This window comes from Coffea arabica, chromosome 6c (genome assembly GCF_036785885.1).
Source record: "Coffea arabica cultivar ET-39 chromosome 6c, Coffea Arabica ET-39 HiFi, whole genome shotgun sequence".
Classification (NCBI taxonomy): Eukaryota; Viridiplantae; Streptophyta; class Magnoliopsida; order Gentianales; family Rubiaceae; genus Coffea; species Coffea arabica.
The window spans coordinates 11,203,166-11,273,310 of record NC_092320.1 but is presented as its reverse complement, the minus strand read 5'-3'; the positions used below and the strand labels follow the sequence as shown (position 1 = coordinate 11,273,310).

At 35.9% G+C, this 70,145-nt stretch overlaps 8 protein-coding genes, 2 long non-coding RNA genes and 1 other non-coding gene across 12 annotated transcripts in view; 5 read left to right on the top strand and 6 right to left on the bottom strand.

The window, feature by feature from the left end:
• LOC140008462 (uncharacterized) overlaps positions 1-2,357 on the bottom strand; it is a 4,036-nt gene extending 1,679 nt beyond the window's left edge. The window contains exons 1-2 of one of the 2 annotated variants that reach the window (XM_072052874.1): positions 1,956-2,357; positions 78-134 (exon numbers count right to left, since the gene is read on the bottom strand). In XM_072052874.1, the coding sequence (XP_071908975.1) occupies positions 78-108 (31 nt within the window). In that variant the 5' untranslated portion in view covers positions 109-134; positions 1,956-2,357. The remainder of the gene's footprint in view (positions 1-77; positions 135-1,955) is intronic. The other variant, XM_072052875.1, reaches the window with a different exon arrangement.
• A 10,970-nt stretch (positions 2,358-13,327) lies between these two features.
• LOC113691591 (protein TIFY 10A-like) lies at positions 13,328-15,638 on the bottom strand. The gene is made up of 5 exons (XM_072052873.1): positions 15,184-15,638; positions 14,813-14,966; positions 14,354-14,640; positions 14,186-14,243; positions 13,328-13,767 (listed from the first exon to the last, which is right to left on the bottom strand). Exons 1-5 carry the CDS (start codon positions 15,335-15,337, stop codon positions 13,653-13,655), a joined length of 768 nt encoding a protein of 255 aa, XP_071908974.1. The 5' UTR covers positions 15,338-15,638; the 3' UTR covers positions 13,328-13,652.
• A 10,498-nt stretch (positions 15,639-26,136) lies between these two features.
• Positions 26,137-27,142, top strand: LOC140007970 (uncharacterized). Its single transcript, XR_011815397.1, has 2 exons — positions 26,137-26,550; positions 26,630-27,142. It is a non-coding gene; the product is annotated as an uncharacterized lncRNA (long non-coding RNA).
• Positions 27,143-36,626: 9,484 nt separating this feature from the next.
• Positions 36,627-42,158, bottom strand: LOC140008460 (probable polygalacturonase). Its single transcript, XM_072052871.1, has 5 exons — positions 41,465-42,158; positions 38,989-39,109; positions 38,326-38,574; positions 37,783-37,936; positions 36,627-37,443 (listed from the first exon to the last, which is right to left on the bottom strand). The coding sequence occupies exons 1-5, from the start codon at positions 41,903-41,905 to the stop codon at positions 36,918-36,920; spliced, it is 1,491 nt and encodes a 496-aa protein (XP_071908972.1). The 5' UTR covers positions 41,906-42,158; the 3' UTR covers positions 36,627-36,917.
• On the bottom strand, positions 40,621-40,700 carry LOC113694392 (small nucleolar RNA U30). Its single transcript, XR_003449348.1, has one exon. It is a non-coding gene; the product is annotated as a small nucleolar RNA U30 (small nucleolar RNA).
• A 1,578-nt stretch (positions 42,159-43,736) lies between the features above and the next one.
• On the top strand, positions 43,737-45,777 carry LOC140008458 (photosystem I chlorophyll a/b-binding protein 6, chloroplastic-like). Its single transcript, XM_072052870.1, has 5 exons — positions 43,737-43,895; positions 44,072-44,236; positions 44,550-44,587; positions 44,712-45,226; positions 45,605-45,777. Exons 1-5 carry the CDS (start codon positions 43,849-43,851, stop codon positions 45,620-45,622), a joined length of 783 nt encoding a protein of 260 aa, XP_071908971.1. The 5' UTR covers positions 43,737-43,848; the 3' UTR covers positions 45,623-45,777.
• Positions 45,778-45,923: 146 nt separating this feature from the next.
• Positions 45,924-50,320, top strand: LOC140008457 (pollen receptor-like kinase 3). The gene is made up of 2 exons (XM_072052869.1): positions 45,924-48,797; positions 49,352-50,320. Exons 1-2 carry the CDS (start codon positions 47,414-47,416, stop codon positions 49,918-49,920), a joined length of 1,953 nt encoding a protein of 650 aa, XP_071908970.1. The 5' UTR covers positions 45,924-47,413; the 3' UTR covers positions 49,921-50,320.
• On the bottom strand, positions 49,156-49,838 carry LOC140008459 (uncharacterized). The gene is made up of 2 exons (XR_011815832.1): positions 49,723-49,838; positions 49,156-49,564 (listed from the first exon to the last, which is right to left on the bottom strand). It is a non-coding gene; the product is annotated as an uncharacterized lncRNA (long non-coding RNA).
• Positions 50,321-52,863: 2,543 nt separating the features above from the next.
• On the top strand, positions 52,864-55,715 carry LOC140008456 (uncharacterized). Its single transcript, XM_072052868.1, has 6 exons — positions 52,864-53,303; positions 53,570-53,677; positions 54,345-54,506; positions 54,584-54,755; positions 55,098-55,171; positions 55,263-55,715. Exons 1-6 carry the CDS (start codon positions 52,971-52,973, stop codon positions 55,350-55,352), a joined length of 939 nt encoding a protein of 312 aa, XP_071908969.1. The 5' UTR covers positions 52,864-52,970; the 3' UTR covers positions 55,353-55,715.
• A 612-nt stretch (positions 55,716-56,327) lies between these two features.
• Positions 56,328-59,370, top strand: LOC113693978 (uncharacterized). The gene is made up of 3 exons (XM_027212798.2): positions 56,328-56,641; positions 58,083-58,204; positions 58,813-59,370. Exons 1-3 carry the CDS (start codon positions 56,419-56,421, stop codon positions 59,134-59,136), a joined length of 669 nt encoding a protein of 222 aa, XP_027068599.1. The 5' UTR covers positions 56,328-56,418; the 3' UTR covers positions 59,137-59,370.
• A 5,503-nt stretch (positions 59,371-64,873) lies between these two features.
• On the bottom strand, positions 64,874-66,811 carry LOC113693897 (protein NEGATIVE GRAVITROPIC RESPONSE OF ROOTS-like). The gene is made up of 4 exons (XM_072051653.1): positions 66,752-66,811; positions 65,960-66,504; positions 65,060-65,225; positions 64,874-64,929 (listed from the first exon to the last, which is right to left on the bottom strand). The coding sequence occupies exons 2-4, from the start codon at positions 66,494-66,496 to the stop codon at positions 64,910-64,912; spliced, it is 723 nt and encodes a 240-aa protein (XP_071907754.1). The 5' UTR covers positions 66,497-66,504; positions 66,752-66,811; the 3' UTR covers positions 64,874-64,909.
• Between the last annotated feature and the right edge of the window lie 3,334 nt (positions 66,812-70,145).

Here is a 70,145-nt window from a genome sequence, read left to right as displayed (position 1 = left end):
GAATTAAAGTAAAAATTAGCCCTTACAATTCCTAACAGAAAAATACATGCAAGTGAAAAAAAAATCCCAAAACAAACCTCTAGAAATGGGTCTAGTGCGCGGCAGCATTAACCTGTTAACAAAAAAATGTATACCTATATCTCAAATTAATTAGAATGCAGCAAAATTACCTACCTCTATAATAGAACAGAAAAATACGTGCAAGGAATAAATGAAAAACCATCCACTTCAAAATATTACTAAGCAAACAGTAGAATTTGAACTAATTCCGCTAACCCCCTATTTCACATAAATCAAAAGCATGAAAACTTTACTACTATTCATGAATTAATTTGTCAAAGCCTCAATAAGCACACAATTTAAGTGAAAAGTCTTTTGAAAGGAATCCTTCTAGTTTGGGTTGCAAACCCAAGAAACACAAATAATTATAGTAAATAATAAATAAATTAAACAAGACACTGAGAAATAAATGATTTCTAGTTTGGGCGATTAGTGTTTAGAAGTTATACCAGTCACCACATTGCAAATAAATGATACTAGTAAAAACTAAAGGATGTAGGTTGAAGGATACTCAAGTGAGCATGCAAATTTCATAGGTAGATAGGAACGTGGTGGCTTGTATAGTTCACCAATTCATCTTCAAATTGGCATCCCTATCTACCCTTTGCGTTCTTATTAACTTTCTTACATATTCGCTTGGTAAACTTGATATGGTATAAGAAAGTACAAAAAAAGCTATAAGAACAAGAGGAAGTAGGGAAAAGAAAAAAAATGAGGGAAGCAGAAGTTATGGCATCAAAAGATCATGAGAAAGCAGTTTGTGTTCTTGATGCAGCCACCTATGTGGGCTTTTGGGTAGTCAAGAAACTGTTACTTAAAGGTTATATGGTTCATGCAGCTCTTCAGAGCAACACAGCACATTACAGAGCAAGAAATAATTGATTGATTTAGGTACAATAAATAGTTAGGTAAAATAAATAGTTTGCCTAATCAAGGCCCTCGCTTAATTGGGACCTCAACCCTTCTATTTTTTTCAAGGTAAATAGAAGGAGCTACAACAAGCAGGAGTATACACTACTGATGGAAAAGTGTGTATCAAGCGTTTCGAAACTAATTAGAAAAATCAGAACTCTATTAAAAATTTGTTTTTCTTAGTTATTAGTCTCAAAGAAATTTCAATCATCAAAAATGATTTTTTTATTCAGTACTATTAGGACCTCGTTAATGTATCTAAATTCTATTAAATTGACACACAAACAATTAAATTCATTATCCATTGGCAATCTCATTATTCAAGTTCATTCGTCTAAAAAATCATTGTCCAAGGCTTGTCTTTATCAAATGGAAGCTTGTCAAACTAATCTTGAAAAAGAAAAATTATTTCCAAAATCTCACAATTGCCTAGAAATTCTCCAATCAATCAAAAGAAACGCTTTCAACAACAGCAAAGACAGCAAGAATAACAAGAACAAGTAACCCAAAGGACTCCTCAGTTGAACCTCATATGCCACCAAGACCAATCAAAGCCTTTAAAACTCCTTCAAATACTTGCTCAATCTTGGCCCGGAGCAACACAGCATATTACAGAGCAACACAGAGCAATCAATTATGTAAAAAATCTTTAATCAACGCAGCACCCAAATTAATTCTCACAGACCAATGTTAAAGAATTAATTAACACATTACCCAAATTAATTAGCACAGAGCTTTCAACTCAGTTCGAAATTGAGACCAAGTGTAATATTCCAACGGAAGGCAATTAACTCAGCAGCCTTTCTCCAAATGTTGGCTTATTTAATACCAAAACAATAAAGAATCAAAGAGCACAGCCATATAAAATGACTAATCAACAAAAAAAAAATCCCAATAAATGCTTCTGGAATGCCGCGGTTTCATAGGCAAAAAATCGAAGCGTGCCTTCCTCAAATCTAAGCTACTGGTTGAAGGAAACTTACCTAAATGGAAGCACAGCAGAATTGTGGCAAACGGACTAGCACAGTCGTTTGTTGGAGGAGGAGCAGTTGCGGGGGAGGGGATGAATTTGTTCTTCGCCGAACCTTGGTCTAGCAGCTTCTCACGCGTCTACACTATTGCAACACAGAGCTGCAGTACCAATCTCACGCCGCTTCTCCAAGCTCCGATCACCTCCAAGTCCTATGGCCGAATTGCTCAGGTGAGCCCGCTAACCCGCTGTATAGGACACCGCTTCTGTGAGCTCAAAAACGAGGAACAGTCCAAGTGTATAGGGCACTGCTTCTATCGGGCAAAGTGTTTTGGGGTTTCAAAACAAGATGCGACAAAACGACATCGTTTTGCTAAAAGTTTAACAAGGGAGTGAAAGTTTTTTGGAAGTTTTTTGGGGTTTCTGTAGCAAAAGTTGTATAAAAACTAGTAGCAAACAAACTTGCTCAAAAACTTGGGTTCCAAACACCCCCTTGGTAACTGTATCGTACCAGTTAGATGATTGATTCAAATTCTATTTCATGAACATTTTTATATTTTAAAATACATAAAAATGATTTATTTATTTACGTTTCAAAATTAATCACTCAATCAAAACTTAATCGCTATTTTACATCATGATTTATCGAGCTTGTACCAAAATGATATTTCAAAAACATCTTCTTTGAACAAAAAACGAGGTACATTGACAGCAAAATATTATTGGTTACATCTGTGATATGTTTCGTAGGATGAATGATGTACGTGGTTTGAAACGGGGCATACCATCAAGAGAGGTGCAAATGCAAGGTTCGTGGAACCAACATCAGCCATAAAAATTTGGTATGATAGGATAAACAACATAGAAAGGCCTAAGTGGCTTTGACTTGACAAAATTTCCAAATATTATTTAGTTTAAATCATAAATATAAGTTTTAATTATTTTTTTTATCTTACGTATATCGTATCATAAAAAAAATACTATAATTTATTTTAAATAGTCAATTTTTTTTTTAAATAATCCCCTACCCAAACACACCTACTGTATCAACGATTGATTAATCTATGGCATTGAGATTGGACTAGTTACAATCAGAAATGAGATTGACGGTTCACCAAGCCCAAGCACCCCGTTGAAGTCCCAATCATAGGCCACGAGTCCATAACATTAGTACACGTACCCATGCAAAAAGTCTGTATCTAAAAACTTGATGATCCACGATTCAGATAAAGACTCTTATATTGGGCTTTTGTCCAGAGTGAAGCTTGAGTTGAACGGTAGAACTGGAGTTACATTACATCCACGCACGATAAGCACGAAAGGAAGGAAAGCGACCCTTGCAAGGTTGCTTGGTACATTCTGAGTAGCCCAGCCCTCTCAAATTAAAAAAACCACTTCTCCAAAATTATCCTTTCATTCCTCGCCCCAAAGACATCCACTCTGTTAGGGATTTTAATAAGACTGTTGTCTAGGAGTCACAGGGCCAGCTGTATTCTTTTGCGGCCTTGGATGCTTAAGTTAATGGAGGATTCATGTTGAGTAATTAATCTAGTAGGCTTTGAAGTAATATATTAATCTGTACTTGTCTTTTTCAAGAAAAAGGCAAAGAAAAAATTTTATTGTATCATGTAATTAAAAAGGCAAAGAAAAAATTTTATTGTATTATGTAATTGGCATGCACGGTAAAATGGAAAATAGTAATGTATTTTTTCTTGCCATGGTGATTTATAATGAGTTGTGAAATATGTCCCGAATAAAAATTTGGAACAATTCATTGTTGATGATTGTTGGGTTAAAGCATGAGATTGGTGATTGCCTGTCTGACCTTTCAAATGCCTTTGTCCACAACAAAGATGATTGGGCTGATATGACATCTTGCTTCTCGCTTGTTTGGGTCATGCTCCAGATCCAAATCAACATGTCCAGACTTTTTTCTTTTCAGGAAACCGAGTGAACGACAGTGTGGAATTGGATTTGAGTTTGAATTGAGGAATTGGGCCAAATTGGAAATTCATCAATCTCCAAAATCAATTCTATTAAGGAAAATGGGGGTAGAAGAAAACTGGGCTACAAATGCAGGCCGAGGATGAAATACAGTGCGTGCTACTATTTGCTAAAAGGGCGGTGCATTAGAATAAACATGGATGTTGTACTAATGGTGCTAAAGTGTTGATCAAGTGTTCTCAAGACCTAATGCCGCTAATCCCACGATTAGTTAGATGACTGCGAGATGTTTGTTTTGATTCTAGAAGTCCACCCTTTTTCTCGTCTCCTTTGTAAGGTTTGGAGTTTACTGAACCGGAAAAGGAGGAAAAAAAGGGTCCTTGATCACCTAAATGTCAATTTGTTTACGATTTTGTTGTCAAGTAACAATTTCTTCCGGATGCTTAGGCCTGCTATTGGCGTGAAAGAAAATAAAGAACTAGTGCTTTATTTCATAGTAATAGAAGAGAAAAGATTTTTTTGATGTTATTTTGTGTTGTTCAATAACTATGCAGAACACAAGAGAAGAAAAGAATAATAATGTTTGGATCTGGAAGTGGATTTACATGCCTATTTATTCTCTTGTTTAATAAATCTTGATGAACTAGTGGGAATACCCGTGCTATGCATGGGGCTGACATTATTGAAAAAAATAAAAATAAAGTGGTGAACAAATACATTTGTCCTATATTTTGGGGCACTTTCACTATAACTAAAATGTAGTAAGCCCTATATTTGTACTTATTCGTTTGAGAGTACATGACCTTAGGCTTTAGACTTCCCGTTTAATTAGGAAAAGATAATCCAGTAAGTTGATTCGAATGGGCGTTATGCATGCCAAAAACAAATGTACCGTAAGATGTTTTAGGTCCCATTTTGAGCCTACGGTATTTTTACTAAAGAAGGACAAAGCCAATCCAATGTGTTTGGTAAACAGCATTTATTGAATTTATTAGGAGTAGAGTTTTTAGCCAATGAAACATTTATAGAATAAACTCAAGATTAATGTTTTTAGAGCAATTTTTGTGTTGCAATAAATAAAAATTGAAATTTATAAATTATCAAATAAAAAATACTCATATAAGTGTACACCAAACAATATGATAAATAATTAATAAATACTGCGATGAAATTTGTATTAATTAAATATTTTTTAATAAAGTACAGCAACCTTAAACGGTCCTTAGCATGCAAGTAGTTGATAGGTGTTTGACCTACCTATCGGACTTCCGCATGCACACTCTTCCAGCACATGATTTCATTTCAGTTTTCACTATTTGGCCCCTGTTCTTTTTTTCGTTATCTATATGCGCAGATTTTTTGAGAAGCAACACAAGATCCTTTGAACTTCTGCTTCAGGTTTAAATCTAATTCCACTTAACTTGAGATGGCGGTGCTGAATATATTGTACTCATTCATTTTTCAAATGGTACTAATTGGTTATGCTAATCTGTTGAAGATCCTTGTTGGCTGAAATCATTCAGCTACAAAACTTGATGGACTTTTGTGAATTATTGATCGTGACATCAAAAGCTGTTAATGGCCTTTTAGGTCAATTTCACACGTAAATGTTCTTCTATGAGTGGCATGAAAAACTTCAGTTTTACTTTCCTCTCAGGTTGTTTGGTTTTGTAAAATGCATTTTCATGATGTCAATCATTCAGTAGGTTTTGAAAGGAATTAAGGTTTTGCGTGGGAATTATTATAGGTCTTGCTGTTGTTTTTCCAGAAAATTTTACTTTATATCGCTTGTTTGGCAAAAAAAAATTATGCATTCATTTAGTTAAAAAGCTGTCTTTCTTTGACAGTATTTAAGTTAATGAACCTATTGGTGTTCATCTGCTTGTCAAATCATATTCTGATTCCGAACTTCAACATGATCAAGAGTAGTCGCGATTAATGTTGTGAAAACTTTGGAATTACCTCCTGTTATACTCGAAAGCAATTTTAGACTCACTGACATTGGAGCATTTTCTGTCCTATTTCCACTCATCGTATCTAGACAAAGGAAATCCTCTCAATTTGAAAAACCCGAGTCACGAACAGATGGCGAACAATTCTGCTACGCAAATGGTGAACAATTTTTTTCTAAATCACAATTATTGGTAAAACCTTAAAATCAAAATTCCGCTTTTGTTACAGAATTAAGGAAGAAGATCTTGTCTGCATTAAGGACATCTTTTCAGAGGGCCAAAAGGGCATGAAATATTGTGCACAGAAAAGAAAGAATGAAACAAAAATCAAAACATAGCCTAACAAACAGTAAAGCGTCGAAATATGAGTCAGGATTATTTGCTTTATGTAGTTAGTTTCTTGATCTCTGGTATTCAATATAATTATGACCCTTGAATTTTTTTTTCATATATTTATCGTTAGATCTTTGGCATCACTGCTGAACATAATCCAAGTTTAGAAGGACACGTTTTTCCTAATCCAGTGGATGCAAATGGTTACATGGTGATGTTGTGATATAAGAATGGGTCTATGACACGCGAAGGTACTAAGATGATATTGAATTCAGTGTAGCACATTTCAGATATTTAATATCATGATAATAACTTTTGTAGATATTTGAAATCGTTGTGCTGAGAAATCTTGGAAAGTTTTCAATAAACTTCTATAGCAAACACCACCCAGAAAATAAAGAAAGTAAAACATGACAAAAAGAAAGTAAAACATGAAGGAGAAAAAATAAGAAAGTAAAAGACCAAATCACCTTAAAAGAAAAGCAAAACATGACAAAAATGAGGGGCAGAGAGGACCAACTCGAAAAATTAAGCTGGCAAGAATATACTTCCAGTTCTCTGCGAGAAGATTGATTTCCGTTGAAGTTTCTGCACATAATCTCTTCCATAACTGCTAAAAAAAAAAAGCAAAATCAATAAAGAACCAAAACAAAGAAGAAAGTGAGAGAGAGAATAGGGGAATCACTTGATCAGTAAAAAGGTTGAAAAAAATTATAGACATATTATAGTATTGGAAATAATCAAAAATAATAAAAATATTACAGTATTGGAAATAATATTTGAAATGCCAAAATTACAATGGAAATGCCAATATTACAATGGAAATGCCAATATTTAAAGAATACACAGTATCGAAATTTTTAATTTGATGTGAACGGCGTTTTAATTGGTGTAGCCTGAATTTTGTCCTTCAAATTTGATTTGAAATTTTTTTTTAATCAGCGCAAAATTGTTGAAACTTTTTCAACTGGTGTGTAGAATTCTTGCGGTGTACGTTTCGTTTTTTAAGCAAATGTTTCCTCATTTGCAATCTTGCGAGTTTGAAATTTAGTTATTGTTGAAATGCTTGTAGGCGAGGCATATTCCATGATGAAACTAAGTTAAGGACTAAGACTGACACCACAAGAAAGACGAAAGAGATAATAGGTTCTTATTTTGGTTAACCAAAAAATACGAATGAGCATGCAAGAAAATTGAATGAGAATTCTATGTTTGGATGGAGGAGGTTTAATTGGGGTGCAATTCTTAAATTGCAATGGACTCTTAATTGGAGTGAGAAGCGTGGGAGAAAATGTGGAGGGAAACGTGAGATGATGATTAGAGGATTTGTAGGAATGGTTGTAGGATGAATTAAAAGATAGTAGGAATATTTTAAATTTCAATTTGATTGGCAATAGGGTTGGTTACCCACTACTTTTTATGTATTAAAATAAATACAAAATTCTAGAAAAAAGAATGAGAAATTTAGAAACCATTGAGAGAGTTTCTGCTAAAAACCCCTTCCTGAATACATATAGGCTAGTGTGAATACCCGTGCTACGCACGGTACTGACATTATTGAAAAAAATAAAATGGTGAATAAATAAAGGTGAAAAAATTGAACCAACAAAATTTAAATGTAATATCTGTTTAACAATAGTTTGAAATATAATAGAATGTGTATATTATTCAAGAACTGTTTTTTTTCGGAAGATGGATCCTGAAAAAAAAATTAAAATTTATATTAAAAAAGGAAATGATATATTTCTACAAATGAATGTAATTGAATGTTGTTAAAATGAAATACTTACAAATACTAAACATTCGATTTAATAATCTTTCTTGAAGGTGCGAACACTATTCACACCAACCCACTTTTAGTACGAAAATCAAAATTGAGAATTTAATTAACTATATTGAATTTTGTGGAGTGCGTACTACAAATGAAAATGCATGATCTTTGACGATATAAAAAACTGCATATTTACCATGATCACGCAAAAGTATTGGTGATGCGGATGGCTGTCAAACTTGAAGAGAGGCAATATTTTCATTTCTTTGATCTATAAAAAATATATATATTAAATAAAAAATAAATAATTTTTGTATTTATTTTATGTGTAGTAAGTGATACATTGTATGAGAATTGTTAACAAAAAATACAATAGTTAATATAGAAGTAGCATCAATAGAATTTAATACAATTGTGTTGTAATCAAATGAAAATTACGCACCAATAGAATTGTTATTAGCACCCATAGTTAATGAAGTAATCCCTATATAAATATATTTTGGTACATGTAGACCCCCCAAACCCCGCAAAATCAACCACCACTTATTGAAAACAAACCAATAAATGCACTAAAATGCCTCCAATCTATACCTCAAATTGCACTTTAACCCATGAATTTTGTGCGAAATTATCCCTCTAATTGAGAGTGGGAAGGGTTGTGAAGGCTTGTTGTTAAAAATCCCTTCTCAAATTTATATAGATATAGATGTCGCTAACTGCTTCATTCCCTATACTATCGTAACACCTTTTTTATGTGATAAATGTGTAATAAAAAATAATTAAAAAAACTTCAATAATACAAACAAATAAATTTTTATAATATAAAATTTATGTTAAAAATAGTAAAACCCTCAATCATGAACCTATACCATCCGCGATTATATAAGCAAGCAATACCTTATGTTAGAAATGTGATTGTGATTTTGTGTTTATACTTTATCCCACTATTAAGTATCTTTGCTTTACAGTGTAACAATAAACAAACAACCGTTTATAGGATTTTGTAAAAAATTTTCATAAATAATAGATGATCAGAAAATCAATGCAATATCATTCATGACAAAAAACAAAGCAAAAGCAAAACATACTTAAAAGGCAGCGGGGACCGACTTGAAAAATTAAGCTGGCAAGAATATACTTCCAATTCTCTGCAAGAAGGTTGATTTCTGCTGAAGTCTCTGCACATAATATCTTCCACTATTGCTCATAAAAAAAATAAAATCAATACATTTACAAAATGAATAGAGAACCAAAAACAAATAAAAAACTGAGAGAGTGCGGGAGTGAGATAGTGGGATAGTGGAAATAGAGAATTTGTAGGAGTGGTTGTAGGATGAGTTAAGATAGTTGGATAGTGGGAGTGAGATAGTGGGAATATTGATGGGTGATAAGGTGGGTTATAACTCACTACATTTTATGTATTAAAATAAATATAAAAATCTAGAAAAAAGAATGAAAAGTTTAGAAGTCATTTAGAGGGTTTCTGCTAAAAATCCCTTCCTGAATACATATAGATATAGATATAGATGTCCGATGAACAAATCGATATTATAATACAGTTTAATAAATAACTTCCAACTTCTCTCCCTATATGTTAACAAATCAATCATTTCTATTTTCTCCTATATTTTTTCCCTTCAAAATCAGAAACAACGGAAAATACCTCAAACCTGCTCTTTTCTCTCCCACTTAGTGCATGCAAAGTAGTTATCAATTTTAAAATCGCAAATGTTGTGCAATTTAGATGAAAATGTAAAAGCAGAATACTCTTTCTCTTGCGTTTCCAAATTCGGATAGCTATCGGGATGAGAATTTACCCACGGCAGCCTTTTTCTTTGCTTTTGCTTGTGCCCGCCCAACCAACATAACGTAGTGTTGCAAAGTTCCCAAGTCAAAATAAGCCCTCTGGGCCAATGTCCTTGATGCTTTTAAAGAGGTATAATGATAACATTTGTATAACCTATGAGAAGGAGGGAGAGTAGACGAAATTTTCCGTCAGAAAAAATCACAATTAAGTGGCAAGGTGGGAGGAACCTTTGACCTCCCACCTCCACCAAGATTCTATCAAGATTTAAATGTCTTGGTGGAATTAAAAGCCCAAGAGGTTGTTGGCTTTCCTCTCGCTCTGTTTGAACCGAAGGAAAGTTGTACGGGAAAATAAAGTAAACGAATGTGAGGTAAAAGAAAATGAATATGAATTTTTCGTACACGTTTGGTTACTAAGGAAAATATTGAAAAAAAAATAGAAAGTTAGTGACAATTATTGAAATCTCTATGAGTAAAAATTGTATAGGATACAAAATACAAGAAAGTGCAGGAAAGTGAAAGAAAATTTTCAACATTCCTGCACAACATGCAAACAAACTAAATGATACTACTGTCCTCACTCCTTTTAAGGTATGCTGATTTCAGTTGCAAGTTGGAACCTCTCTTCTTCCGGTTCGTTTTTTTATTCCAAAATTGCAGCTATTCATAACTAAACCGTCTATGGCAGTTCAGCTTCTTCACACCTGCAACTCCAATGTCAACCAAAACCTCACTTAATTAATCTTGGAGTTATATATTATGGTAATTTTTAATGATTGCCTTTAGCGTGCTTGTAATACTGGCACGTCAAACATTGCCGTTATTTTAATAATAAAATGTTTTTTAGTTCTCTTAGTTTAATTAATTGTCCCATTAAACTAGTAGTATTTAGTTAATGTATCAATCAATGCCGCTCATACACTACTGCATCGATAACAAATTAACCCTCACATTTAACACTGCATGTTTGTTTAACAAACCCTCACATTTAACCTTGCAAAATTTCAAAGGATGGGATTTTATCTTGGGACAAATCCTTGTCCTTCAGCACAATAATAACATTTCTTGATTAATAGTGACAATTTAGTAGTATAATAGTAAGAAATTAGTCGACGGGAGCAATTTCATCCTTTTTTTTTCCACTCTCCAATCTTCAAAGACATTTGGAATTACTACTACGTAACCGGGTCCGCCAATTGGCTTCCCGGTTAAGACAAGGCAAGAAGGAAACATCGAGGAAGCAGGTCACAACTCATAATGGTTGAGCATAGGCCTACATAACCATCCTGCACATCACATTGCCAAGCGCAATAAGCAGTTTAAAATTTGTTCTAGTACATTCCCCCTTGAGCTCTAATTTGAAAGATTTGAAAAAAATAAAATAAAATTGGATTCTGGAACGAAGGTGACGTCTCAAAGCCTCCACCCACAACCAATCCATCAAACCACAGCATGTGGACGTGAACGTGGTGGCATGAACAAATGTGCGTTTAGCCACCGTCATGCCATACTTGGCATTCCCACCCTCTCATCCCATTCTTTTTTTTTTTTTTTTAATCTGTTATCACCATTTGCATCTACTTTTACTCCTATTCTAATATATACTGAGAGGGTGATCCAACAGGGTCACAAGTAATCAACAGAGATTGAACTACCATCGAACCATACGGATGCAAGAGACACCTATATTGATCGAAGAGAAATCATATTAAGTAACAATTTTTTGATGAAAGGTAAAATTTGAACCATTAACCTCCTACCCCACAAAAACATGTAGTGGTCAACTGCTGTAAAGATAGTTAGTTCTCGCGTCCCATTCCCATCATCATGCCCAAATTGGACATAAATGTACAGAGTCTATATGGATGGCTTATGAATGTGACCCAAAAATCGTGAATGGTGGCTCTCTTTCTGTGATAATTAAAGAGGTCAAGTTACTAAACTGCAGAGAAGAGCAAAGACCGCATGAACAACGTGACCAGTTTTTAATTTTTGAAATACTACTGCTACTAGTAGTACTAAAAAGACACACTGCTACTATAGCCTATCGGTTTTGGTGAGAATGCGCTCCATCTGTCGCTGCTTTTGACCAATTCCATTTCCCAACCACTTTCCTCGGCGCACGGCGGTACTAGTAGTGGTTGGTTGTACTAGTACTTAACGAATGGTCGTCCATTCGTACTGAAACGGGACTTATATTTAGAGCATGTGCCTTTGACAAAATTTGTTTAGTGGTGGCTGGGCAATGGATCGTGGGTCTCGTGAGTTTTCCTCCAATTTGTAGGAGCATTTGCTTTTGCCAAAAGTATGCAAGCCATTTCCGCGTGTTACTATTTTTCAAAACCGCGTGCGCTCTCAATCGCCATCCCGTGGGAGGTTGAAACAGTAGTAATGGACCACTGCAATGCCCAAGAGCCAGACATTTTACTTGGGTTTCATTTTTATTTTATGTTCGCTTTACCTTTTTTTTTTTTTTTTTTGGCTTTGGTTACTAGTAATGAATTGAAATGAAAATTGTTCTCCAAATTTTTTATTAAAATATATATATGTGTTGGTACAAAGATACACTAACCATATTATCCTTGGATACAGTAATCAAGACGGTACAACTTTTTTTTTTTACGCTTGCTTAAATTAAATGGATTGTACTCCAAAGAAACGGTACGTGCAATAATAATTTCTAGGGATAATTGCACTGACCTCTCCTGTGGTTTGAAAAACTACACTGACCTCCCCTGAGATTACTAATCCTTTGCAAATTCAGTCCAAATAATTAAAATATTATTTTAGGGAGTGAAATTAGAATTTTTTACCAAATTTGTCATTTGTACTACATGTCCAATGAATACTCGTAAAATAAATTATTGTCCATAAATTATACTCCTTAAAATTTATTAATTGTTAATTGATTTATAGTACTTTGTCATTCATTGGATATGTAGCACAAAGGACAAATCTAGTACAAAATTCTAATTTCACTCTCTAAAATAATATTTTAATCGTTTGAACTAAATTTGCAAAGGATTAGTAACCTCAGGGGAGGTCAGTATAATTTTTCAAACTACAGGGGAGGTCAGTGCAAATGTCAGAAACCTCAGGAGAGGTTTATGCAATTATCCCTAATTTCTAACGCGGTGCGCCGACGAACGATACGATGGATGCTTGTGGCCAAAAATGGACAGTCAGTCATGCAAACCCTTAAAGCAACATGTCAATGATGACAAACGTTCCACCGAACCCGACTTCCACACCCTCATTGACTCCTCCTTCCCTTCTCTCTTAGCATCCAATTTGGTAAAGAAGAATCAAATAACCTGCCATTCGTGTAACTTTCAGTCGCAGACTCTCTTTTGCATCCAATTTGGAGGAATCGCGTACTCAAACTGCGTAGCAGATTCGTCTCTCCGTCGAAATATTTCACCACCCCCCCCCCCTCAAGAACACCAACGCCAGGGCCCATGTTTCTCGCGACCCGACAATAACATAACAACAGAAGAGAAGACTCTTTTCAGAGTCAGTGAGACAGGAATTTGGCGAAATAGTAGTAAATTTTAATTATGTACAGCTTCGAAAGGAATATTGGCGCAAGAAAATTCAGGTTTCAGATCGATGAATCTCAGCAGGATCTTCTGATACATATAGTAGCAGCATGCTAACATGAACTAGATAGATAGACAAGGAATAAAATATTCTCTCTAGTCTCTAATTACACGAAGGAAGAACGAACCAACAATAACAAAAATAGACTGGTGTATATGGTCAGATCTAAACACTTAAATGCTCTAGTTAATAACGATGATATTAAACAGCTTTTTTTTTTACTTCCACTGCGGAATCAATCATCAATCCGGGGACAGATTAGCATAACCCAAAAGCAAGACTTTCTTTTTTTTTTATCAAGAAACTACGCATGGCGCTCCATTTGCACAGGGAATTGAGGAGCGAAGCCCAGCCATGTCTTGCTTTCAGCCGGCTTCGAAACAGCAGCTCCCACCGGGTATGGTGCTCTTGCTGTGATCCTGTAATGTCAACAATAAAATACAAAAAATCACGAGGATATCAATATCTCAACTTCATCCCAAATATTAGACAAACAAACAGATGAGAATAACAACTCCAATAGAATCAAAAATGAATTTTGAATTAATAAATCATCATAAATGTTTACATCTTTTTTTCTTTACAAAACGACGTATTGTATCAAGCTCCAACCTTTCCTTCCTATTCCTAGCGGGAAATAATTGGCAAAATCATAGACGACGACTCTCAAACCAACAAAAATAAACTCTTTTTGCTATATGACTCTAAGAAGGAAGTCCAATTTTACACTAGTACTTATCTTCTCCTTCCTATGTCCAACTCCAGCTAAAGTGAATAAAGACCAGAATGATATTGGTAAAGAACATTTACTGCATGACTTCAATTCCAAACGCCTACCTATCTTTTCGCTTCTCCAAGAACTTTGTGAGTGAAGCTTTCCTTGCAATTGGAAAATCTGCAAACACCGGGAAAAAAAAAAAGGATAAATCCCATGTTAGAATTCGAACAAAACGCCAAATAAAGAAGACGGGTGCGGAGTAAAGATTCAAGTAAACGTTAACTTACCATTAAAATTCGGTTGAAGAGGTTTCTGGGCAGATTCTTGGACCAAGTTGTTAGCAAAGCTGGGGACAATGGTTGGAGAAGAGGTAACCAAGTTTGTGGTAGCAGATTCAGCCGGTTTTGGAACCATGTTAACAGTAGCATAAGTGTTGACACCATGCAGTGAAGTTCCCTGGCCGGCCAAAAGCATGATTTCCTTGGCCTTGTCTGCTGGGAAGTCATTGAACACCATGACTTGTCCATTGTAGAAAATCGTCATTTGGGCAGTTTCTGGTTCCGCCTTTACCACACTGTCAGATCAGAAAATCGAACAACAAAAAGTTTAAACGTCTGCAATAAGTTTCTTCAGGACGATAATAACCCTGAAGAACCACATCGTATGACTTTACTATTCTACAAAGGCATGGGTAAAATGGTCAAAATTTTTAGTATGTAGAATTACTACTGCTACCGTGTACCAACCTGTCATCGGTTTTCTTTTGGGCTTCTCCTTTAGGGAATGCGGTGCCAAAAAGATTTACCGGCATGCTGGGAGTCCTAGCCGCCGCCGGCGCATCGGAATTCTTACCCGTTTTCTCGATCATGGGGAGCAAATTCATGGTCTTAGTCGGAGGCCCTGTGGGTTAAAAAGAGAGAGAGAGAGAGAGAGAGTAATCAGTTATGTACTACTAGTATTTCTCCAAAAAAGAAAGGAGAATGAATCGGGGATTAAAAACAGTATCAGAGAAGACGGCTTTAATGCATCTTAGTTTCATTAAGGGATGATTGAATACATCCCAAAAGTTCCCAAAAAAGGAAAAATTAACATAAGAATTTTGGATCTGGGAAAATACCATTAGGCTCAAAGTTTCGGGTGAGACCAAGGCTGAGATCTCCAAAGCTACCCTTCTCCTTCAAGTATTGACTGAGACGACTACAAGTATGAGCAAAGTTTGACTTCTGGGCAGCTGGGAACCTCCCGGAATCCATAACTTCCGACGAACCCATAGTACCGGAGAAGATGAACAGGGAAGCAGGAATACGCCTAGAACAAGGAATATATCTTGTCTCTTGCTTAGCCTACACAGAGAGAGATGGAGAGCGGTTGGGCATGAGAGAAATCAATCACCGGAGTTTGCCTTTTTATGTAAGGGACTTGTGAATGAATATGGGAAACAGGGGAAACGTATGAGGTTTTTATTTGGGTTGGCCGAGGAGTCAAAGGGTTACAGGTACAAGGAACTGAAATTACACACGAGGATTATATGGGGTTTTAGGGATCTGGGAGGTCGCACTTTGCACCTTTCAAGGGTTGATTTTTTTATTAATAGTATATTTTTGCAGTGTTCTTAAAGGTTTTTTGGTCTGCCAGGTGGGGTCCTTTTGTATTTTGCTTTATCTCCAACCATTTCAAACACGTGTTCTTTGCGTCCACTGAAGCGGTGTCCATTGCGTGTCCTTCCTTTTTCTGTCAATTTACGATCTCTGTCCTCGGGGCAGGTTGCCGTCAGCCATCAACGCTGCCACTTGCTTTTCTGCATTTATCTATTTTTCAAGTCTTTCATAATTCCTCCGTCGCATTTTACCTTTCGTCCCATTTTTCCTTGTCAGGGAGTTCTCGATTTCTCCACCACATTCCGGAGAAGAGGCAGGAAGAAAAGAAATTTTGGGTTACTACCCCCCAAAGGAGACCGAACGAGAAATTTTGGTTAGGCATGTTTGCGTCTGGTTTGCAGTTTTCTACAGAAAAATTTTTGTATTGCAATTTTCTACTTAAAAAAATTTTACGTTTTTTATAAACTTATTTTTTAAAATATCTTTTAATTTCACATATATCAAATCGTTACAATCTAAATATTCTTTTAATAAAAACTCTAAAAAATATCAATTCAAATGAGATCTTAATTACAATAATAATAAACAAGAGAGAATAAATATTTTCGTTTTCATTTCTAGAACGTTGATTGGTAGTGTAGAGAGAGAAGATAGAGGCATTCGAGTTTACCAGGTCAAGAGGGATACAGCACGAGAAGGAATTAAAGGCTTGGTATTTGACTTCAATAAATATGATGGTGTTATCGTAAATGAAAAATGCAATTTTAACTTATTAATGATAAATATTGCGAACATTAAATGAGGCGCACGACTAACTCATGAACTGCCCAAATTTTACCCTCAAAGTCGAACGATCAAATAAATTTTTAGCTATTTCTGTGACATCTTAAGTGCTTGTCTTTTTATTTTTATTTTATTTTTTCTATCCGAAGGTCATCATCGTGTACATTGAGTATACTTTTCAATCACATTTTTATCTCACATATGTTAAATCGTTAGAATAATTTTTTTTTACCAGAAAATTCAAAAAAATGCAATCCAAACAAGCCAGTGCTCGTCGTTGAGGGGGAACATTTTGATTAAATCTTGCTTTCTCAACCTCTTTCCACAAGCATGCTTGGGACTTCTTTCATTAGTGGTTGATTCCCTTTGCTGGATTGGAATACATATTTCCTGAGGCTAAGAGTCAACTCCCACATGTAGAAAAGATAAATAATATGAAATCTGCCAATTGTTTTTCAGAATCAAAAAAGAAAGAAAGAAAGAAAAAATACTAGTCTATTGGAGGATAGGCAAAAGGAAAGCTTACAAAAGTGAATATTGAGTACCTGACAAGGTTAAGAATCATTGAAAAAAAGTAAAGTTCCACTGTTTGAGTCAGGTTTTGTCCTGGGTAAGTTCAGTATACTTCTTTAATCAAATGTATGTCAGAGCCAAAGACAAGAAGTGTACCTTAGAACGCTCTACATAATTGGAAATTATTTGTGAGACAAGCAAACAATTATGACTAGAAGAAATTTCTCCTTGCAGAACCAATGGGTTTGTGGATTATTAAACAAATACTACTACAACTAATCAACCACTCTGAGCCCACTAAATACCAACTTTGATTCCCTTCACTAAATTAATTAATGGTCATTACCTAATTTAATCACGTGGCTGAAAAAGCAAATGTGTGATTAACGCCAGTTGTTGATTCTTTCATCTTCGACAACTGGGTAATCGTGAATGACCCACCAGACTTAGAAAGGAAGAGTTTCGAAGCTGTACAACGGCTATTCTTAGGTCGACATCCCTTTTTGGCGGTGTTAAACTAACCTCTAACTAACGGCGTTAGTTAAAAGCGTCCATCTGTTATTCTCATGTATTTCCGCGGGTTTCGTGCCGTACTTCAGTTAAACTCCGTCGGGGCCAGAGTGGGCCACCACACAAAGTTCTTAACCATTTTGAAGCTAAAACGGCAAATGCACGTTCTTTTTCGCCACTCCAGAGGCGACACGTGGTACCGAAACTATGCATGCCGCGTCACATGGCAATATCTGTGGACGCGTGGTATAATCTCAGGGAACACAGTTGCAACTTTTAAGGTGTGATTGACACCGCCTGTAGGGGAAATTTTTTATCATTGTTGTTTGGATTATTATCACTTTATCCTCTCAAACCATACCACTACTATTAATTTATTTTCTAACATTATTTCTTAGTGATTTTATCTCATAGATAATTTAACTCAGCACGTCAATAAATTTTTAATAAAAATACCCTTTTATTTTATATTATTACTATATTATTATCATCACTTTATCCATTTAAATTACAGTGATACAATTGCTTTACTCTCTAATATTATTTTTTAGGTATTTTACTCTATCATTAATCTAACAAGTATGTTCAAAAATTCTTAAATATATTTACCATTTTTTATATATAATTAGTAAAAAAGTTGGAATGGTTATTCTTCCTTATGTTTCACTCTAAGAGTACCAAAAAATATAAAAATAAAAGAGTTTTCTAAAATTTCTTATTTCACACTTATTAATACTAGAAAAAGAAAAAGCAATAGGATAGAAAGGAGATAGAATATTAGATTTTGCAAAAAAAGAATTAAGAAAGAATCTAATATTGCCGTATTGCCTTAATGTTTTCAGGATTAAGATTGGATTTGGACAGTAAATAAAAAAATAATAAAACTATTGAATTCTTTCTTATTTGTATTAAAAAAAAAGAATTAAACTCTCTTTCTCTCCCTCTCTCTCATATTTTTCTATTTTTTCGATATTAATAAGATTACTAAGAAGAAAGAGATTAACATTTTATCCTTTTTTCCTTGATACTAAAATTTAGAAGAGCCACTCTAAATTTGTTATTGTTTTTATTATACAAAAGAGTGTATTGTGTTGTAAAGATTTCTAACTTGCTATATTGAATTAATGGTGAGACAAATTGTTTAAAGAATAACTCTATAGAGTGAATTAATAATAAGACTATAGTTTATAAAAGTAAAGTGATAATAATTTTAAAAGCTAAACATGTCTTATCACTTTATTTGTAATAAATTTTATTAAATTTGACTGTTAGTTTTGAGGGTAAAATGACTAAAATAACGTTAAAAGGGAAATTCATAAGAATACCAAATGTTAAGAGGAAAAATGATAGTAAATGAATGTCCCATGCGTGTTTGAATTTGTGTGTTGCGTGTAAGTTTAAACATTAGGCATCCTTACTTCAAAAAAAAAAAGAAAAAAAAAACCATTAAGCATCCTGATATAATCACAAAATGATTTGAATATTTCTTTGGTTGGGGGCAGCTAAGGGCTACGTGTGGAAGCTGGGTCAGAGGCGCGGTAGTAGCGGCTGTGGTTGGGGGATGGGAGATAGGCTGCCGCGGGAAAAATGAAATGTGAGGGGTCAAGTCACGGGCGGTGAGTGACGCGATTTATGACGCTTTACTAATCCACCACGTGATCTTCATGTCTACTCTTTTATTACTCTTTCACCCACCGCCGGTGCCGTGGGTTTGTCAAAATATCTTCGCCTGTTGTACTTCTGTTCGAAATTGCATGGGCACTCCGGGTAGACATGTCCCCTACAAGTGTTTGAAATTTTCAAGTCGATTCGCTACTCTACCTCAATTGTGACTTGTTCCGGTGTAATCACTGATCGAGGCACGCTTGCTGTGTGTGTGCGTGGGCGCGCACTCCGATAAATATCATAAAAAATAAGATAGATTAAGAAACGAATGATAATTGAGAAACATACACATGCAAGCATAGTAGACGACCCAAAAGGATAAAAAGTATAAAAGAATGAAGATTAATGACTTACAAATAAATTCTTTGGTAGAAGGCAAAAGATTGATGACTTACAATAGCGGATCATTGTCATAGGAGTAGTATAGTGGTAGTTTTTTTTTTTTTTTCGGGGAAAAGGGATAGACCATAAATAAAGTTTAAGCATTTACAAGTCGGGGCAAGAAGAGTGCCGACTTGTATGATGGTAGTTATGTAAGAGTTAGAAATTTATATATACGACGGGGATAGTAAATATTGAAAGAATATATTTAGCAAAACAAATAATGATTGGAGTCTGTTTAAACACCAAATCCTGTTCACGCTTTGTACATAGAAAGATGTAACGAGTCATGCTGTGCAAAGATAAAACAAGATACCAGAGAGTCCTCCCCCGTAGCCGCACGTTATAAGCTATGTTTTCAGAACTGGGCCGGGTATCGACTCGATCAAGTTTAGGGGTTAGGAGTCAATGGATTCAATCGGGTTCAATAGGGGTTGAATCGGATGACGTCATAAATAAAATTTATTTAAAATTTAAAATATTATATGTAAAATATCTAATAACATGTTTATATTAATAAAGGTATATTCATATATATTTGATGTTTTAAATATATTTAACAAGAAAATACAAAGAAATTAGAACAATCAAGTAACAATTTATATTATTTAATGAGCATTAACAAGTTTAGAATTAAAATTATGGACTTAATTGAAAAATAATACCAAACTTTAAGAAAATATTGATAAAGTATGAAATATTTGAGATATATTAATAATTTTTAACAATTTAGAGGTCAAAACATAATATTGAAAAAATTTGAATTTTTTTTTTTGAAAAATTGTTTGAACCGAAAAATTCGATTTTTTCAGTCAACCCCAATTTTTGACCGAATTTTTATTTTCCCGATTTTGAAGCATGATTCGGACCGGATACTTGACCGGTCAAACTGGCGAGTCCGGCCCGAATCTGAAAACACAAGATATAAGGAGACGCTTTCAAGACTCCCAACTTGTGGTTGGATGATGGATAGGGATTCTTTATCTGTGGATCACACTCGTTTCATTCATTTCAATGTAAATCACTGCCATTGTTGAATAATGTGCTAACAATAAGCCATTAGACATGTATTGATGGAATGATTTCCTAAAATGATCATATTATAATATTGAGTCGAAATCTGTTAGAAGTCAATTTTTATTTTGTCATGTAAATAATTTGTCATCAGGAAATACCTATTTTTGCACTTTTGAGCACTTGTTCCTTAAATCTTATTGCTTTGTACGTTGCCAAATTAGAATATGTTTGTAGTTAAGAATTTGTTATAATATTTATGGTGTTGTTTGGAATGCAGTTTTCTAAAAAAATTTTTTTTATATTTTTTGTGAATACATTTTTTAATTATTTTTTTATCTCACATATGTCAAATTGTTATCGTGCAAATTATTGCAAGGGGATGATTAAGATGGGAAAGTCCAACAAAAAAAAAAACGGTGGAACTCTATTGGGGTTGTTTACTTAGAATTTGGAAAGACAAGAAAGTGGAATAGTTAAATACTTGGCACCAGAAGAACGAGAGAAGGTAATAAGCTCCAGATCTGGGTAAAGCTTGAGTTCAAATATTCTTCTGGCATATTAATATTCTCCCTCAATAATATTGGTTATTTTCCAACGTAATATTTTTTTGTGGTCCAAATCTCAAGCTTGCCCAGGCCTTAGCTCGATGTTAACCATAACATCTGAAACAAAATTTTGCACTTGTACGTACAACTTGCATCGGAGTTTAATTTTACGTAAAGAATCAGCTCATCACATTCGCACCAGCCCTGCCAAGTTAAACACTTATCCTCATAGGATCCACCATTTATATGGATCGTGTGGAGCCAACGGAGCGGCGAAGAAGACGAACCGCGTCGGCAGCGACACGATCCGTATGTCAATTTTCGTCTCACGAATCCCATGCAGAAAATCCATAAAGATCCGGCGTCACCCTTGCCGACATTTATTTTCTTTTGGGAAACCAGCTAACCGAAGCCAATGCCGACTTTGCTGAAATCAAGAGCAAACCCACTCACTCAAAATCAAGTCCAGACTCAATAATGTTAATCAATCAAGTGTGGTGTGAGGAAAAAAGTAAAATTCGATCATTTTCCAGATTAAAATTTAGGAGAATATACGTCTTTTATGTAGAAACAGTTGTACTCCCTCCGTCCCCCTTTGATAGTCATGTTTCTTTTTTCACACAGTTTAAGAAAAAATAGTTAAATTTGTTGGAAAAGTAAATTTAGATTGCTATTTTCCTAAAATACCAAACCATTAAATATGGTACAACTTTATGGGAACTTGAATTGATGGTAAAAAAAGAATCAACTCTCATTAAATGTGGTAGGTTTATAGTAATAACTACTTACATTGAATAAGGGTATTTTAGAAAAATTAAAATACAACTACATTCTTCAATTGGAAAGTGGACTACAATTTGAGACAGATGAAAAAGGAATACAAGACTATCAAAGTAGGACGGAGGGAGTATAATAATTCCTTTTTTTTTTTATATAAAAAAAATCTTTATATGAAAATACAGTTCACGTTCTTTCACTGTTATCTAATATTCTGTGTCTTTGAAAATGTTAGAACGAGTTCTCGTCAAATGCTAAAGCATTATTGTTTGATGAAAAAAAATGATTGGAGTTATACAATTAACGTTAGGTAAATAGATATAACTACCGAGTAACTATTAAGCCTTAATTTGGTAGGATGTCAATTCATCATATCAATTCATTTCCACAAGAAGACATGCTCAAGCGACAAGCGTCCCATCGCTTCGAGCAAGGCATAGAGCAACTAATTCGTGTGATCCTGTCCCTCTCAGGAACAACTCGATCACTAGTATTTTTGATGGGGCCTCTGAAAAGTCCAATAGAAAGCACATAATCAGCAGCTTTTAATCCAACGTTTTTCTTAAAATTATCTTTAAAAGTTTTCACCAATGTTTTAATGATTTCATTCTACAGCACGTGACGAATCATGAAACAACGAATCGCTTTTGATCTTCCACTTCCAGCCTTTAATTTGTGTATTGTGCTCTTCTTAGTTGTGTAACATTAAATTAAGATTTTAACTTCAGTTGATAGTTGATGGGGGAAGGTTCATAGTTCAAATCTTACCTTATATCAATGTGCCATTATATGTGATTTTTTTTTTTCTAAATCTATATGGGTACGTAATGCACTTTTCTGATTCGATGATAGTTCAGTTCTTGTTGATTTCTCTAGACCTTGTTGGATCTCTTTTCCCCCCTAATGCAGGTTAGAGTAGGAGTAAGAGTAGACTAGACTAATTGTTGCCGTCTAATTAAAAAAAAAAAGAGAGAATAAAAAGAAAATGCGAATTACTGGGGATTGGTAATTTACGGATGTTATTAAGTTTTTTACTTAGGGTATGTACACCATTGATACCCTAGGAAGTTTCTTTGAAATAGTTGAGAAAAATCCAACTTTTAATGTTTCAAGCTCTAGGTTTTGTCTCATTTACAATTGTTTCGAGTTATCGTAAAAGTTGATTTTGTAAAGCCTCAAGATTCAAGAAACAGGTTCTTGTAGTTTCCGAGTTTGGCTTTGTTTAAGCTTTGAAAATCCAAAAAATTGAAGAAAAAGAAAAAGATTAAAAAAGTCGCATAACAAAAGATCCAGAATTAAAATCTAAAAGTAAATCCAATAAAGCAGTTGGGAGCAACTAATGAAGAATGGAGCTACGGGTACTAATTAATCCACATGTTCTCTAATCTCTGTCATATAATATTCAAATTGTATAGAGTTTATTACCTTAGAAAAGGAGGGGGAAAAATGAAATAAATAAATCCTAAAGTTAATCACAGAAAACTTGGAGAAGGAACAATTTTGAGGCCCAAATTCGACTAAACTACGGCTACATAGCTCTCTCTCTCTCTCTCTCAAGTATTCAATTCCCGTAGTGAATTTTCCATAATTAATTAAAAGATGTTCCCTCTAAAATAAATTACGTATTTTGATAGGATACTACCTATACCAGCCTTAATCGTAGGTCATAACTTTTGTTGATTTACAATTCATCCATTTATATCATTACGATAATTGTGAGACCAAGAATAACAAATCAATCATAGTATTTGGTTCTCATCCAATGGCCAGAAATAACTCTATGTCTATTGTTGAGCTGACAAGAACTTGTTTGGATTCCTTTGTGCTTTCTTCATATCATTAACATTTTGGTTCTAGCATGTTTAGCTTAGCCTTACGTGATTAATGAAAATAGCGTGCAATGAGGTTAACTTATTTCATGAAGGAACTCGTCCTGCATAATGTAGCACCACACGTTTGACTGTGCCCGCTGACAATTAGTGGCTTATCGTCCCCTTTCTCGTCCCCAATTAGTAAATCCCACCTGTTTTCTGCTTTAAAAAAATAATAATAATGGTAGATCATGGATTATTTATCTGCTTAAATCCCACTCATCAATCCTTACGCGATGACAAAGTCCACATTAGCAAACGAATCGAATTGCTCGTGAGCAGGTCGAGTCCGACCTTGACTTAAACTCAACATTGAGTTTGAGCTGATCAAATCGAATTCAAACTTAAAGATATTCAGTTCGTTAGTTTGCGAGTCGATTCGATTATATATTTATATATATAATTTTTATTTTAATAGTAAAATTACATATACATTCCTAATATTTTATTATTTATTAAGAAAAATTATTATTTTATTTATTTTTTTAAAAATAAAATAATTATTTTTTTAAACTCGAATTCGAATTCGAGCTCGACTCAAATTAGCTTTACATTTTGAACTTGTTGAGTTTGAGTCTGAGTTTCATAAAACTAAGTTGAGACTCGATTCGATTAGGTCAAATATCAACTCGGTTCGACTCGTTTGCACCCCTAATTACGACTATGCAACTGCGAGCTTTTCGTCAAATGGATTACTTCGTAAAACATGTTTATACACGGGAATTAGATTGCTTCCAATTGAAAACAAACGATTTTAGCATAAATCACGAACTCGAGATGTTTATGCCAACTTCTTTATAGCCCATGACTGAAGATGCTGTGTACCCATGCATATCCTTTCTTGCTGTCGATGTCACCCACGTATCACACCAATCGTAATTGACAATTTCCCATTTCCGTGCTTTGGTGAATATATTCACTCTCATAGCCACGTTCCCGGTCAGAGAAGAATAATGTAGAATGATAAACTTGGAACATTTTTGAAGCAATGCACAATGATGGTCCCCATATCATTGGTAGAAGATGCCCTAATTCCGAGCTTCCCCATATCAAACATATCATGCGTAGCACATATCTTATTTTAAGAAATGATTACGCGCACGAGTATGCGTTACTAAAACATATCATTTTCAAAGATGAGATGCCAAAAAAAATATATTTTTTTTTTTGGCTAAAATGCTATCTGTGATTATTTCTTTCAGTCGAGAAATATGTAGCAATACTTTATAACATAGTTATTGACATTGGACATAGAATCTTACCTTTTCATGCTTAGGTATGTATTGCCAACAAATGCTTCGGAGTCGTCCATAATCTTCCAAGTTTACAGATAAAATATGGATATGGATGCCTCTTTATCCTTTACTCGTTTTTGGCGCTTAACAATGCATGGAAATGTCATCGAAACTTCGGGCGGTCCACCAACATATATTGTGTCAAGCAAATGTCGTTATACGATGGAGGATTTGTTCCACTAACTAAACTATCTTAATTAGCCACATTGTTTGAAGGCGCTATTGATCATTTTAGTCAAAAGTTTGAAAAGACTCCAAATATCTGCATGGTATTCTCATCAATTTAATTGTTTAAAGGTTCTCTACTAAACGCTACTTTTTTTTTTTGGGAGGGGAAACATGAATTAGTCCTACCTCATGGTCGAAGAAATAGCCCGGAAGTTGCCTATTAACGTGCTCCGCTGAAAAAAATTATGGAGACAGGGTAGTTTTGTTCAATATGATCACCTTACGATTGACAGCTACCATTCTGCAATCTAGATATTTGTATTGTGAAAATATCTGATTTGGAAGACATGTCGACATTCCTGATTTTTATTGTGAAAATGAGGAAAACATGGATGAACAATATTGTGCGTAATCCAGTCTGTGGCATTTATCCACGTAAAAGGTTTTCAGCCATCAATCCTTATGGTGCTTTGGCCCGTGGGTTAAAGGTTGCAAACAGTTTTCAGTAGAATCATTTTGGAACAATTTTGTTCATTTGAACAAATTGTATTTAACTAATGACAATTTTGTTTTGAGCTCCATGCATAAATATACACTACCTAATCTGAGCCTTATATGTTTTGAGCTCCATGTATATGTATATTTTTCCGTCAATCATAACCACAATACTTCTGAAGATTGTAACTGATAATCATTTTTGCCCTAATTCATGATCCTGTTGCTCCAAAGGCTCGCAAATTTCACATGCCACAAATTCAGATCAGTTCACTTTATCAAGGAAATGTTCTGCTATTGTCCCGTGTCTGGAAATTGTCTGGTGGATTAGGAAAAATTTAGTGCAGTTGAAATGATGAGCGCTAACGTAGTTTTGCTTAAAAGAAATATCACATGTTTGTTTTCCTAGTGCCTATGTTGGTGAAGTCAAATAAAGACTAAGAAAAGGCGCATGCATATGTGGTAGTGGTACCCAATAAAACTGCACTGGCATCATTAGTTCAACTGCGTTAAGATTCACCTAATGCGCGGAACATTTCTTGTCCTGCATGCTTCTTTATCATACTTCATACTTGAATCTTTATAAAGTTTTATATGTTGGAGGACATTACAAATCTTTGATCACCAATAGCAAAATAGAGCTCAAGAACCACCAGTCCTGTGGTCGAAGCTGCAACTATTGAAGTATTAGCAATATGGATGAAGTAACGTTTCAGAGTGATATAGTGCCTTTGTATTAAAGCAATTTACAGGGATTTTGTTTAGTCCGGTTACTAATGACATTTGATTTCAACCTTGTAGAATGCCATGTGATTGATCTTGAGCAAGTTTCAATGCAGATGAGCTCGAAGTCATTATATATTTTGGTATTAAACTTAGGCAGCTCAAAATTTGTGGATCTTGCATTATTTTTACTGGTCTATAACTTTTATATGCATTGCACAGGCTTATTTTCAAGGAATGGGCAAAGACTTGGAACAAGTCTTGGTCAACCAACCAAGAAATGATGTCCCACTCAACTCAACCGGCTGCAGATGAACTTCAGGGGCATCCCTGCTGTCGGTTTGTTTGCTCAATGAACCACATTTGAATCTTTAACCGTCGACAGGGCTCAACTTTTGTAGATTGAGAATTACAATCGACACCGCAGTAACAACTAACCTACATTTACCATTTCACATGACCGGAGTGGAGTGTCTTTCAAACTGTGAATGCGTCAGCTCCAGCATTTGCAGTATATGTACGCTGTACGATGTAAAGAGTCCTCAAGAAACGAAGTTCAGAAGAGAGAAGGGCATGAGGAGGTGCTGTGCTGCCTTGGAAATAGCCTGGAAGCTGCCCACAAACGTGCTCTGCGAGAAAACTAAGCAGAGGTGGCAGTTTGATTTTAATACGATCACCTAATGTATTGTCTGGAACCTCTTTGTAATTTAGTTATGTGATTTAGACATGTCGAAATTCCTAATTTGTCTTGTGAAAATTCGGAAAACATGGGCCGATTAATCGCTTTCAGATATCAACTGCTATATGATGATGAACCATCTTGTGTGGATTCCATCTGTGGCGTTATCCACAGAAAGGGCTGTCACTTGTCTGCCATCAATTTGCTTCAAAGGCTACCAAATTTCACAAGCCACAAATTCAGCTCAGCTCACTCTATCTGGCAGATGTTTTGTCGTTGTTCCCTGTCTTGTGCAGGGATTGTGTAGTGCTTTAGAAAAAAATTTAGGTCTTACTTAGATTGCTATTGTATTTATATATATGTTAAGAGTTTTTTAGGTCCAATTCAAAAATTACTACTGTTTTGGAATTAACGTTAGGTAAACAGCTAAGCCATTCTCTGAATGTCAATTGATCATATCCATAGTCCATACTCCGATATGTTCAAGCGACGACAAGCGTCCCATCCCGAGTCCAGGCACTTCACAAATGCATGTATAGAAAGCAACTAATTCGTGTCCCTCTCAAGAACGACTCGATTAATGTTTGATGGGGCCTCTGAGATGTCCAGAAAGAAAGTGCACAATAAGACGCAAGTTTAAACCCATCACGTTTTTCTTAAAATTAAATGCATTTCGTTCATCTGAAGGTTTTCACAACGTTTTAAAGATTTCATTTCTTCATCACAATGTTTAAAAAATTTCCTTCATTTCCTCTTGACAACTCTCTTTCCTCCGATAGAATCAATGCATTGTTTTTCGTCTTCCAGCTCCACTCTTTAATTTGCGTTTTGTGCTCTTTTTAGTCGTGGACTAACATTTGAGTAAGAGAAGTAAAATACAAAAGCAAAGTATTGGGGATTGATAGTTGTGGGGAGGTTATGCAGTTTATCGCTGTCTTTGAAAGAGTTGACAAAAATCCAAAATTTAATGCTTGAAGCCATGCCCCGCATACAGCTGCTTCGAGTTATCTTAAATGTTGATTAGATAAACCCTCAAGATACAAGAAACCCGTTTCTTGTAGTTTTTGAGTTTGGCTTGTTTTAGCTTTTGACGAGGCAAAAAATGAATTAAATCAAATAATAATAATAAAAAAAATTGCATGACAGAGTATTCAAAATTAGACGTTAAAAAGCAAGTCCAATAAAGCAGTTGAGAGCAAGGAGTGAAGAATGAAGCTATAAGGGTACTAGATACACATGTTCTCTTTCACAAGAAATGATATAAATATCCACGCTGTGTAGAGTTTATTATCTTAAAAAAATTCTAAGCTAATCACAGAAGAATTGGAGATGGAACAATTTTGCGATCCAAATTGGACTAAACTAGTGTTGTTAGATCCGGACCGGACCGGACCGGACGGTACAACTATTCCCATCATGAACCGGCATTCTTTCCGAATTGGTTTGTAGCACAAAACTATTTTAATAAAAAAAACTAGTCAAAATCCTAAAAAAACTGACTAAACCAGTGACTCGGTTCTCAAACGTTTCTTTCTTCTTTTTCTCATTCATAATTTGAGTTATTTAAATTGTAATACTTTCATTTATTAATAGAAATAAGAAAACGCCACCCATTTAGTGTAAATACTAAAATCATTCGTTTTTTTAAATGATCTCTAAATCAAAATGTTTTCATCTCTAGCTATGATCTTATCAATTTAGCATCAGTGATTTTAACTTGCATAATTTGTTTTAATTTAGTTTTTCAAGTAGTTTTGGAGAGTGGACATAATTTGACCATGAATATACATATATATATATATATATATATAATTATTAGGTTATGTTTGATTGAAAGTCTAATATTTTTGAAACATTTTCTATGATTGGCCGAATATAATCAAGAAATTAATTTCAATATTTTTTAAATTTATAAAAATATAAAATAATTATGACATCATGTTGACGTCAGCGAGTTTTTAAGAACGGTCTAACTGATTTGACCAATTGATCATTGACCCAATAGTTTAGTCGAGTCACTATCCGATCCGAGTTTAATAACAATGGACTAAACCACAACTTAGTTTTATGTAATGTATTTGATTGCCGTAGTGAATTTGCCATATAATTGTTTAAAAGATGATGTTCCCTCGAAAATAAATTACGTATTTTATACTTTAATATGAAGAGGCACTACTACAAAAATGTCCTTTTATCACATTTAAAAGCGTCATTATAGCTCGATGTAATGACGTTTGATCTATAATGACGCTCTGCTAGAAACGTCGTCCATTTCAGCGTCACTATAAGTTTTTGACAGTTACACGAGTCATAATTTATAGTTATGTTGGCATTTGTAAACGTCATTATTTATCGTTTTAATGACACTTTCAAATGACAAGAAATACTAGAGAAGAGTTAAGGTTATATGAATCTAAAGTGATACTCTTAACTGTCATATATTGGATCTATCTTGACACTTCTATTATGTAAGTACAATAAGATATTATGACATATTTGCAGTATAAGTAGAATGAAATATTATGACACTTTTATGGTGTAACTAGATTAGGTTGTTTTGACAGTTGTTAACATGAAATTTTGTGAATATTATGAACCGCAAAAATCGAAGTGATGACACTTTTAAGTGTCAATACATCATATTGCATTAGCCCTGTATACCATCCGGATTTTTATACCCAAAAGTTGAAATTACATTTCATCCTGCCTGCACGATGTAGATTCTAATTTTTGGAATAATAAAGTTATTAGTACCACCTTATAAAATAAAACCAAAGTGATTTACGTTTTCATAGTAGTTAGTGCAATACAATCAGCCAAACTGGTGCAAAAGTACATCATCCAAGCAACTTACATAGCTGTTATGTCAACAAATTACATGCTAATTTAGAGATTTTTCAACAGTTATGAGTATTGCAGTAGGATTGCCAATACATATCAAAGAAGCAATAGTTCAACAAGAGTTCAACAAAAAAACCTTGACAATGTCTTCAAAAAATAGCCATTTGATCCAAGGATCCTTTAGTTTTCTTCAAGATTCACCTACAAGTGTCATAAACCAAGAAATAGGAGTTACAAATCACATCTACAACTCTTCTTTTACAGTTTTAATGTTAGAAAATAAATAAAAACTAAGTTAAACAAATGATAAAGATAAGATAAAAAGATTACTAGGTTTAAACTCACATGTTGCAAGCTATGGAATCTCAATGGATCCAGGACAGTGTGTGTAGCAACTGAGAAGGCCCAAGGAAGGTCAATTGTGGACAATATTTTATACTTCTCAGGTATTATGATGGTAAGACTAGGAAACACATTTGACAGATCACTTGGGCAGCTAACTTGGCTTCATCATTTTGGGTTCTAAAAAGGATGTGGAGGTCATTGATGATGTAAAGACAAATTCATGAATCAATAATCAGTAGCACATGGATATATTGTCTATTAATCAATTACAATATGACCAAATGCTAAAATAACCTACTTTGGACAATATTAGATTTCAAACAAGTGAGAGACACTTTAGGTCAAGCCAAGGCACGAGCAACATTCCCTTTGCCTCCTCTCTCCTCCTATCACCAGAAGAGCAACAAATCTTCAATGTGTCTCATGCTAGATGAGGACATGAGCATAAACAACCAAGAAAATTAAAGCACTACAAGCTATGTAGTAAACTGTGTTTCAGCTTCCACTAATTCCAGCTCTATAATTATGTTAACCAGAATTCAGTTGGATTCCCTACTCCAAGGAACTACAACTACTTCAATTTTGAATACCTAACTGGCAATAGTAAGCTACATATGTATATTATGCTTGTCAAGTAATAAGACTTGGAACACGGAATGCATGCCACAAAGGAGAGGATTGGGTCTGAACTCTTTTAGCTCGTTCTTGAGGCCTCCCAGGCCTCAGTTACACTTAAGAGAGTCAAAAGACAAGACTTAGAACAGACTGCATACTGGCTTATGAATCAACTCATAAATATGCATATACGCCTATTACCTCCATCATCCCAGTATGCATTGCAGAAACCATCAGAGGCTGGATTGGAAGAAATACAGCAGAGGCTGCCATGTGCAGTGCGCTTGACAAACACTACAAAGGAATCAGTAATAAACGTCCATTAGAAAACCAAAAGAGTAAAATGTAATCCAGATCTAGGTTATTCAATGAAGGTTTACTGGTTAGCTAGTATCCAGAAAATGCTTGGGATAAATACTATTGAGAAAATCTTACAGGTTTTGAATCAACCTAACTGAACTTGTAGCAGAAAAAATACAAACTGCAATTGAACGCTACTGTTTATACAACAAGAATATCCTAATCTTTCCATTTCCTTTGTTCCTCATGCTAGACATAAAGTGAAAAGCAACAAATCAAACAATGGATGGTGAGCAGCATTAAACCAGTATGCTGTATGAGAGGACATATCTAAGCACAAGAGTTCTCTTTTCCTTTGAGTAACTTATCAGCAAAATGGCAAAGGTCCATGAAATCGATGATTAGATTTTTTTTTCAGTTTTTAATATCTTTCTCTTTCCCTTTGTGAAGCAAGTTGCTCACCCTATTTAGCTGCTAGACGAGTGTAGAATACCTGAGTCAAAAGCTTCTTTTTCAAATAGACACACAAGAAAGTCATTGTTACATATTATGTAATCTGATAATTTCGGTTATCACCCCTACTCAGTCAAGTCATCATTGCAAGATACAAGCTTGTCATTATATGTTAAGACATTCAGCAAGGTATTATAGTACAAAAATAAGAGATGAAAATCTAGGATAAATTAGAGCATACATGTTCTAAATTCACAAACATCCAGATATGCATATTTAGAAAGTTAACTTTTTTAAACTGGAGACACAGACAGGCTGAGCAGATACACTCAATCAAAAGGATAAATTACAATAAGTAGAAGAAATGGTCATGTTGATGCTGTTGCAAGCCAGTAATTCTTAAAATTAAAGAAAAAAAGACAGAAAAATTTAAAGGCATGTAACTTAAGGGGGGGAATAACTGAGGGATGCTGTGATGTCAAAAAATTAGTCTGTCAGAATTTTTGATGCCCCTGACAAAGGCAATGGCACATAGAAAATATCCGAGGACACTCCAAAGGTTTCAAAACATCCACTTATTACTTTTTGATGGATTAGAAAACCAATCTGCCACAATTTGCATGTACTTGTCCACTATGTTTCTATGCCAAGAAAATTTTCTTAGATGGAAGTATTGATACTGAAGGCTGAACAACAATTTATTCTACTTGATTCAACTTACGGAACTCTAGCAAATATAATGCGTACATCCAAAGACAACTATTCATTCATGGCATACCATTGTTGTTGTGGCTATCATTGTGTAGTCAGCCCATCTCAGATATTTCCTTAGATTTCCTCTCGAAGCATGGTACAAGCTAGAGGCAAGCCATGTGAAGATGTATGATGCAAATTCGAAGATAGCTCTCCATGAGCTAACCATTGAGTATATCCCTTAATAAACCTTTTCCATATCAAGTGTGATTTGGCCTGCTCTCTCGTGACAAATACCCCATTCCCACACCTAATGCATGGGTATCAAATCATCTCCCCTATGCTTCCATTCGTAAATGCAAAATCAAGAAAATCTTCCAAACCAGCTTTATACTCATCACTTGATCGTGACATACTCATCCATCTTTTATCCATGTTCACATAGATTTTAATTATAAAAAAAAAGCTCCATTAGCATCTACAAGATAATTCTACCTAAAATATTACTGATTTTTGCATCAAACATTTACTTAGATAAGAAAACTAATCCAAGTATCAAAACAGAATGTAAGAACTAATCCAAGTGTTCTAGACATATCAAAACAGAATATTCACATATCCAGGTGTTCTAGACTTTTGAGTAATAAGAACTAATCCAAAAGTATCAAAACAGAATGATATCAAAAAGAAAGACAGCAAAAGTTCAATTCCAAATTGTAAGACACAAACTATCGAACAGATGATAGGCACAAAAGAATAACAGTCTACGGAATTCCAAATTAGTCCAATAATGTCGCCAATATCAATTTGAGATAGAGAACTTGGACAAAATATTAGCAACCCAACTAATCAGCAATAGAAGTTCTATCCAATTGAAAATAACTACCACAAACTTTAATGTATTGGTAACCTAAGAGTAGCAGAAACTTAATGTATAATTTTGGTTACCAACAACTCCAATTTACTCCAAGTGGAAAGGGAATCAACGATCAATGCTCGCTAGATGGAATCGAAGATGACGGCCGCTACAAACTTAAAACTGCATTGATGGAATAAGCTTGACTTAGTCACCACTTGATATATGCTATGTATGTAAGATGCACTTTGCATTAAAATCCTACGGGCAGAGCATTCTATATCAAGTTCAATACCAATAATGCAAATGTTAACAAATCAAAAACTAGGTTGACACCTCAACAATAATTCTTCAATCTAAAACAAAGATATCAATATTAGTATCGACAATCGCTAAAAACCAAATAACTACTATGTTTCTAGGCAAATCCACTAGCCACACTTATAGTCTTTATTAGCATTTAGCAAATTACCAAATGAGAAAGCGTTGTAGAATCAGCACATATTTAATATACATGTCAACCAAAAAATTCTCAAGAAGCTTGCAAATGGAATACCTAGCAAATAACCTTAGCCCCCTTTTTTCCTTATCTTAGCAAATGGAATATTTAAGGGATTTTCGATTTTAGTCATTAGTTGCTTGCTATTAATCCTGCGTAGGATTTCCTATCAAAATTGCAATTGAGTAAATAAAGCTTCAGTTTTATGGCATATCGACTCCAAATGAAAGCTGTCGATTCCAGTTCTGATGGAGAACCAAAAGGAGAAATACAAATATGATTTTCGGTCTTAAAACAGAATTGTGGCGTGATAAAATTAAAGCTGGATTAACACATGAAACAAGTAACTAGAGTAAGGGCCGCAGTTATACAAACAGAAAAATAAATAAATAAATAAGCTATATCCCTTTTGCTTTTATATTACAAAGTTTCACACAGCCAATTGAATTGTGTAATTTACTGGTGAATCTTCCAGTTTGTTCTTTTGACCTAAGTCACTCGAACTCCTTGGTATCTACGAATTTCACCGATTAGTTCTTCCTTTCCAGATCCCACTTATCTGCCACAAATTTCTCCATCTCTTATGAACAAAAACATGGGCACTTCAACCATGTCCATGTCCTTCTAGCACTGCCTCGGCACCCCCTCTGTCACCCACCTTTCTCCTGCCCCATTTCCCACGCAGTCCCCGGAGAAGAAATAAAGTAATAAAAAAAAAGGCTATCAATTTTGTCTAAAATGTATAGGTTACCTGGTAGTAATCTTCCTTCAGATGTTGTTGTAAGTAGGAGAATAAGTCCTTCACATGTTTGTCTTCAAATTGGGGAGAATTAAAAAATCGGGTGGAAGAAAGAGAAAGAAACAAGGGATTCGGTTGTGAGAGGGGTGAAGGATTTTGGCTTTTTACAGAGAAAGTTAACGTGATTGAAGGTTTTAGGAGAGAGAAATAGGATGAACAAAGAGTAAAGTTCATTGGATTCATTGGAATAGTTAGAATTTTTCCTCAAAAAATATGGCGTTGAAGTGTAGCGCCATTCTCTTTCCCGTTTTTGTTTTTCGCTTTTTACTTCTATTTGGACAAGTTAGAGTGATACGACGTCGTACTCATCATTTTCTTTGTCACTTTAATGACGTTCCCTATTGCATGTTATATTAACTTTCTGTTGTGACACTTTTAAGAAAATGTCATATTAAGTGTGTGACTAAAGGTCATTTTTGTAGTAGTGAGGAATGGATTTTGACGGGATTAACACCCTAAGCCTTACTCCTAGTGACAAGTTAACTTGATTTACAATTCATCCGTTTCTATCATTGCAATAATTATGAGAACAAGAATAATAAAGCAATCATACCAGCCGGTTCTCATCAAATGGCCAAAAATTAATCATCTATTGCTGAACTGACAAGAACATGTTCGGATTCACCACACGTTTTGCTGTGCTTGCCGACAATTGATGGTTTATCAAAATTGCAGGTCAAATGCTCCATGATCCAGAATATTTAACGTTTCTCTTATAATATAAGAAGCATGTTAAAAAATTTTTTTTTTTTGGGGTAATTTGGATATGTGGAACCTACCCTGGCTGCTTGTTGAACCACCCATGCTATAAGTGGATTAGTAATTTTGAAGAAGATTGAAATGTATAGTCAAACGTAACAGAAAATTGTTGCGGAGTATGTAAACATATCGATCATTTGTTAAATAAAATTTACAAAACCAACCATGTGAAGAGAATTCAGACTCAGTGCACCAGCAAATCAAGAAAACTAGAGATATCAGGATGGCAGGTTTAATGGAGGATATTCCTGCCGCCTCATCAGCTTTGTTTCAATAGTTTCCTTTCTGTATAGTGTTGTGATGAGGAATGGATTCATTCATTTCTTCTCTACTTCAATGCACATTTTGTACAGACAATTGGACCTTTGTCCGCATATTGTAAACTTTTAACATTTCAATTAAACTTATATTTTTGGGGACAAAAAAAAAAGAAAAAAGAAGAGGAGTCAAGCGAGGTCACTAATTTTGATATGATCAGTAAAAATAAAATCAAATTCAACTTGAAAACTGGTTAATTCAATCGGTCCATCCTTAATTGTCATCACATATGTCCAACAATTATATATAGTAACCATCCACCGTACATGTGCAAAATTATCATCAAATGGATTACTTCATAAAATATGTTTATACATAGTGAGATGGCTTCCAATTGCAAGCAACAAAACTTTTTAGTGTGAACCACAGATTACTCAAGATGCCTTACGCTAATACATACATATCCTTGATTACTATTGATGTGACATAGGTATCACGGCAATGGTGATTGACAATTTCCGCGCTTTGATGAATATATTCTAAAGTTCACTCACATACCCCCAAAGAGGAAAAAAAGGTAGGGTGCATTGCGAACATTTTTGAAGCAATGTGCATTGTGAGATGATGGTCCCTAAAAATTGGAATATATGCTCAAGGTACCATCATGTTTTTCAGCTCTTAATTCATTCATCCTTCCAAGTTTGGTCCCCTTCGCTCGTTTTCGTCGCGCAAATTCTGTAGTGTCAAAGGAAATATCGCGGAGACTTCGGGCTGTCCACCCACGAATTATTGTGTCAAAGGAAATACGGATGTGCGATGGCGAAATGTGGAAGAAGGTCCTTTGGAGCAAAGCAACTTCTTGTGTTTTCGTTCGAGCATTATCGTAAGATTTTGATTTCCTAATACTAAGAGATCTAACAAATACAAAAGATTAGTATGGACCTTCATTTATCACAGGCTTGTAATTTATCACATGATTGTTTGAGGTTTTAAGCAAGTTCAACATAGTCGAATCGAAACCGTCATGGACATCTCTCCTGTTCGTTTTGCTTTGTGAACAACATTTGAATCTTTACACGTTGACATGGCTCAACAATTTGTAGATCGACAATTGCAATCGGATACTGCAGTAACAGCTAACCTACATTTCCTATTTCACATGACCAGGAGGATGTCTTTCAAATTGTGGATACATCAGCTCCAGTATTTGCAGAGTATATATACACTGTACGTACGGCGTAAAAGAGTCCTCAAGAAACGAAAGCGCAGAAAAGAAAAGGCCTGAATGAGAGAGGTGCTGTCTTGGGAAAAACCTGTGGTCACACTTTTTACTGATCCAAGCATGCTGCCCTCCCACTCAGAAACTTGATCATTTGGAAAATTGGCCCTAGAGAAACAAAAGGCAAAATCTTATCAAAAATCATAATCTATATCTGACACGTTTTGAGATGTAGAACGCCTGATTAAGTGCCCTTGTTCATCGTATAGATCAAGGTTCTCACAGGGTGCTGGAAAAATGGTCCCTATGACCCGGCCTTCAACAAAAGCACACTGGAATATGTGCTTCTTCTTGTAAGTAATCCCGACCGACATATCCCGGAAAGTCACTTTCCTTACGGGAATTTCTGAGCTCCCATGCATGCGAACAGGCACCCGAACTCCCTCGCCATGGATTGAGAAGTAGTTTATATCCTCCAAGGACGGAACGGCCTTCGGATCAAATCCATCGTCCGGATGTTCATTATAATCTGTCTTGATCACAATGCCCACTCTGACATTCTCAAATGTCAAATTCCGGTAAGTTATCTGTCGCACATATCCTCCTCTTCCAGGGGCTGTCTTGATCCGCACGGCACGCCTTGAGCCCCAAACATGGACGTTCTCCACAGTGACATTTGACACCCCACCAGACATCTCGCTGCCTATGGATATGCCAGCACTGCAATAATTCCATTATGGGGAAGTCACTAAATACTTGATTGAAAGGGGTACTGGGATTTGTCTGGCTAAAAGACCAGCCTTTGAAATCAATTGAAAAAACAAAATCAAGGTCTCATTTGAGTTGAACAGCAATAAGAAATAGGAGATTGAACTTGGTCAAAATGCAGGACGAGAATCATCAACTTAAAACATAAAGAGAAAAGACTAAATTCTTTTATCAATCCTTCAACATGCTAACAGCTTTTCCAAAACTGAAATGCACATTGGAAAGAGGCAGATATCAAAAATGACAAGTGCGCAGCACAATTAAGATCGTATTGACATGGGGAGTTCTGACCTGACCATTGATCGAACTACAAGGTTTCTGATGAGTATATTTCTGGAAGGCCGTCCATAAGCAATGCCATACTGATCCCATCCGCTCTTTATTGCAATAGCGTCATCTCCTACACTAATGTAACAGTCCTCAATTACCATGTCCTCGCATGAATCTGTTTGTTGAACAAAATAAGTTAGGCGATTGTCTTTTCTAAACAGTGGGAAAAATGAATGGTTGTGAAGTAAAAGCTCCATGGCTTCAATTCTTCAATGATGACAATCGAGGTATTGCCATTACTTTAGGCTCTTAGAAATAAGACAAAACCATGTATTGTGACAATCCCTCCAAGATTAGATATTTTTCATCCAACTCTACAATGGATTTATGACACGTCTCCAAGTTCCAGAAAACTTGAGGAAATATCCAGATTAAGTTACAATAACAAGGCATTGCTGATATGTTGACATTACACCAAATTATTTTGATTGTTCAAAGCTCAAGAACAACAGTATTTGGTGGAGCAGAAAAGCTAAACAGTGTTCTGACATAGAACAGACTTACCAGGATCTATTCCATCAGTATTTGGAGCTTCAAAGACAGGTGCCAAGATTGTCACATTCCTAACTGTCACATTCTTGCAGTCAAATGGATGGAATGTCCAAAAGGGAGAATCACGTAATGTTATGTTAGAGATCAAAATGTCACTAGACCACATAATCTGCAGAAGTGGCCCTCTGGTGTGGTTAAGAACCTTTTGTCGATACTTCCTCCACCATGTTTGACCTTGTCCGTTAATTGTACCATTATGTCCTGAAGTCACAACAGCACATTAGTGGCTTTCAGATCATTTGACATGATCATCAGTGATAAGGTTTTTAGCCTCAGCAGAGGAAACAAGTATAAGATTGCAAACAAGCTATTCAGAGTCCATTAGACTAGATGTACATATCACTAAGATTATTGTTGCACATGAAGTATATGCTAAATGCATAAATTTGCGATTGAAGAAAATAATCTCAAATCTTTTATGCATTAAAAAAATACAACTTTTGTTCTTTCAAATGTGATTCTTTCAAAACTTGTGCTTCTTATATGCCTCAGCACCTATCTACACACACACACACACTCATTCTTCTTTTACATTTTTTTTGGGGGGCATAAGGAACAGGGGAAGTATCAGAACTCTTAAATGTCCAACCAGTTCACCAGGGCCAAGATGCTAACCTGTAATGACAACATCTTTAAGATTTTGACCATGAATTAAACTTCCATATCTAGGTCCAGGTTGTTCCCTCCCACAGCCATATGATGGCAATGGCGGCATGAGAGGCCAGTACTTCTCATCCTGTCAGAGATATGACACTAGCAATTATGAAAAAGAAGTGGATAGTGCTTAAGAAAGACACAACCCAAATGACAGCCCATTGTCCACATCAACAAGCTCCAAGCAAACACAGATAATCTTCCAATATGAGTAGAAAGTATTGATGAGGCCAAGAAGAAGCAATCTCTGAATGTACACCTAAGCATGAAACTCGGCTTGAGAAACCAAAATGTTATCAACTCATAACTCACCAAGAAAATTGGCTTTAGTTAACCCTTCGTGTTTTATGCAGAACAAGCCGCTAAATGATAGAGAAAATTAGACGGCTCTGTTGAAATTATTAAGATACCAAGTTGAAATGAAAACCAGAAGAGTCAAACTCATTTTAATCACAACACACTCTTTACAAAAACTTGGAAAAATAGATAAGACACATCAGCTATGCAGAAGAGGACAAAAATTGTAGGGTACATTTTAAGCAGGTTAGAATTTTAGGCAAGCATCAGTGAGAACAAAATACTTTTGAGCTTCAAATTAAAAATGCCATAAAATTTTAGAAAGGTTGCTTACAGCCACAAAATATTGTATATGACGAAGCTTTTTGATTTTCAGCCCATTCTAAGTAATAAAGAGCCACGACAGTAACTATGCATTCTCCACTACTCCCCCTGCTCCCCTCTTGCAGTGTGATCAAGAACCATGGAAGTTTCTACCTAAACTTAAGAATCACTCATCATTTTTATAACTCCTTAACAAACAAAAGTTCATCCAAATATAAAATTCATTTTGCTCATGAAATCCCCATCTAATCAGTAACATTATAAAAGAAAGGGTAGAGGAACCCAGCAAAGGTGTAATGTAAGGTCCTGTTTGATAACTCCGTTTTGCACTTAAATTTAATGGATTCAGATCTTAATATATTCAAACAATTTGATAACAAAAAATTGAACATCTGAATTAATTAAATGACATTGAATTTTCTAGGCAAAACTTCCCAAAATTAAGTGATAAACTATTCACTTATCACTTAATGTGATATGCACTCAAATGTATTAGATTTAATATTTAACAATTCAATAACTTAGTGGATTCAGATTTTAGATTTTAGACTTCAATTTTTAGATTTCAATTTTATCAAACGCACCCTAAGTCTAGAGAGGCCTTCAAACCAAAGGGTCCCTATTCTATCAACATGTATTTGCTGTCCTACCAAGAACTTGCAGTAGTACAACGATGCCAAATTTAACTGAACACAAGCTCATGGAAATCACATCTAATGATTATCTTTAGTTCTTTACAGAAGAAAGAGTAGTAAAATCAAACAAGCCACAATGTAGATTAGAGAGGCCCTTATACTAATGCATCCTTTTGTATCACCGATGAACCAACAGAATGTACAGCTGGATTCAGTACAAATCACTTTTGCCAGCAACATTTCACTAATATTGATAGAGATAGTTCATAAACTTCATCAAACAAGCAGGTAACGGCAAACTAGTAAGTACATCTATAAAAGGAAAGAAAGGGAAGGTGCTCAGTCAATTGAAAATGGATTAGAGGGTTGTCCTCAGTAATCATCAGATTAACGAGATTGGATAAGATCATCATTGCACCTTCTCCATCAGAAACAAACTTACTCAAGTAAACATTCAGCTAAGGTCCTACAAAAGAAGATATTCAACCAATTGAAAGTTGAGGTCTAAGACTCTATGCAGTTACAATACTCTCATTGCCTTTGTGCATGATCTTTCTCGAGAGAAAGCCCCTGGGTAAAGTAGACATCAATTTGCGTATCTAATTAGCCATGTGTTTTTTATGCAAATCCCATAATGGATCACAGAACTCCAGTTTCATCTAAATTTTAGTATGCCGCCCAGAAATTATCTTCCATTCAATTTCAATCGATCACATCAAGTACAACAGTAACTATACCAAACTTAATTTATAATTGAAGTCTCAAATGAACTCAATCACAGAACTCCAGTTCCATCTAAATCAGAATGTTCCGCCCAGAATTCTCTTCCATTCAATTTTCAATCGATCACATCGAGTACAACAGTAACTATACCGAACTTAATTTATAATCGAAGTCTGAAATGAACTCAATCACAGATCCAGCTTAACCCAAATTCTACAAATTGCCTCTTGATATAAGGAAGCATGCTAATGGTGTAGCAAAAAGGCATGTAGTAACACCAACCTCACCCACCAACAGCACCCATCTAATTGACATATTCAAAAGAGCATTTCCACCCGATTATCAATACAAAATCTGTGCTAAAATGCACAACTTTTAAGCATTAATTGACATTCAGCTACTTACAAGCAAGTTCAACAGACACAAGTACAAAAAGAGTCAAATGGCAGAAAACTCACATTAATTCCAAGTATTTCAGCACCTTCAGCAAGGAATAAAGTCAAGTGACTAGTGAGATTGAAAGGGGCAGTAAGCCAATATCCCGGCGGTACATTGAGCTGTCCACCACCTTTTTTCCCACGCTTAGAAATAGCCATCATAGCTCTCTCAAAAGCTGCAGTATTTACGGTAACCCCATCGCCCACCGCCCCAAAATCCGTCAAGTTGAAAGCCACCGGCCGGAGCTTAGGAAAGGCCCTAGAAGAAATGGGTCGCCGAAAAATCGAGAATCCAGCTGCGGCACCCCTCTGCTGCCACAAAAAAACCGTGAAGAAGAAGGCGATCCAAAGAGCAGCCAAAAGGGTCTTGCGGGTAGTGAAGAATGTAGAGATCCACCGCCGGTGATGGTGGATTTGGAGTTGAGTCCGCCACCACGAAGACGTCGTACCAGTCTCAACCATAATTTTTGTGTTTCTGTTTTTGACTAGGAAAGTGCCAAGGGAGCAAGGTGGGAACGTTTTGAATACATTAATATCGGGCTTACAGAATAGTCGATAGAGAGACAGATCTGGTTTGGTTGTATGGAGCTTAGGCTTTGGGGGATTGGGGAAGGGGTGGGGGTGGAACAGGAGGGTGGCAGGTTGCAGTCGGAATCAGCAGTGGGATATGAGAGAGACGGGAATGGAGGAGTGCATTTGAAGGGAAGAGACGGAGAAAAGAAAGAAAAGAGTTTGCTTTTCATTTTCAATTGGAAGTTGGTTGGGGGAGCCGTGAACGTTTTGGTGCTGCTCGACCTGTGTGTTTTGGGCCACTTTGTCTTGGGCTTTCTTTTTCTCTCTTTTTTTTTAAATTTTTTTTGTTCCCATTTTTTTCCTCACTTCTCTAATTTTATTACGTACTTGAAATAATTTGTGAACTGGTGAGGATATTGGCACTAGAATTTTCATCAATTTTTTTTTTTTTTTTTTATAAAAAAGGAGAAGCAAGTACTAATGAAATGGTACTAACAAAAGTTCAGTATCAATTAGAACGATAACCATGTAAAAGTTGAATTTGAAATTTAAGTTTTATATATATGTCATGAATCAAACGGTGATAGTGTATACTATCAGTATATATAAGATTTGGCACCGACAAAAGTTCAGTATTAATTTCCCTGCAAACCAAAGTACATAGTGCTACTAGTCAAGAAGAAAAAGTGACTGATTCTCCTGCAGTTTCCTTTCCTTTACCCTTGCATTCAGGTAGGACCCAAAAGCTCCCTAAAGAAAATACGAGAGGATAACAAAGTGCTCCATCAAAAGAGCCCGCGAGTTCTTCTGTGGAATATTTTACAACTGCATAATTGTGTTAATGGATGGATATATAGGTATACAAGTTAGCTATATTTCCAGTCTTAACAGTCTTGGAATGTCAACTTAGTTCAGAATGGAAAAAAGATGCTATGCTGATAGACACGTTCTAACGCTGAAGCATAGTATATATACTATGGAGCGATTGTAATTGTGACGTCTCTTTCAGAAGAGAGGGTGCAGTTGCCAAATGCCAAACTTAAACAACTAGTTGCTTTGTTATGGGCGCGCGGTTGTACTCAGTTGACAACTTGACATAGACTTTTGTCATTCTGCAACACAAAAGATTCAATCAAAAAAGACTCTGTCATTCTACAGTGTACGCATTTGGGCAGTTGCTGCACCAATTAGTGGTAGTAAGAAGAAGAGGAGAAATAGAGAAGGTGGCAACTGAATGGCTAAGATTGATGGAATGAACTTCAAATTGGGAGAAAGTTTTGCTAAAATGTAGGATGGCAAGCTTCCAGTTCTATGTTTATGCGAGAAAAGGTTTTACAGAGCCCGGTACCTAATTTTTGCTGCATTCCTTAGACCCTAACTTTGCGTTTAATTGTATTTGATAGGTAAGGACTTCAAGGAGTTGTATTATGAGATATATATATGTATATATATATATATATATATATATATATAGTTTGAGTGAAGTTTCTTTATGTTAATTAGTCTATTATTCCAAATTTTATTAAAAGAAAAATAATTAAAAAAGAAAGCAAGACTTTACCTAGAAATGTCCTTTCCAGCTCAATTTGGACTTTGGGACAGTGCTGGATCATAGTCACACTAATTAGTCCAAAATGTACAGGTCTAGCACGGGAAGAAGAATGAAGGCCTTGAACCAAATGGGCCAGCCCACTTTACAACTAGTAGGAGAATTCACTAAGCCAGTGAGTCTGGCGTCCATCACAAACTACCATGGCCCTCATTGCTCCACATCTCACCACTCTTTAACCTGTGGATGAGTCTCGTGGAAATGCCATCCTCTGAATAACATCAGTAAGCTTAAGCTGCTACTACCCTCTTCAGTTTAGGAAGACCTGTGAACTTCCATCAAAATGGCTCTGTCCATTGCTTCAACTGCACTTTCAAGCATTCCAACCAGGTCACATTTTCTTTCCTCATTTTTTTTCGCAAGTTCATCTAATTGTAGAGGTTTGCGTTGATCCTTAAGATGCATCGACCTTTTTTTTGGACATGCACAGTACAGTATCAATTGTCATTTGCTAATGAATGAACTTTCCAGTCATAGAATCTAATTCTGCTTGTCATTTCTTTCAGCGAAATAAATACAAAATCGTTGCCAGGAAGAGTCACAAGAGCATGCTTGTTAGGAAGAAGTCGTTTGAATGCTACAAAAGGGGTGTCCAGTGTCTGTGAGCCACTTCCCCCGGATAGGCCTTTGTGGTTCCCAGGGAGTTCACCTCCAGAATGGCTTGATGGCAGGTATATTAACTCTCTCTCTCTCTCTATTCGTATCTACTGCTCCATGATATGCAAGTTCAAATGTTGTACCGCGCAACGCTTCATCCAATAATTAACTAAATTATTGACAAATTTCCTGGGCAACGAATTTGTGTGTTACATAATCAGTCATCCTTGATGATGAGAAGATTAATTTTGGAGTTTCAGAAATTTTGACCGTAGTGCTCTCTTTTTCTTGAAATTGCAACCTAGAAGTGATGGATCATTGTTGAAATTAAGACTGCAATTACTGATTGATGTGCTTACTTATGTTCATTTTCATTAATTCTCGCAGCCTCCCTGGAGATTTTGGTTTTGACCCTTTAGGACTAGGTATGCACTATGCAGCTATGACTTAAAATAACTTATCATGTGGGCTACTTGCAAAACTCATTCCTGCAGATATTTATGTTAGGCCGGTTTTCATTAAAAGATGAGCCTTTGTCATCATGATTAGGATCTGATCCAGAGCTGCTTAAATGGTTTGCTCAAGCTGAACTAATGCATAGCAGATGGGCAATGCTTGCTGTAGCTGGAATACTGATTCCAGAATGGCTTGAAAGTCTAGGCTTCATCGAGAACTTCTCTTGGTATGATGCTGGTGCACGGGAATATTTTGCAGATCCCACGACCTTATTTGTGGTGCAGCTTGTGCTGATGGGATGGGCTGAGGGTCGACGATGGGCTGATATGATGAATCCAGGGTGTGTTGACATTGAACCTACATTACCTCATAAGAAGAAGCCGAAGCCTGATGTTGGTTACCCTGGTGGTCTGTGGTTTGATCCGTTCATGTGGGGAAGGGGATCACCCGAACCGGTTATGGTCTTAAGGACAAAGGAAATCAAGAATGGGAGACTTGCAATGTTAGCTTTTGTTGGCTTTTGTTTCCAGGCCGTTTACACTGGAGAAGGTCCTGTTGAGAACTTGATGGCTCACATAGCAGATCCAGGCCACCACAACATTTTTTCGGTACTTCATCTTAATTCATGAAACTCCTTTTATCTGTATTCAAGTGCATAGATTCTCTACTTGGATCAAAGTTTGAACCATAGAAGATCATATTTCAATGTCTTGTTGAAATGTGGGTGGATGTGAAGTTGATCCTTCAAACTTCTTCTGGCTGATTCTTTATTGGAGGTCCCTTTATTTAGACTGTTTTATAATTAAAATTTATCTGGTCTGATCTCAGAGAACCGGATATTGTAGCATATTTATCAAAGAAAAGGAGAAGTGATGAGATTCCAAATATGAATGGCAATATTAGCAGTCAAGAGATTATGCATGTCAATCATCAGTTCAAGGAAACTACATGAGCTAATGTTGAACGTATTTATTTATTTATTGCAGGCTTTCACATCACACTGACCGGTATTTTGGGTTGGGGCTAGATACATGAACACATTCGAAGATGGAAGAAGTATGACAAGGCAATCTCCGAGTTTTATTCTTGCTGTTCTTTTCTATTCTAATATACTCTCGACTCTTACATGCTGAATGAATATAGAAACTCGTCACTTTAATAGTCTTCTCCTTCTAGTAATTTACAACTAGGTGGACACTCGAGTCTGGAATAAATTTGGTCAATCAGATCTCAGTTTGTCCATCGGAAGCGATAACACATGCAGTTTATTAGATGACCAATCTTGTGCGATTGCATTCAAATTGATCTCCAACTCAACGCCCAAGTTAGCAGTATCACTTTTTTTTGTTCTATATTAATCGTATACATTAAACATAGAATCCATCTTCTGCTGTAAGGACCAACATCTTCTGCTGTAAGGACCAACAATTCTTCTAGTCTTGTTTTTGTGATGCTAGCTATTGCACAATGCCTAGAGTTTGTTGCCATCAAAGAAGAGTGGGGATGATAATGGCTTGAGACAAACCCAAATAATAATAGGACTATAGGAGGCATCTGGCTAGTACGGGGCTTTCAGGGATTAAAATTACTGAAGAGGATTCTGTGCCTTCAAGGAGGCTGTTGAAGACGATGAGTACAAATGGAGGCAAAACATCTTATTGCTTCTATCATGTGGAGTGTCAGAGAATACACTGCTATGACAAAGAAGGAGATGAATGATGTATTGGGAGTTGAGACTTAGGATGAAGGTGGCTAAAGAGGAGCTATTGAGCTGATTTCATCATGCTGCTGCACTTCAATCTTCCGTAATAAAAAAGAGAAGGGAAATACTGGAACAGCAGCTTGGAACAATGCTGGACTCATATCCAAAACACTCGAATCAGCCAATGGGAAGCCCCAGTGCCTGAGCCAGGCAGAGACATGGGGCTCAGGAAATAAGGGGTGTTGGATTGTCAGCATATGACAAGCCTATGCAATATTAGATTGCCCACATCATGCAAACTAGCAAGATATCCAGAATTCCAGACAGAAGTTTTACTTTTACCTGCGCCATATTAGTAATTTGTACCATTTTGCAGCAGAAAAGCCATGTGCAAATTGCAGAGGGAGAAATGCAAAATTAGCTGTTATCTTAGAGATCTCCAATCCATACACCAGGAGCTCAACTTTTGCTATTGCAACATACAGTGACGGTCATGTTACTAAAGGAAGCAATTTCTTATATTGCATCTACCAGGAGCCAATCATAAGATCTTTCAGATGATTCATGAATGCCATGATTAACAGATTCACTGATTTTCCTGCGAGAGATGTATATATATCCCAACTCTGGCAGAGCGCAATTTCTCCTCCTGGTTGATATATACCTCTGTCCAGTTCCAGTGCCATTTTTCTTCTGAATTTGATGGTGTTCTTGATTTAGTGGAAAGTTTCAGTCAATCCGTCTTGATTTACTCCAAACTACCATCTAGTCTAGGTGATTACAGTTGTACAGTTCTGCCCCTTGTCAGCGTTGTTGGTAGTATGTACCAAAGTTGATCAACCCCGATTTTTGGGAGTTTAGACAAACTTTGCCTCGTTATGGCCCGAAAAGGTCTCCCAAAACGCTGAAAAGGTCAATGCAAGGTTCACCTCTCTTTCGTACCCCAAAATCTGAGTCTATTCTTGGAATTTTCTCATTACGAGGAGCTGCTAGCTCCATCACCAATCTTTTGTAAAACTCACAGCACAACCACATCACACCATGACTCACCATTTCAGGTCCAAAACAATCAAAGCTAAGCAAAACACCTCCCATGCAAAAATTCAGAGAATTCCAATCTCTCCGAACAGCGGCACATTTCTTCTGGGAGGTGTCAACTTTTTGTTTAATCATAAAAATGACTGCTGTTCGCCGTCTCCCTTCTCAACTCCTTTCTCTCTTCCTGATTCTGTTTCTGTCACCTGTTTCTACTTCCCTAAAAGATGATGAAGCTCTTTTTGGTTTCAAAGATTCATTAAGAAACACTGCAGCTATAGATTCTTCATGGATAAAAGGCACATCACCCTGTGCCGCGGGTAAGACATGGAAAGGCGTTGTATGTCATGAAGAAACCGTCCAAACCATCAGACTCCAGGGTATTGGTCTCTCTGGAGATATTGATGTTGAATATTTATCTAAGCTCGAGAACCTTAGAAGCCTCACACTCGCCTATAATAATTTCTCAGGCCCAATACCACCTTTCAACAAGCTAGGTGGTTTGAGGGCTCTCTTTATTCAAGGCAATCAATTTTCAGGTGAAATTCCATCAGATTTCTTTTCACAAATGGGGTCCTTAAGGAAAGTTTGGCTTGCAGAAAACAAGTTTTCAGGAAATATCCCGGCATCATTAGGCCAATTACAGAATCTCGCTGAGCTCAACTTGGAAAGGAATGAATTTTCAGGTCCTGTTCCATTAATAGACCAGAATTCTCTATCAAACCTTAGTTTAGCAAATAATAAATTAGAGGGTGAAATCCCTCAAGGCATGTCAAGATTCGGTGCAAAGTCTTTTGAGGGAAATCCTGGGGTTTGTGGGACTGTTTTGCAAAAGGACTGCAGCCAAACCCCACCGGATGAAATGTCTCCAAGTGGTACTGACGATGATTCTGAAGGATCAGGCACAAAATGGGTGATTTTGGGGGTTGTGGTCGCCCTCCTGTTGATGACTATTTTTTTCAAGGCCAAGCAGAAGGAGGATCACTTCGATGTGCTGGCGAAAGAAAATATTGATGACATAGTGGAAGTGCGCGTTCCCAGTTCAAACAGGAGGAGCACAAGCTCCAGAAGGGGAAATGATTCATTCCACTCGAGGAAAAGCTCCCATCATGGGAAGTCTGTTGGTGATCTTGTGGTGGTTAATGATGCAAAAGGTACATTTGGTTTGCAAGACTTGATGAAGGCAGCTGCAGAGGTACTTGGAAATGGGGGATTAGGGTCAGCCTACAAGGCGTTAATGGGAAATGGGGTGTCTGTCGTGGTAAAGAGGATGAGAGAGATGAACAAGTTGAGCAAGGATGCCTTTGATTCTGAGATCAGACGGCTTGGCAACTTGAGGCACCAGAATATTTTACCACCATTGGCCTACCATTACAGAAAGGATGAGAAGCTTTTGGTGTCTGAATTCATTCCCAAAGGCAGCTTATTGTATCTCTTGCATGGTACGAGGATTTTTAGTTTAATTCCTTTGACAGTCATCATTTAAATATTTATAAAGTTTCTTGCTATGAGCATCGGCTGTGGGGGAAAAAAGTTAAAATCTAGTAAAATGCTAGCCTTATGTGCATTGGAATTTTAGTTCTGCTAGGCAAAACATGTTTCAATGCATGGAAAAATGGGGGGAAAAAAGCAAATATTATGGATATCTCTCTCAGATATAAATGATGTCATGCTGGAAACTTGTTTTCCAAAAGATTTCTGCATGCTTTTAAGAATTTAGAAGAGTAGATTTCATGATTACAACCGATTCAAAGACACGTGCTTTCAGAAGGATGCATATAAAGAAGCCAGACAGCTGCATGAGTTGAATTAATTCAAACTGCACCTTAAAAGCTTACAAATTACTCTGGATTTCGATGTTTTAAGCGACGACTGTTCTTAGTATGAACTAAATTCTCTTGATAATCAACTACTGCTGTCACCTGCAAGTTCGTTCTCTTTTTCTTTTTCAAGAAATTAGGATTACTTTTGCAACAAAGTTCCACTGCTTCCTCAGGTGATCGCGGCACTTCTCATGCTGAACTGAATTGGCCTATTCGCTTGAAAATCATCCAGGGAGTTGCGCAAGGATTGGGATTTCTCCATTCTGAATTTGCCTCCTACGAGCTGCCTCACGGGAACCTCAAGTCTTCCAACATTCTGCTTTCTTCGAGTTATGAACCACTCCTCACAGACTACGCTTTCTTTCCACTAATTAGCAACACGCAGACTGCACAATCGTTGTTCGCGTATAAATCTCCAGAAGCCATACTATACCAGCAACTGACACCTAAAAGTGACGTCTACTGTCTTGGAATAATCATTCTAGAAATTCTAACAGGGAAGTTTCCTTCCCAATATCTGAACAATCAAAAGGGTGGAACAGACCTTGTACAATGGGTCAACTCAGCTATTGCTGAGTCCAGAGAAGTAGAGTTGATTGATCCAGAGATAGCCAATGCAACAGGTTCCCTTGCAGAGATGGAAAAGCTTCTCCATCTTGGGGCTGCTTGTACTGAAAGTGAACCCGATAAGCGAATCGACCTGAGGGAAGCTATAAGGAGGATAGAACAAATACAAGTTTGATTGACGCAGTGAACAAATTTTCAGGATGGTAGATTAGATTATCCAGAGGCTTTGTAGGAAGATATGGTTAGAGGGAAGGTGCCAATCACCAAACGGTGAAATGCTTTCAGTTCTTATGCTGGTGTTTGTTTGAGCTGCCCAAGCAACAAAAGAAATGCTTGAGAGCTTTGTAAAAGAAAGCTGCCAGGGAATGTGATGAGCTCTTGTCTGATGGCTTTTTATGTGGAGATGCTGGTTCTGTGCATCTTGAAAAGAATGTGGCATCCTTTGTAGAGTTTTTAGTAACAAACAGAGGGAGTTTGATCCCAACTTATATGCGTTTTCAACCCACTTTTTTGCTTTTTGTACAGTACTCCTTTTTTGCAACTTGAACATGATTAACAGTACTCCATTTCTCTTCGACTCACGTCCTTGGCTTCATCTTTTGCAGTTTCCTGGATTACAGCTCATTTTTCAAAACTATAATCTTGAAGCAAAACCATAATTCTCTGCCCTATTCTCAGTGAATAGTATAATCATCACAATTTTTCTGGGGAGAAAAATGCAATGTATATGCTCTCACCAGTCACCAGCAAACCAAGAAAGCAGGGAAAAAAAATTAAAGAAAATCCTCACTGGCTAGTGGCGGAAACACAAAATAGATTAGGATAGGGATGGGTTGGGTGGTAGGAAAAAAAGAGTATAAATGAGAGATTTTAAATTGAATGTCTCGCACTTACGCTCTCTTTAGTGGGGTTCAAGGGCCGGCTATGAACCAAAATATTGATCCGGTCCATAAAATTTGGGTAAGTCATTTTGTGATGTATTGGATCCACTATCTATATCCGGATCCACTATCTATATTCGATTTTTAAAATTTTTTTAAAAAAACTAAAAATTCCAAAGATAAAATGAAATTTAAATGTATTGGAATTTCAAAAATATCATCATATAAATGATATGTTGTAGTCACACATGAGTTTTTAATCACATAAAAGAGCTTTTAGTAAAAATTGATCTTTTTCTGTTGCAATATAAAGCAACTTCCACAATTTTTTCTTATTTTGATTCAAACAAATAAGATTAAATATTTCATCTATAATTTTTTATTCACAAATGATTTGACAATATGTTTAAAAAATTTAACATCATATACAAAAAAGCCTTTTTTGGAACACTACATAAAAATAAAAATAAGAAACAACAGATAGAACAATTATAAATTAGTGGATTTAATGTATAAAAAATTCTAAAAAATAAAAAATACATGCAGATTGGATCGGATATCCATGAATCACAAAAAAACACCTTGACTTGGATATGATCTGATCCGCATATGATTCACCGGATCAAATATCCTCTAATTCGGATCAGATTTTTCGGATTACCGGATCAAGTTGCACATCCTACCTCCTACTTTCATTTAAAAAAGGGATAATTGCAGAAACCTCCCCTGAGGTTTCTGACATTTGCACTGACCTCCTCTGTAATTTGAAAAATTACATTGACCTTCCCTGAAGTTACTAATCCTTTGCAAATTCAGTCCAAATGATTAAAATATTGTTTTAGGGAGTGAAATTAGAATTTTTTACCAAATTTGTCATTTGTACTACATGTCCAATGAATGACAAAATACTATAAATTTATAAACAATTAATAAACTTTAAGGAGTATAGTTTATAGACAAATATGTATTACTTATTTAAAGTAACGGCTCTTTATGGGTATTTTACTTTCAAACATTTAATTACTCATATAAATAAAAATTGAAATTTATAAATTATCAAATAAAAAATACTCGTATAAGTGTACACCCAAACAATATGATAAATAATTAATAAATACTGTGATAAAATTTGTATTAATTAAATACTTTTTAATAAAGTACATCAACCTTAAACAGTTCTTAGCATGCAAGTAGTTGATAGGTGTTTGACCTACCTACCGGACTTCCGCATGCACACTCTTCCAGCACATGATTCCATTTCAGTTTTCACTATTTGGTCCCTGTTTTTTTTTTCGTTATCTATATGCGCAGACTTTTTGAGAAGCACAAGATCCTCTGAACTTCTGCTTCAGGTTTAAATCTAATTCCACTTAGCTTGAGATAGCGGTGCTGAATATATTGTGCTCATTCATTTTTCAAATGGTACTAATTGGTTATGCTAATCTATTGAAAATCCTATTTAAAGTAACGGTTCTTTAAGGGTACTTTACTTTTAAATATTTAATTTAATACAAATATTTACGCTCAAATACAAATTTGTATTTACTTTCAAATATTTAATTTTTTTTAAATACAAAACTTACCAATCTCTCTTCCGTAAAAATATTAATATAACACTTTTTCAATTTTAGTTACAAATATTTATGTTTTTAATATAAATAAAATGTACATAAAGAGCAAATACTTTACTCGTGTAATGGATGAAAGTCATAAAAAATAATACTTTATGGGTCATTTTTTTTAAATATTTAATTTTTATTAAATAAATAACCTATCGATTTTCTTTTTGCAAGAATATTACTATAATAATTTTTGAATTTTACTTACAAATATTGATATATTTATCATAAATTAAATATTTGAAAGTAAAATACTCGTAAAGAGCTGGTATTTTAAATGAGTAATACGTGTTTGTCCATAAATTATACTCCTTAAAATTTATTAATTGTTAATTGATTTATAATACTTTGTCATTCATTGAATATGTAGCACAAAGGGCAAATCTAGTACAAAATTCTAATTTCACTCCCTAAAATAATATTTTAATCGTTTGGACTAAATTTGCAAAGGATTAGTAACCTCAGGGGAGGTCAATGTAATTTTTTAAATCACAGGGGAGGTCAGTGCAAATGTCAGAAACCTCAGGGGAGGTTTCTGCAATTATCCCTTAAAAAAAGAAAAAAAAAAGTACAGGTGGCCACCAAACTAGAAATCTACGTGGCGCCATTAACCTAATTATAGATGTTTTTTTTGAAAAAGCCAAAAAATAAAAAGGGGAAAAGGCATATTGACCGCGCCAAGTAACGAGGTCAGTGACCAGAGCCCCAACTACGGCAACTTGGCCATGTACCGATCGGCGGCGAAGCGGTTGTTGCCGGCGTTATGCCGTCTCCGGAAAGTTACTAATCATTCGATTCAAGGAATTTCAATTGTAAATAACAAGCCTCGGTTTCTTAAGTCAGCAGCCTCCGAAACAACTCCCAATAAAAACAATAGACATTTTGACCATGCCTCGTCGTCTTCATCATCATCCACAGCGACGATGGCGGGATTGAATGACGATGAGAAAGCGCGTGAACATGATCATGACGGACAGGGTTCGAGGACCTCGCGACCGGGAAGAACTCAGTACCTGGATGAACAAGCGCGCGTGCTTCACGCGTCCCTCCATCACGTGGTTAGCACTTCTCCCCCCTTTTCTATTTTCTTCTGATATGCATAATTAATTAATTATATACGTGCGTATATTTCTGTAGATATTGATGCTCTTTGACTTTATTAAACATTTGAGCTTCTTGGGGCAAATACATTAACGAAGAAATTCGCCTCTATTCATGTCTAAATCAAGTTAAATTTGATAATTTGTTTTCCCACATGATTTATATGGTCATTGTTCTAATTTTGCGGCTTTTATATGCTCTGCTGGTGAAATGGGTTGTGCAGATTAGACTGGGATGGACGGAAGCAGCTTTGATAGCAGGAGCCAGGGAGGTTGGGGTGTCTCCTTCCATTGTTGGATCATTTCCGCGAAAAGATGCTGCTCTAGTGGAGGTATAATCATCGTTACTTTATAACACTAGCTTTTAAGTATCCATTGCTTTGTTCAATGCTGCTGTAAATGGAAGTATTTAAGTAATGTGATGAAACTGGTGGTCTTTGATTGTGTTATTGTTATGGTAACCAGCATTTTGGCCGTCTAGACAGAGTTTGCAAGCGGATGTTATAGGCATACAATTGGAGTAGCTGTTGACTGAAGATTATTGCCTATTAAGTTGCAAATGTTCATCTACTGGCCTAATAGTTATATGAGCATAAAAATGAAACATAAGCTTTTCCTAGAGACTTGTTATATTCTGCATTAGATTTTTGTAGCGTAGTAAATGTGTTCCAAATGAGAATGATTTAGCTGGAACCACATTGAGTTAGCATTTGCGCAAGCCTTTTTCCTTATTTCCTGTAGAAACTTCGGCAACCTTTTTGGGATACTAGCATTGGTGTCTTTTGAACGTTTGAATAGCTGAAGTCCTTTTTTTTTTTTTCTTGTATTCAATTCCCTGGCATTTTTGCTTGATGAGAACGCATGTTTGAAGGAGTGTTTTAATTATTCTGTAATTTTTTTCCCCAAATACCTTTATGTTTGTTAATCTGAACTAATTTAGGCTCCAAATGCATTCTAACCACCTTGTCTTTTGCTTCCTCCAATCATCTGTATGTTCAGTTTTTCATGGATGAGTGCCTGCAAAGACTTATTGATGTAATTGACTCGGGAGAGGATTTGAAAGATTTGATACCTAGCGCACGTGTTGCAAAGCTTGTCCGAATTAGATTGGAAATGCAGGCTCCTTACGTATCAAAATGGCCTCAAGCCCTGAGCATACAGGTATGAATCCATTCCCTATTAGGAATCTTTATGCATGATATAGTGACGCTAGAGATTCTAACATGTAATTGGCTCAGGCTCAACCTGCAAATATCCCAACAGGTTTCAAGCAGCGAGCAATGCTGATGGATGAGATTTGGCATGCTGCTGGTGATGACTCCACTGATGTTGATTGGTATGTCAAGCGCATGGTTCTTGGTGGGATATACTCCACAACTGAGCTGTACATGTTAACTGATGCTTCCCCAGGTATGACTATATTTTAGAAAACTATTCTTATTGAACTGGATAATTTTGCACAATGTCAGACTTTCTTTGCCATGTTAAAACCTGGATCTCTGTCTTGCAAAACCACCTCTTCCCAGTCAAGAAAGGAAATCCTAAGAAATATACTTCTAATTTCATCGTTCATACAATATCTATTCCCTGGGATACTATCTTAATGTAAACATATGGTGGCCATTTTACTGGTTCATGTGTCTCATTGCTTAGTTTCCTAAATAGTTGCAAATGTGGTTTGAAGCTTGAGACTGTGCTTTTATACTAGATACTGATAATAGTTTCATTTTTTTTTTTCCTCTGTTTTGACAGATTTTCGCGATACATGGTCATTCCTGGGGGGACGAATAAGAGATGCCTTTGATTTAAAAAAGAGTGTTCAGGAGGTCACTTTTGAGAGTGTTTCTAAGTTTGTGTCTTAAACCTTTTTATGTTAGTGCAAGATTTAGCTGAATTTTGTAAATTTTGGTCTTTCAGGCTAAGTATCTTGCAGAAGCAGTTAGTGCAGGAATGGGAGGCTCTTTGCAAGGACTAATGAAGCGAGTTTTCCAGGGTGGAAATACGTAGGGAGCTAAGGGAGGAGCTTCGGAGATATTCTACCTTAGGAACCTTTTCTTATTGACACTGCGTGCTACAATAATAGAAAGTACCGTTCTTCCTTGCAAAGTTGGTAGTGATCCAGCAACAATAATAAACTATTTTTGTTGGAAGTTCCTCAATGTTGGAGATTCGGAAGGGCAAGTGAATCTTGAAATGCTTCTGAGTGGTAGTGATTCTTGCAAGTATCGTGTAATGTACGCTGCTGTAATCCAATGCTCTTGCAATTAGGCGTCAAGTGTTTCTGCTGCTTGTTACACCGTGTCAAATGGAGGACATTCGTCTAAAGAGAAATTGGCCATTTTGGTCTCTCGGCTATGGGGTTTTGGTCAATTTTGTTCCTTATCGCAATCATTTTAGTCACTTATTTTTATTCTAAAAAAAGGAAAAAAAAAAACCAATCTAGTAACGAAAAATATCTAGCGGAGTTAGTAATGTGCGTGGCATGTGAATCGATGAAATTGATCGTTTCTAATTATTTTCAAGGTCGTATCTAATTTTGTCCTTTAGTAATTTAAACTCTTACTTTTACAAAATAAAATCAATATAGAACTTTAAAAGGAAAATTAGGATACCCGAATGGAATCAGTTTTGTGCAGTGCAAGTCTTCATCTGAAACAAAAAAAAAAAAAAAACATGAATAGGGAAAAAGAAACTATAGCACCTGAAATGGTATGCAGTAACACATAATTATGGATAAAATTGTATACGATCCAAAAGATTGTGGATCACAACGATCATTTTTAATAGTACACACGCCATATAGGTGGCTCTTTGTTTTCACATCGGAAATTATTTGCAGATGGCCTTATTAGTTGAGTTGAGTTGTAGATTCAAAAGATTTTGAGAATTATATAGAAACAAATATGTTTGCATTTAATTTTTGCTATATGCATAATACTAATCCAGTTATGCTATAACCTTCAATTCTCATATATGCACAGTATAAGTTACGCGTAGAAAATCATCATGTAAAATTGGTGCTCTTGCAGAAACGAAATTGATATGAGAGGCAGGATATACCAATATTTAAATCATGAAAAAGAAAATGCCGCAACATCCTGGTTTGGCAGGCTGGTCTACTTCTAAGGGTTTGCACCGTGAAAAAAAAGTACAGAGGAAGGCTGGAGAAAAGATGGCTACAACTTCAAAGATCGTAGCAAAGCTGAATCTAAAGCCCCACCCGGAAGGTGGATTTTACTCTGAAACCATGAGGGACTCCTCCATCATTCTCTCCAAGTCTCAACTTCCCTCTCGCTGTAAATCTTCTCTGCCCCTTTTCACTCCTGGGTTGTTGGTCTTGTCCCTGTTTATTCTGATATGCGTCATTTTTAGTCCCTGCAACACTAATATCTTGATTGTGGACTGAATTTGGCGATCTTTATTTTGTTTTTTGAATGACTACTTTATTGCTGCAGCAACTTGGTAGATTTTGTCGTTTACAGGTCACATAATTTTTGCAGCACAATATATTGGTGCTAATGAATGTATATTAGTATGATATTGCTCGTCTTCCTGTAAAATCAGGAGTCGGAAAATTTTGCCGAAGCCAAGAAAAGAAGAAATAGAAGAACCCCGATGGTCAGCTTTAAAGTATAAGTCAAAATTATGATGTTTTCATGTGATGATTGTTTGAGCTTGAATACAACTGTAATGCTAACTCAACGAGGGTGTAATTTGACTGAAACCTCCAAAATTTATAAAATCCGGTTCAAATTTAACATATTAGCACCAGTAATGGAATATTTCATAGATAAAGAGAAATTTGGAGATTCCTCTTCCTCCGTCACTGGTTATGGTGCTCCATGAATTTAAGGATGAAGGAGCTGTGAGTTTCCTGTGCTCTTTGTGAGGTTGGTTCCAGAGGGGTGCTCTGTCGTTTCTATACTTTGTTGTTATCTTTGAACTGAGAGCGTCCCCACTGACCAATTATGTTAAGTATAAACTTGAAAAATTTAATTCAGTTATGGCTTGTGCCCCCACTTGAGTACATCAAAGAAATACTAACATTCATTATAAATTTATAGTATTATCCATAACTTCTCATAACTTTTCCTTAGATTTCATGAGCATGTTATTTCAATTCTGTGTAAATGAATGTTGAACTTAACAAAAATTAAACCGTAGTCCTTTAACTTTCACAATTTACTGAATTTAATACACATTTAGATAAAATATAAAACATTGCACTTTGTTTATTTTCTTATGTCTTGGTCATCATATTTTAATGTTGCATGTAATTAATTTTTAAACATTAGTATTGTATGTAAACATTTTTTAAACAAATTTTAGGTACCAAACATAAATAGTATAAATGCATCTGTTTTCAATTCTATAATATTGAATATGTATGAATTTGTTGTGTCTACTTAGCCTATTTCGTGTAACAGCTTTCAAAATAAAGTGGAGTTAAAATGATGCCAACTTTGAAATTAGGAAAACCGAATCCAATAATGTTATGAGTGTGAGTTATGAACAAGATAAAAATGTATTTTTAGGAGCAATGTAAATTGTGCCCCGAGTAAAGAAAATTTCATGCTCCCCCACTAGATGGAGATGGAGGGTTAGAGTCTGTTTCAGATAGTTCCACATGCATATAGTGGCTTAGCTAAATCAAACTCTGAAATGTCAACTAGTCTTGCCACATGGCTTTGTTTATCCAGTTTCTCGTCCAGAATCCTTATTTTGGTTTCTTGACAGACAAGGTTGATCGCCCTATCAGTACCTGCATATACTTCTTGCTGCCTTCAGGCAGTGTGTCTCACCTTCACAGAATTCCATGTGCAGAAACTTGGCACTTTTACGTTGGGGAGCCTCTTTCAGTGAGTTTAAATTGTGTATTTTCTTTGCAATAATTGGCTTTAATATTTCATGCTGTTTGACTGCTTTTGGCTGGAACTTGTCAAACTTGGCTAGATCATCACAAACAAAACTTTCTGTCATTGACCAATCTTTCAAATGAATCTCATTTCCACATGTAATTTGTTGGTCAGAAAAGTTTTATCGAGTCAAGAGTAACGAAGTTTTGTGATGATTCCAACAGAAGTTGAACTAAGTTTGTCTCCAACTTGATATCTGAGCAAGCTTTCTTGTCCAAATTCATTTTTCCTCCCTTGATATCATGAAAGGCAGAAAGCTTCCTGTGGCTTTCTGCTGTACTTAATATATGTATGCATGCATGTGTGTGTGTGTGTGTGTGTGTTTGTATGTATGTATGTATATGTATATGTATACCTTTCAAAGGGCATCATGTTTTGGTTGGGGAGGAATGGGAAGAGGGTGGGCTCATAGTGGAGGCTTCAGTGGTAATCTTGCTTCCTCATAATCTACCTCACAAACATCCATATCAACAAAATCTTTTTTCTTCCCATTAAATTAGAGGCTATGTAGTGTTTCCCCATCCTTTGGTTGTCAACGTTAATTGTTCCAGGTGTTCGAATTGAATGACGAGGATGGCAGTATCAAGCTGACCTGCATTGGTCCTGATCCAGTTGCTGGTGATCAACGAGTGCAGTACACGGTTCCTCCAAATGTCTGGTTTGGTTCGTTCCCAACCAAGGACATTAGGATTTCGAATGACATGAAGGCAGTTAAAAATCCAGCTAGGGATTTCGAGAACCACTTTTCTCTTGTAGGATGCACCTGCGCTCCAGCATTTCAGTTTGAGGATTTTGAGCTGGCAAAACGTTCTGAGCTCGTTTCACGTTTTCCAGACTACGAGTCCATAATTTCTTTGCTCACTTTCCCTGACTGAGTCGTATATGTTTGTTCTGAAAGTTTGTGGCTCTCGCCTTTATGCTTCTCATGCAAATAATCCTTGTGGAGCTTAATTACAAGAAAACAGACTGAATAAATTGTGGCACGACTGTTTCAGCAACGACTATACAAGTCATCAGTAATATTTTTTCCATTGATTGTATAGAGCTACTGGCTCGTTTTTGTGTATTTTGTAGACAAAAATGAATGAAATCCAACCACATTTACATCATGAAGCGATTAAATTTGAGTTTACAGGCTCTTTTCCATCACTGCTAGCAATGAATTAGGTCTTGGGGTGATATATTTCTTAAATCTGCTTGTTTTCTTTCACTGTCAGATGGTTAAATTGATCTTATTGCTATTCTTCTGTGCACTTGGCTTTGAGATCCTCCTACCAAGACATGTATCCCTCTATAATAAGGAGGTTATCTTCTAAATGCATACCTCCTGGCATCCTCGTAGGATAAGATCGCGTGACTAATCCAAATCCAGAAATTCCATTCTTTTTCTCACGAAACCCGTCAAATCTGATGCATTTCTTTCTGCTCTCTGTGCCTGAGAGACCATTGAAGGAGAGATCCTAAAATTGATAATGAAACAGGAGACAAAAGCACCAATGTCCCTGCATTCATTTTCAATTTTCACAACGGAAATACAGATAAAATTCCTGATAGTAAGAATGGGGTTGATTGTGGAGATCATTGAATGCGACGCGTGAAAGTTTTACCCTTTGAATTTCCGCTGCAGAGACGCCGGTCATCTGTCGCAGAAGCTCATCCTCTTCCACACCCTTCATGATAGTGCAGCAAAACTCCAATGAGCATACTTTGATGAAGAATTGTCCCGAATATAGTAAACACTAGAAGGAAGTCCCACGCAAAGCGTGGAGATTGAAACCTATGGTGTGGTTAAATAACTTGGCATCACATAATTTGCATCAAATAATAACCAGAGGTTGTTGGCATAGTCCCCTACTTTCCTTTTCAATGGCTAATATAGATGGAAGCTGATGGTGTTATCATATGTATCATTTTTCCTTACATTTAATCTTTCAAACAAAGTTAATTGGATTGTCCAATCAGGACCATTGTTTTGTTCAGTTGTTTCAACAGAATAGATTTGTATTTTCTATACTTTACGATTATTTTTCGTTGTTTTTGTCGTATTTTATCTTTTCCTTTCACCGGTAATAATGTATATCTTTTTCTTGCCTTTTGATTTCGAAATTGCTTCTTAGCATTAAGTTTATCGATATTGTTTGTTTGATCCATCCTAAATTTCAAGCCATAGGCCCTAAACTTAATATAGAAAATCTAGATATATATACCATTTGTTTGCTTAACTACTACAACTAAAAACCATTATTTTGATCAATACATGCATCTACAAATAATTAGAGGGGAAATCAATTTTCCTCGTCACAGACACTAACTTGCATCAGATAATTATCAAGTCTACAAAATTTAGTACAAAAATAATAGAGCATGTAAATATAGCCACTTGTCTTTTCAAATGGCAAATTTTATCCACACACAACATCTCAGCCACTTAACTATTGAACGAATAAATTGCATCAATTGCAATATAATTTTCAAAGTGGAACAATCATTCACACACTTATTCATTCGAGCACACAATTCAAGTGGATCAATTACAATCATAATCACATTTAATCAACAGATGACATACATCAAGTGGGAATATAGAGTTATCTTGTACCTTAGCAACAAAGTATAATCTAAGAGTGAGATCTCTCCATACTTCACCTACCTGCAATAGCAACCACAAAGGCTTATTCATAATTTTGATTGTTGAATGGAAGCTAAACAATCCATAGACCAGAAAGTAAGAGCAAAATTGAGCATACATCTATAAACCCAACTCTATTAGTGTACAATAGAGCCATTTGAATCCATAATTTTGTATCTTAACAACAGCCATTATTGTAACCTAATTTACAAATTGATGAGCAAATGTTGAAGAAAATAGGAGGTCCTGCAATTAATCACCCCAAATGATTCTTCACCTTTCACACTTTAATGGCCTCATCAACGTGTTGATTCAAATAAGTGCCATTTGTTGCAAGAACTGAATTAATGGTTCTTGAGCTTTAAAGGATGAAGAAGACGGAACTTTCTACCATTACAATTCAAGCATTCATCTTTAACTTTAGTGCACTAATATTTCCTTAAATGCATTTATTTTGCAAAATCAATGTAGCTGAACATACTTGAGGGGAGTTGATTTCATTTTTCTACCCACTTTACTAAATCAATGGCAAAGCAGCCAAAGCATTAACCACCAAAGGGTACAGTAGGTGAACCATAAGAAATTAATCAGCAGAAACTTGTGCACTTTGCTTAATCAATATAGTTACTGTTTTACCATTCCCAAAATACCCCTACAAACAAACATAGAATGAAAATCACCCCAGAGTCATACAACAACTCCTTTTTATATATATGTAGGATACCAACTCCCCCGTTAAGACTACATTCTCCCCTCTGATGACATCTAGACCCATGGGAATGTCGGAATAGAGATGTCTCACAATTACTCTCTCACATGCACCCTCTAAAACTACATTAGCTGTGATGTGAGTAATAATGCACACGTACAAGATGTTAATCGGTACACTTTCTCTAAATGGCTGAAAAATAAACACACACTCCTGTACATATTTGATATGGCGAAAAAGATACCATCTGAGGTTCGGAATGTACCCAAATTGATCAAAAGAACGAAGTGTGCCAAGGAGCTTTCTATACCATCACGTAACAAGACAACAACTTTTCCTGTCAAAATATTATACAGAGCGTAAAGGGACAACATCACTTTTCCTAGCTTCTGCAGCAATAAACAAAAACATAATGCTTGGATGGCCGAACCTGTTTCATTATCTACCTAAATATTTGATGACACAAAGGAGATTATTGTATAAAACTTTACATGGGAAGAGAGAGAGAGAGAGAGAATCTGGACAACTACTAGGAATTATACCAAAGATGTGTTTGATGAAACTCAGATATGAAGCCATGATTAACAAGCTGATCATCAAGCAAAAAAAAAAAAAAAACTGCAAATTATTAAATCAGAAAATTTACTGCTGAAATTCATTAGTGTGGCACCAATAACATATTACATTCTAGATAAGCTTTATCAATGCGTATATTTTTCAAGAATCCCAATCTTGTGATCCTGAGTTTGAAGTTTATCACAGGATAAACCAGATAACATAAGGATCAGCGGAACGTAACAGTAAGGCTTGATCGATGAATGATGACGCTAGCTAGTATACGTAAGCTACTTAGGACATGGTTAGAAAAAAAAATTAATGGATTCACCAGGCACCCCATCAGCTTTTAAAAGAAAATGATCAACAGATGAGAAAGTTTATAGGCTATATCAGCTGCTGGATACTTCAAGCACGAACTTCAGCAGAAAGACAAAAAGAAGCGTCTAGAAAAATTCAATTGACCAAACCTAATAAGAGTTTTGGTAGTCTGGGGTACATTTGATAAAAGGTTCAAGACCTTTAGAGTAATTTGTCCATTTAAACTAGTGAGAAGAACCGAGTTTGGAGCTGGAGCATTAGTTATGATTAAAGTTACCATTTTTTGAGTGTAGGGTTTGGTGAAATATTTTGGCCGGTGGGATTCTTTTGCAGAAAGATCATCTTTTTGTTGGTTAAGAAGTCCCATGATTCACTCCGTAATAATGTCATTAGTCAATGTTCCTCTTTTGAGTTTTGACATGTAAAAGCTCTTCGATATCATATTCCTCACAGATACAATGCATGGTTAAGAACATGCCTAAAATTTAAAAATGGGTTGACCTATACTTGCAATTATTTTTAACCAATTCCTATATGCCCCATTACGATTATCAAGCTAATACATTGGTAGGACGGTTTGGGATTTTTTAGGCAGAACCAATGTTTTGCATTATCTTTAGTAGTGAGTAGCATATTTATTTTCATTCTTTTGTGATCCGCGACGGATCTTGGTAAAGGTTGTGCTCCTCGACACTCAGGTGATGATTAGCTACTTATTGCTCCTAACCATTACGATCCGAAGGAACAGTACGAGGGGGACAAATCCCTTTCAAAACGTTGTAAACGACAAATGCTAGTTCACGAGAACAGATATCAAAAGCAATGAAGTCCCTATCCAATTTGCCTCCCATATTTTTCTAATTTTTCAGCACATCTGTTGTTGGCCTCGCGGTGGACATGAGTGAGATTAGCTTGCCAATAGGAGGAATTTGCAATCCGATATGATGGGATGAAGATAATGACCAGCATTTTCGTTAGAATTGATAGAGGAAATAACATCTGAACGACCTACTTCACTTTCAAGTTGAAAAATTTTCAGAGAGATAGCAAGCTCCATTACATCTCTGATTCCCCATAGCTCAGCCAAGACAATATTGTAGAAGCCATTTGACCAACATAGCTATCCCAAATTTCCTGGAGAAGCCATTTGACCAACATTTAAAGTTAATAATGTTAATAAATGGTACCAGTACCAAAATTGCTTTGCTGTTCTCCAACCCAGGAGTACATTAGAAGTCATTGCTGCTCAGCTACATTATTATGCTTCTTCTGGGGCAATAACTGATGTTAGTAAACAAGGGCAGTATTTAAATCACTTTCAGAGCCTTACTCTTTTTCAATGATGTATTGGATGATTTTATGTTTCCACCTAACAAATAGTCATTTTCCATGTCTTGCTTGCACCAGACTTCATCATTATGATCACAACAGTTCTAGTGACTGCCAAAAAATAACTACATCTGTGCGGAGTAGTTCCCTAAATTTTCGCTACTCATCTGTGCAGATCCACAAGAGGCAAAGCTGGAACCTATAAGTATAATATCCAGCAACCTTTGCTTGGAGACTTGTGAATCCACAGCTTTCAGATAACAAACATGTCTTTCTTCCTTGACTGGCTGACTTCGGAGGTGGTAACGAATGTCGTTGCTATGGAATTTACAAACAAATTACGCTACAGTTGCATTTGGCTCAGAAAAAGAAAGTCCAAGTAGCCTCAAGATCATTAGACGAAAGTCCAAAACCGATGCAGGATATTATCTTCAAAAAATTGATCGTGTTACTTCTGTTTGTCAAGTGGGCTGCATATTCGAAAATGTGGATTTTATGGGAAGAAAAAGCCTTATTGATATGATTCTGATCAAATTACTCAACGCATAAGTTTCATTCTTTTCTGTCAAGAATGCAAGACCAACATTAATATCCACTTTCAGCAACTCACAATCCGACCTCACGACACAGGTCGGAAAAACTGAAACATGCATAGATTACATCGTGAAAACCATGGCCGTAACAATAGCATAGAATTTCCTAATGTGCATCAGCCATGGCAAAAATAGGACATTTCTATGTACGCCCTCCAGTTGAATAATTCTTGGGAGAATGTTTCATTTTGCTGATAAAAAAACTCTACCATATCATCGACTTAAACCTTTTTCGTTCATAAAGTATGGATGGAATGCCATATTGTCGTCTTCGCCTAATACTGAATCTCTCCAGAACATGCTTGCATAACCAAAGCTGGAAAATTGAGCAGCCTTTAATTCTTCAAAGATAGCAAGATAATTTTGAAATAGTTACTGAGAAAGTTTGATAGCTGAAATGCAAAATAAGACAGAACAAGAAGGAAGAAGAAGTTACACAGATTGTCCAGAAAATGTCTTTGAAGTATGGAATTACCTTTTTGAATCCTGCAATTGGCTAAGGACGGGGTAAATCATATTTCTAGGACAATAACTGCAATCACAAGAACATCTAATCATTTTCTTTGTTATTGCTTAGGTGGAGAAAAATGAAGCCCAATGGACAGAATTTAGCTAGTAGGTTTAAGGTAGTTAGTCTCTGAACGAAAATGTTGAGAACTCACAATCAGAATCTGTCTTGACCCATTTACTCCCTTCACTGGTGCTATCATGCATTTCATCTTCACCATCAGTCTCAGACTGGTGTTTGCTGTCCAGGCACTTCTTTATTGGTGCCTTTGGAGTAGAACTTTGGGGATAAACTTTTTTGTGCAGTATAGTCCTCAGAATCTGTGTAGATGAATTCCAACTTAGTAGTTAAAACAAGGTAAGATAAAATTCAATAGATAGTAGTCATCATCAAAAGAAAGATTAAAACCTTCTGAGCTCAACTTACTAAGTTTTTAACTGAGACGTTGACGACAAGAGAAGGTAACTATTTTTTTTTTCCCGGGGGTGGGTGGGAGGTGGAAAGCACTAAAAGGGTTTGTCGGTTTAAGAGTAAGACAAGATAGGAAAAATTCTAATTGATATTCAGTTACATGATGATGTTAGAACTACATATTGCCTATTCATATATTCCAGGTAAACATGTTGTAATTCGTTGCCTTTAGCCTTTCAATTTCTGTAAGTTGTCTTCACTCTTCCACTGTACCTTTGCTTCAGGATTCTCAGTTATGGGATCTCAAAACTTCTGTAGATTGATGTATTAGTCCAAGAAATCATCTTCCTCGAAGAATATGCCATTTTTACTCTTCTCATGCTAAGCATTGTGTTTTCGACGCCCTGCCAACCTTAAGTTCAGATGGGAGTATGTTATTTTTATGGCATTCCACTTTAGTAAGTTCCGCTTAGATATCTATCATCTACATGGACCACTAACCTATGACTGACAAGTATTTAAGGAATCTTTTAGGATTGCTCAGAACGGAGGATCATCAATTCGTAATAGTGAAGAATGTTACAGAAAAACCCTTCTCATGGAAATGCATTAGTTTGTAATTGGGCTCAAAATGAATGCAAACCTTTTCCAGTATTGATTTCTCCAATTTCAGGTCTGGAAGCGGATCTTTGAACTGGGGACAGAGCTGGGGTTTAACTGTTCGGTGAAATGCTTTCCGAATAAGAAAAGACAATGACCTTTTCCTGATGTTATTCTTCTTATCCATATCACTATTTTTGCCTTTGGTATGGATTGATTTGTTGCTCTGGTAATGACTTCCTTTACTTGTTAAATTATCAGAAATAAGCTCGCCGCAGGTTGATCTGTCATCTTCAAAACTCTTTGAAACGTCAAAGAATTTTTCTTGTGGAATATCATTTGCAGATTCCTCAGCCAAATCAGAATCAGCAAGGGCTTGTTGGTTGAGTAATAGTTTCAGTTCTGTATGAATTTCTCTCATTTCCTCGTGCGTAAATTCTTCTGGATACTCTTGACTAGGACATTCCTCTCCTGGCAAGTTAGACTTCTCTGGGTCATTTGGATTGTTATTTCCAAATGTCCCAATAGCCAGTAGTCCACTAGGCCAATCACTGAATTCTTCTTTGCAGGTATCATGCATCAGATGGTCTGTCACAGGGAAGGAATAAATAAATGATGGTTTTCTTAGAACTTAAAATAGTGGTGAACTGACAATTCCTCTATTCATTATAAGCAGAGCCTCCAAAACTTGATGAAGCTGATCAATCATTTAATGAATTAGCTACGGAGCTTAGAACAAAGCTGTTCAATATTTTCTGAGAATTCAGGTAAGATGAGATACAACAATTCCTGAATATAAGTCAATAGGAAGCAGAGAAAAACCCTGAACACTTACATTTAGCTGGTTTTGTATTTGGCTTGCTGGATCTCTGGTTTCTATTTAGCTTACTTTGCATCCAACTAAAGATCTGCACAGGTATTAACATCAGGCCTGAGCTCCATTACTATAAAACTTGCATGGCCCTTAATGCATGATATTTAATGATTTCAACCGTACCTTCATTTGCAGAATTATATCGATTAAGCCTCCTGAAAAAAGCTGCAAAGATGACTATGATGAAGGTGAGCTTGATAACTCAAATGCTGAAATACAAATCCCATGATCCAAAGGAAGCAAAGCGGCCAAGAGTTTTATATAGAGGAATAATGGTGGGAATTTTCATGGCCAAGCTGGTAAGATATATTGGTTCAAGTTCCTAAACGGCCCCCGCTCTAAAACAATAATATCACTTCCTGCAATCTCCTTCATAAATTATACTTTATCCCCTTATGATTTAGTACCTTTTTCCAACCCTCTTATGATTTCAAAAACTATAATGTCAAAATGATGGAATTTGTAACAAAATTGACTAAAATATTAGAAGTATCTCTACGTTAAGATATAAATTATTTATTAATCATAGGCGGTTATGTATATATTTTAAAAATTATGAGGATTATATGATAAAACACTAAATCATAAGAGGTTAAAATGTCAAATAAATAACAATTAGATATTCTTGTCAGTTCAGTCATTTTAATTTTTAAACAAAACTCATCTTGACATTTCAGTTGGATCTATTATAGAGGATTATTATTATTATTATTATTTTGTCTACTCAGGGGGTATCTGGGTTTCGGGTATGCCGGACTCGACTAATCCCTCTTAGACCCGAGAAGAGAGGCCCCATCCCCTCAAATCGGTAACCACTGGGACTCGATCTCTGGTAGAGGAGTATGGACAACGGGTCCTAGGGACTTATTTTTGTAAGTTAACATTTTGGTCTAAAAGTGCGGGGGGATTATCAATAAATTTTGAAATCACAAAAGGGTTATGTGAAAAAGTATTAAATCACACAAGAGTAAAATACTATTTACCCTTTTATTTTTTTTCCTTCTTTTCTTATCTCTTGGTTAATCCAAAAAAATTCTCTACACTATTCAATTACCAAATGGTACATGATTTCTTTTCTTTTCCCCTTAAGGTAAGGACACATTTCAAACTTTAACTATAAAAACAGTTAAACTCCAAATCCTCAGGCCTAAATTGCAATAGCACCAGAATCTAGTACTAAAACAAAAGGTTGCACTACTTGCATCTTACTAACCATCCCCTTATGCAGAATTGGGAAGTCAAATGCAGTTTAGGAACTAGGAAATAGCAACATGCATCATTAGTGATGGATTCTGGGTTCAATATGAACAAAAGAACAATAAAAACTGACCGCAGATTAACAAACAAATATTCATCCAGCAAGCGTTAATTTGGTTTTGACTGTTTCAGCTTGCAATTAAGTGTCGAATCGACCAAACCAACAGTCAAATCAGTAAATAGCAATAATGGTTGGCACAGATTGAATCAGAGGGTTTTAAGAGTTGACATGTCTACTTGCCCAAAATGGTGTTGAGTAGTATGGCATGTATGAAATATGAATTTCCTCAAGTCAATAATTTGTTTCTCCTACAGCTACAAATGATTAATGAAGCAACTATTGTGGCCCTCCCATGTCTTGGTAGGTGGACGTAAAACGAAACTTGCAAACATGCAATCAAATCATACTGGGCTCAATTATTGTTGCCTTCTTTATTTATCCCTAATTCATGGACCTAAAACAAAACATTAGCATATTGGTTCTGATGATTAATTACCAAAATTTGACACCTAGTTTGTTTAATTTGGCGGTTTGGATCATGGCTGAACAACTCGAGGGACAAGAGATAAAGTTGTGGGGGTTCTTTTCTTTTTTCTTTTTTGCTTTCTTTATGAATAAAACAGTCGTGATAGTATTGATTTTTATTTTTATTTTTTGAGCAACTATTGGCACTTTAGTTTTTCGTTATAGAATTGCTTCTTTGTTGACTCCTGCAAATAGATGACAATTAACCATCTACTTTAATTAAACTTTTAGACATTTTAACGTTGCATTAACATTTTCTTGGAAGGCAATTAGCTTTCCTTTTTTTCCCCTGAAAAACAGTGAAATGATGTGATAATTCATTGCGATTGCTTGGCAGTATCCTTTTTGTATTTACACCTTAAAAAAAGCAAGAAAGAAAGAAAGTGCGATGAACATGCTCAGACAACCAAACATGGAGCAGGAAAAAATACGTAACACATTTTTGGGGAAGGTTTCGTAGGAAGTATGGGATAGACTGGTTTAGGTAGGGCAATATGTGCAGTCCATTTTCCAATGAAGACGTTTCTTTGTAACCAATCCTCCTGGCTCTCTCTTACATTCTCTATTCCACCGAAATTTGACTTGATAAGTACATCTTTATGCAAGTTGAAGCTTAATTTCTTCTTCTTCTTCTTCTTCTTTTTTATGCATTGCTTGGTCGAAATACTTATCTCAAAAATTCCATGCTTGGGTAGATAGAACACTACTATGAAAAACCCTTGATTGGATTTAGTTTTTTCGTAGACTATAATTTATAATCTTCGTATTCTTAGACGACACAAATTTAAATGCACCTAATACAAAAGTTACTTAAACCCACGATTGTTAAGGGTTTACAAGGGCTTTTTATTTACGAATCCACAACATATGACATTCGAGGGAACATTTGTGGTAAGTTGGGGCGATACTTGTGTTTCCTACAAGAAGTTGTGCACAGGAAAAGATGCTTGTTGATTATATTTTATAGTTTACAACTCTGCTGGGATAATGCATTCGGTACATGAATTTACCTGCAAAAAAAGCATTAGCCAACTGCCTAATCCACATTCTGCTCAAGCTCTTGTTCGTTTCAAGAGTTGAGACTAAACCTAAGCCAGGAATGGGAGAACTTCATTTATCTGCAAGCTCTTCCTGTCACTTGGGTCTTCCAATTAATCCTTCTATTTTTCTCTTAAAAAGTGGCATAAAACATGATGGTTATTCTAGATTGAGGTTTCAGAAGATTGTACTTGTCTTCATGGTCCAGACATGCCAAATGAGACAACGTACATGAAACAGTACTTAGTTCGGCATATTAAAAGAAGTGCACGTAAATGCAGCCAGGATCTGTTCTAGCGCGGGATGCAAGAATTGCTAAATTGGGTCAGCAAAATCTTGGATTCTTCCACACATGACATGACACCGGAAAAAATTTATGGTGTTTAAAATTCAAAGGCCAGCAAGGAAAAAAAGAAAAAGACCAAAAACGAAATTAGGAAGAGTCTGAGACACCAAAGAAAGAGTTATTCGATCAACATATACAGCTCCAGTGTTATGCATATCCCTAGATTTTGGGGCATGTAACTCGCAAGA

Coding starts and splice junctions, on each gene's coding strand:
- LOC113693897 (XM_072051653.1), bottom strand. CDS start 66,496: ATGCATGATACCTGCAAAGAAGAATTCAGTGATTGGCCTAGTGGACTA. Junction 65,226..65,959: donor AGAAATCAATACTGGAAAAG/GTTTGCATTCAT, acceptor TCATCTACACAG/ATTCTGAGGACTATACTGCA. Junction 64,930..65,059: donor GGTCAAGACAGATTCTGATT/GTGAGTTCTCAA, acceptor TTGTGATTGCAG/TTATTGTCCTAGAAATATGA.
- LOC140008456 (XM_072052868.1), top strand. CDS start 52,971: ATGTACCGATCGGCGGCGAAGCGGTTGTTGCCGGCGTTATGCCGTCTC. Junction 53,304..53,569: donor ACGCGTCCCTCCATCACGTG/GTTAGCACTTCT, acceptor TGGGTTGTGCAG/ATTAGACTGGGATGGACGGA. Junction 53,678..54,344: donor AAGATGCTGCTCTAGTGGAG/GTATAATCATCG, acceptor CTGTATGTTCAG/TTTTTCATGGATGAGTGCCT.
- LOC113691591 (XM_072052873.1), bottom strand. CDS start 15,337: ATGGGTTCGTCGGAAGTTATGGATTCCGGGAGGTTCCCAGCTGCCCAG. Junction 14,641..14,812: donor CAAAAGAAAACCGATGACAG/GTTGGTACACGG, acceptor CTGATCTGACAG/TGTGGTAAAGGCGGAACCAG. Junction 14,244..14,353: donor TCTTCAACCGAATTTTAATG/GTAAGTTAACGT, acceptor CGGTGTTTGCAG/ATTTTCCAATTGCAAGGAAA.
- LOC140008460 (XM_072052871.1), bottom strand. CDS start 41,905: ATGGTTGAGACTGGTACGACGTCTTCGTGGTGGCGGACTCAACTCCAA. Junction 38,575..38,988: donor TAAAGATGTTGTCATTACAG/GTTAGCATCTTG, acceptor TTGTGACTTCAG/GACATAATGGTACAATTAAC. Junction 37,444..37,782: donor GTAGTTCGATCAATGGTCAG/GTCAGAACTCCC, acceptor GAATTATTGCAG/TGCTGGCATATCCATAGGCA.
- LOC140008458 (XM_072052870.1), top strand. CDS start 43,849: ATGGCTCTGTCCATTGCTTCAACTGCACTTTCAAGCATTCCAACCAG. Junction 43,896..44,071: donor CTTTCAAGCATTCCAACCAG/GTCACATTTTCT, acceptor CATTTCTTTCAG/CGAAATAAATACAAAATCGT. Junction 44,237..44,549: donor CCAGAATGGCTTGATGGCAG/GTATATTAACTC, acceptor TAATTCTCGCAG/CCTCCCTGGAGATTTTGGTT.
- LOC113693978 (XM_027212798.2), top strand. CDS start 56,419: ATGAAAAAGAAAATGCCGCAACATCCTGGTTTGGCAGGCTGGTCTACT. Junction 56,642..58,082: donor GTCTCAACTTCCCTCTCGCT/GTAAATCTTCTC, acceptor GTTTCTTGACAG/ACAAGGTTGATCGCCCTATC. Junction 58,205..58,812: donor ACGTTGGGGAGCCTCTTTCA/GTGAGTTTAAAT, acceptor TAATTGTTCCAG/GTGTTCGAATTGAATGACGA.
- LOC140008457 (XM_072052869.1), top strand. CDS start 47,414: ATGCAAAAATTCAGAGAATTCCAATCTCTCCGAACAGCGGCACATTTC. Junction 48,798..49,351: donor CTTATTGTATCTCTTGCATG/GTACGAGGATTT, acceptor CTGCTTCCTCAG/GTGATCGCGGCACTTCTCAT.